This window comes from Bos taurus, chromosome 27 (genome assembly GCF_002263795.3).
Source record: "Bos taurus isolate L1 Dominette 01449 registration number 42190680 breed Hereford chromosome 27, ARS-UCD2.0, whole genome shotgun sequence".
NCBI lineage: Eukaryota > Metazoa > Chordata > Mammalia > Artiodactyla > Bovidae > Bos > Bos taurus.
The window spans coordinates 13875705-13947341 of record NC_037354.1 but is presented as its reverse complement, the minus strand read 5'-3'; the positions used below and the strand labels follow the sequence as shown (position 1 = coordinate 13947341).

General features: G+C 44.9%; 1 protein-coding gene across 3 annotated transcripts; it reads left to right on the top strand.

Moving 5' to 3' along the window:
* The first annotated feature begins 30804 nt into the window (after window positions 1–30804).
* DCTD (dCMP deaminase) lies at window positions 30805–67310 on the top strand. 3 transcript variants are annotated; one of them, XM_024986321.2, is made up of 6 exons: window positions 30805–31009; window positions 44430–44544; window positions 44901–45036; window positions 62171–62287; window positions 63634–63730; window positions 66023–67308. In XM_024986321.2, the coding sequence occupies exons 2-6, from the start codon at window positions 44437–44439 to the stop codon at window positions 66099–66101; spliced, it is 537 nt and encodes a 178-aa protein (XP_024842089.1). In that variant the 5' UTR covers window positions 30805–31009; window positions 44430–44436; the 3' UTR covers window positions 66102–67308. The 3 variants fall into 3 exon arrangements, with proteins under 3 accessions (XP_024842089.1, XP_024842090.1, NP_001094762.1); XM_024986322.2 differs by lacking the exon at window positions 30805–31009 and adding an exon at window positions 41785–41840; NM_001101292.1 differs by lacking the exon at window positions 30805–31009 and adding an exon at window positions 42448–42468 and having other exon boundaries at window positions 66023–67310.
* Window positions 67311–71637: the final 4327 nt, after the last annotated feature.

Below are 71637 nucleotides of genomic sequence, written 5' to 3'. Positions count from 1 at the left end.
CCTAAGTTACTTAGAGTTTTTAAATCCTGTGATATAACAGTTACTCTGATACTATGCTGATTAACAAACACTGATGACTCCTTTTGAATCTGCCTTCTTTAATGAATCCGATAATTTTCAGACAACGTGTAATAATTCTTCACTTTTTGTTCCTGGTTATCAAAAGCATTCTGCTTGGTTATGGAGTATTTCTGGTAGCAGCTGCATTTCAGCAGCTCCGTTGGGTGTTTTTGGTTTTGCCTGTTTGCTCAGCAGTTGTGAGTGTCCCTGGTGTCACCTTGCTCACATTATGAGGCCTGAAAAACACCGTTGGAAAGAGGAAGACACCTGGACCTCCTGAAGGCGGGACAGGGCCAGCGAGTGTCTATAATTGCCTGCACGAAGATACCAATTTCCCTGCAGTTGAAGTAAAATTAAGTGCAGAAAATAAGACTGTTTATCTGTACAGAGTCATAGGTTATTTTCCTCTCAAAGGTTATGATGAGATAAACATGATTTCCCAGGTTTTCATGAAAAGGTGATTTGAATATTGGGCCTGGAGTTCCAAGTTCAAACTACTTGTGTATTATAGTTCTTCTTATAGCAGTGCTTGAAGTCCGACCAAAATGTCTAGGGCCATTGGGAAAACCTGCTGATAGGAGTTTTTGGTTTGCAAGAATGGCAGACAATACCAACTAAGAGTACACTTGCTTACTAGCTAAAATGTTGGTCACACTTGGAGCAGAAAGCCTGGAAAATCCCATAGACAGAGGAACCTGGTGGGCCACAGCCCCTGGGGTCAGAAAGAGTCAGACATGTGTGAATGACTAACACACACAAGACAGCCAGGAGAATGCTGAATAGACATGGTGAAAGAGGACATCTTTGCCTGGTTCCTAAAAAGCGGGAAACTCTTCAGTCTTTTGCTATTAAGTATATTAGTGGTAATGTTTTTGTAGATGTCGGGTCAAATAGAAAACCCATTCTAGAGTTTTCCGTGTGGGGAAACTAGTGGTTGAATAACAGGGCTTTCCTAAGCCTTCTTCTTAGTTGTATATACTGATGTTCAGATTAATAGGAAAGGTACGGAGTTTTCACTTCAGAGTGAGGGTTGTATCATTCTTGTCAAATCTTTTCATGACATCATAAGGTTGTAGAAAGACTCTAATATCTTGTTATATAGAGACTTCTGGGCTAAGAGGATCCTGTCTGAACATCATGGTGAAAATTTTGATGATTAGCAAAGCAGCCCCAGTTACAAATTTATTCAACTTTAGCCTCTCATGGCTCAGTGGTAAAGAATCCAACTGCTAATACAGGAATGGGAGTTCAGTCCCTGGGTCGGGAAGATCCCCTGGAGAAGGAAATGGCAACCCACTCCAATATTCTTGCCTGGAGAATTCCACGGACATTCCATGAACTGGCGGGCTACAGTCCATGGAATTGCAAGAGTCTGACATGACTTATTGACTAAACAACACAACAAAGCCTCTCATACTTTGGCCTATAAATGCTATGTATTTATTTGTTTTCAATTTTCTCTTCTTGGGCTTAATTTTTAATTTAACAGTGGGTTTCTGGTGTGACTAACGACCAGTAAAAGACTGTCTTTATATTTCATGCACTTCACATATTACATTTAAGACCAAATCTAGATTTTAAAAGAAAAATGTTAGTATTGATAGATGTTATAAAAATTATTTCCTATACATAATTTCCTTTAATCCCTAAAATAAAAACCAACAAAATGGGGACTTCCCTGGCAGTCCAGTGGTTGAGACTTAGCCTTCAAGTGCAGGGGATATAGGTTCGATCCCTGGTCAGGAAGCTAAGATCACACATGCCTCTTGGCTAAGAAACCAAAACGTAAAAAACAAAAGCAATATTGTAGCAAATTAAATAAAGACTTTAAAAATGGTCTGGGTCAAAAGAAAAAAAAAATCTTAGGGCCTCCGTGGTGGCTTAGTGGTTAAGAACCTACCTGCCAATGCAGGAGACACAGGTTTGATCCCTGGTCCGGGAAGATCCCATAGGCCACAGAGCAATTAAACCTGTGTCCTACAGCTATCAAGTCTGTGCTCTAGAGCCCAGGAGCCAAAACTACTGAGCCCACGTGCTGCAGCTGCTGAAACACGTGCAACCCAGAGCCTGTGCTCCGCAACTAGAGAAGCCACTGCAATCAGACGCCCAAACACTGCAACCATAGTGGCCCCTGCTTGCTGCAACTAGCGAAAAGTCTGCGTGCGGTGGTGAAGACCCAGCATGGCCAAAAAATAAGTCTTAAAAAAGAAAACCAACAAAGCTCTAAGATGCATGACTTTTCCAATTATTCTTCATTTATTGTGGAAACTAGATTGAGTTTTGTTTTTAGCCAGGATATATGTAACATGTGTCCAGTGGATACAATATCACTTACCTTTATTGTGCTTATAGATCTTGGTTAGACAAAATAACTGGATTTATTGAATGTTACACAGAAGAGGAAATTATTAAATTATTGCTTGCCAGGGTTCTTCTTTCATACCTCTTCTGGAGGAAAATTGTCAATTCAGAATTTCTCTTATGGGTCTCAGAGGCTAGTAACTTATTGAATACAGAAAATGTCTTGTTTTAAACTTATATGCATGTGAAAAATCACCTCTTAAAAAGTCTCCAGTGTGATATAATGTACAGCTTATGCAATAGCTGTAGGTAGATTTAACTATATTTATAGAGATGCACAGATATATTTTCTTGGGCTTCTCCACACATCTTTGAGGATTTTTCTTCTGAGGCTCATTCCCAGGGCTTTTTGTTTAGATGAAAGGAAAGATGACTCTCTAGCTTTCACTGACAGTCCCCATTATTTATGAATTTCAGTCTAAAATTTTGTCTAAAAAGCAAAACCTGCGTCCTTCACACATGAGCATTAGAAAACGCCTTTTGCTCTCAGGCGTTGAATATGTTTTAAGTTTTCAGAACTTGAACTGTATTTGTAGATTATTGCCAGAAACCGGTAAATTCAGAATTTAGTTTACCTTCATAATTTTGATGTACTTGGTGTTACAGATATTTGATGGAATTCTACTGTCTGTGATAACGAATTTCTGATTCAAATTTCCTGTTTGTTTAGGGCACACAGGAAGAGGGGGAAAGATGGATCTTTGCTGTGTTTTTGATTTGCAGCCATAAAGCTCTGCTGTGAAATTATAGAGTCAGGCATTCGTTTATGTAAAAACATGAATCTAGCAGGAACTAATCCCTCTCTAATGTCACCCTTTTCATGGAATATTAATATCAAGAAATATGATTGCATGTGGCTTTTGAAAAAAATCTGATTTTCTATTGTGGTTCCCTGGTGGCTCAAATGGTAAAGAATCTGCCTGCAATGTGGGAGACCCAGGTTCGATCCCTGGGTCAGGAATATCCCTCGAGAAGGGAATGGCAACCCACTCCAGTATTCTTGCCTGGAGAATCCACGGACAGAGGAGCTTGGCAGGCTACAGTCTGGTGTCGCAGAGAGCTAAACATAGCTGAGCAAATCTCTTGACTGTGTGTTAGCAGATTAATGATGTTGTGATAATTTTGGGTGAACAGCAAAGGGACTCAGCCGTATACATACGTGTTGCATATGGCTTTGTGTTGGATTCTGACTATCTAAGGCTTTTTTGGTCCATAAACAAATGAAAAGAATTTTAGGACTGTGATGTTATTTTACCAATCCTGGGAACTTTCTAGTAATAAGAATACATATTTGAATGTACCTCCACTTTTTGTCTATGCTCAGATGTTTAAAAAATAGTCCTCCATGAAAATCATAGAATGTTTCAAAATGCCTGTGTGTGTGTCTGTGTGTGTATGTGTGTGTGTGTATGCGTGTGTGTGTGTAGGTGCATGCTTAGTTGTGTCCGATTCTTTGCGACCTCATGGACTGCAGCCCGCCAGGCTCCTCTGGCCATGGGATTCTCCAGGCAAGAATACGGGAAGTTGGTTGCCATTTCCTCCTCCAGGGAATCTTCCGGACCCAGGGATTGAACCTATATCTCCTATGTCTCCTGCATCGACAGGTAAATTCTTTACCACTAGCACCACAGGGGAAGCCCTCAAAATGCCTTTGGGCAAGTGCAAATGCTAGTGGGGAAACTGGAGGTTCCTTCACTTTTTGATGGTGGAAAAAGGAACATTAGGACTTCTTGCCAAGGGAAACTTGCTAAGTGTCCAGGTGCCATGGGAATTAGTTCAACCAGCTTTGTGCAAGTCTGCCCATGGACGCACAGAATTAAATAAAACAGTAACAGAAGAAATACTGGGAACTAGCATCAATATTTACTTAACAAAGTAGATTTGCTTGGAAAAATTAACTTTAGCCTTGTTATCACAGTAAGAGTGACAGTTCCTAACTCTTAGTTCTGTGGGAGAACAGATAATGAGGTTACAGTTATAAGGAACGTATACTTGCTTTGTAGGTGTATGTGACGCTGGCACAGAATATTGAAAGCGTGCCAGCCAGCCAGGTCGTCTTCCTGCTAAGTAGCTGCTTCAAATCTTCCTGGGTTCAGAGGTGAATCTCCCTGCTGATTAATGAACCCTGGGAGTCACAGCTTTAGGTGAGGGATTCGTCTCCTTGAACTACACACAGGGTGAGAGCATGTCAGAAGAAGGCAGAAGAGCAGGCTTTGTGATTCTAGAGGCTGCTTTATTAGCTCAGGTCCTACTGTGGGGCTTCCCTGGTGGCTCAGACCGTAAAGAATCTGCCTGCCAATGCAGGAGACTCGAGTTCGATCCCTGGATCGGTAAGAGCCGCTGGAGAAGGGAATAGCGACCCACTCCAGTATTCTTGCCTGGAGAATTCCTTGGACAGAGGAGCCTGGTGGGCTACAGTCCATGGAGTGCCAATGAGTTGGACACAACTGTGCAACTAATACTTTCACTTTTCTTGTACCTGCTCTAGCAAAGCACGCACCCAGGAAAACATGGTGACTCACACACGATAGCAATTTAATTTTCATTCGGGTCACAGGGCACGTGTTCTGGGTTGGCAGGTGACTCTCCTCTACATGTATGTCCTTAGGGCCCTCTGGCTGACGGCGGCTCTACCACCTTCAGGAGATGACTTCCAAGGTCAGGGTAGACTCTTCCATCTTAGCGGACGGGAATGATGGCATGCCACGTCCAAGGTTAGAGCCTGTCTTGTCTCTTAGGTAAGGGAGAAGAAAACGGTACCCAGCGCTCTGGTCTCATTTCTTCAGCAAGACCTTGGGCACACCATGTTAGGAGGGCTGGAAAAGGCAGTCCCTGTCTCACACAGACTTTTGAGAAAGTCTTTATACTACACCTTAGATCTGTGTATGGAAGGGATTTATGGAAGGTTGACTCTAAAACTGTGAAAGGTCTGAGGCGTTATGCACACACGCACATACCTTTCAAGGCATATCATCATGAAATGTCAGATTTCCTCCTTTTTGTACAATTATTGTTATATGTATTATATTTATGAATATCACAACCCCAACAATACATGGCTATAATTATTAATGTATATAACTGGATATGCTTTAAAGAAGCTGATTGAAGAAAGAAGACCAAGTTTGTGATTACAGCATTTTCCATCTTACCATTCCTGGTTCTCTTAATTTGTTTTTGTGGATTTGAGTTGCCGTCTTGTGTCATTTCCTTGGGCTTTCCCAAGTGGTAAGGAGTCTGCCTGCAATGTGGGAGACGTGGCTTCAATCCTTGGGTCTGGAAGATCCCCTGGAGAAGGAAATGGTAACCCACCCCAGTATTCTGGCCTGGAGAATCCCATGGACAAAGGAACCTGGTGTGCTACATAGTCCATGGGGTTGTATAGAGTTGGACATGACTGAGTGACTTTCACTTTCCTGGTGGTGCTAGTGGTAAAGAACTTGCCTGCCAATGCAGGAGACATAAGAGACTCAGTTTCCATTCCTGGATGGGGAAGATCCCCTGGAGGAGGGCATGGCAACCCACTCTAGTATTCTTGCCTGGAGAATCCCATGGGCTGAGGAGCCTGGTGGGCTACAGTCCATGGGTTTGCAAAGAGTTGGACATGACCAAAGCGACTTAGCATGCACACATCTCATCTTCTTACTTTGATGTAGCCTTGCTCAGACACCTCCTTTGTTCTATTATTGGGAAATATACTGTATTTCTATATGATTTTGGCCCAACGATACATTAAGTACATGTGTTTCATACAACCGTTTTTGAAATTAGTTACTAAAAAAGAGAAGAAAGAAGAAAAATGCTTTTACAGTATCTTTCATAATTATATAATTAACGTTGCTGGTGCTTTTTGTCTTTTCATGTAGATTAGAATTACTGCCTGGATTGGTTGCTTTCAGTCTGAAGAACTTCTTTCCTGAAAGGCAGATCTACTAGCAGTGAGGTCACTCAATTTTTGTTCATCTAGGAATGGTGTTACTCTGCTTTCCTGTTTGAAGGCTACTTTTGCTGTGTGTAGGATTGTCGTTTGATATGGTTTGGGTTTTTTGTTGTTGTTGTCAGGAGGGGTTTTGAGAACTTTGGATGTCTTCCCACTGCGTTCTGGCTTCTGTTGTTTCTGATGAGAAGTAGCTGTTAATCTTTTTGAGATTTCCTTGTGATAAGCTGTTTTTCAGTTGCTGCTTTGAAGAGAATCTCTGTCTTTCTCAGCATTTTTACTAAACTGTACCTGGGAGTGGCCCTCTCTGCTTTGATCCTGCGTGGAGTTTATGGAGATTTCTGAATGAGCAGATTTACATTTTTCATTACATTTGGAGACTTTGCAGCCATTATTGCTTTGAACCTTTTCCTGCTCTCCCCTGTCTCTGTTCTTCTTCTGGGGCTCCCATTGTGTGTACCCTGGGACACTGGGTGCTGTTCTGCGTACTTCCGCGGCTCTGTTCATTTCTTTCGCTGTGTTTTAGTTGCACTCATCTGAGGTTAGATTTCCTCATGCTGAGCTGGAAATGAGGCCATAGGAAGAGACCTGTGGTTCACATGCCATAGACTCTTGCTCTTCTTGCTGAATTTTGGTAGATTTTCTTAAATTTTCTTCACTTGCCTTTAGGACAATTTTTAGAGACTTTACACTTTTATAATTTTCACCAGTTAGGCTTGTTACACTAAGAAATGGGTCTGTAGAGCTCTTCACAATGCCATTTGGAAAGCAGAATTCTTACAATATACTTTTTTATAAATTTATTTTCTTAATTGTAAGTATAGTATGCATGGGCCTCCCGAGTGGCTCAGCGGTAAAGAACCTGCTTGCCAAAGCAGGAGACACGAGTTCGATCCTTGGGTCAGGAAGATCCTCTGGAGAAGGAAATGGGGACCCACTCCACTATTCTTGCCTGGAAAATCCTATGGACAGAGGAGCCTATGGTAGGCTGCATATAGACATATACTGATAGCAGGCTACAATATATGAGGTTGCAAAAGAGTTGGCCTAGACAACTTAGTGACTGAACAGCAACATAGCGTGCGTAACATGAAATTTACCATTCATACCATCTGTAAGTGTCCAGTTCAGGGGCACTGAGGACACCTCAGCACAATGATGTAACCATCACTGCGCACACCTCCAGAACGTTGTTCATCTTGCAAAACAAACGCTATGCCCATTACACAATAACCCCTCAGTCTTTGCTCCCTTTAACCCCTGGTAACTGCCCTTCTGGAGAAGGCAATGGCACCTCACTCCAGTACTCTGCCTGGAAAATCCCATGGATGGAGGAGCCTGGAAGGCTGCAGCCCATGGAGTCTCTGAGGGTTGGACACGACCGAGCGACTTCACTTTACTTTTCATTTTCATGCATTGGAGAAGGAAATGGCAACCCACTCCAGTGTCCTTGCCTGGAGAATCCCAGGGACGGGGGAGCCTGGTGGGCTGCCGTCTCTGGGGTCGCACAGAGTCGGACATGACTGAAGTGACTCAGCAGCAGCAGCAGCAACTGCCCTTCTGCTTCCTGTCTCAATGTATTTGACTATGCTAGATGACTCATATGAGTGAAATAATGTAATTTATGTTCTTTTGCCTCTACTAATTTCACCTTACAGCAGCTTAAACAATTTAAAGGTTTTTTAAAAAATTACTTTTTTTTTTTTTTTAGGAATGAACCAACTTTTAAAGGTTGAATCTGCATACCTAAAGCAATGAAATGATGACAAATGTCAAGGGTCTCCACTTCCGCTCTAACATTCAGACACAGTGATAATTGAGAAATATCTCCCATGAAGTTTCTTATCTTCCTTCCTCATTTTTTGAACTCTGGGTTACTTTTCAAATTTGCAAATTGCTGCTAGGCACATGCTAGCATTAAGTACATTACCATTCCTCAGAACAAATGTCACAGTGAATACAAAACCTGTCCTCTTACCTAGAACATATGGCTGTAACAACAGTAATAATTTTTCATGAACCAGAGTGAACAGTTTGGCTTGTGCCTTTTTTATGAATTCAATCTGTTCTGGTCCCCAGCTTGTAGTATGTCTCTTTCTCTCTGAATGGCTCTCAAAAATGAGATGACAATCTGTAGATGTTTCCCTTTACCACCAAGGGTCCTAATCTTTTGGAAGACATGGGAACAGATGAAAGTGTTTGGTTCTGGGAATGGAAATTACAGATGGATAGAATCCCATTACAATGAGCTTCGCTGGCATTTTCTGTTGAGCAATTAGCTTTGTCCGAGAAGAGGCTTCCTGCCATGTCCAGAAGGAAATGCATAAGGCAAGGTGGGTTTTTATTTATTCCAGGAAAGCAAATACTCTTTATTTCTAGCTTCTTTAAATTCCAGGTAAATGCATTCTTTTGCCAAGAGGATGATTTTTCACACGGCGGAGACTCTGTGTGTGTGTGTGTGTGTGTGTGTGTGCATAGTATGAATCACTCATCTTGTGACTGGAATATAAATGTAACTAAATAAAAGGTGCATTAGAGGTACTTACTTGTTCCATTAATTTGTTTTATACATATTTTAAAAATCCAATTAAGTTTTAAAAGTAGAAGCTACAAGCCATAATGTTGCATGACATAGATGCTATCAATGATATAATAACTCACCGAAAGCAAGCTTTTGTCAAAATAACACAAGCGCAGTAAAAACCACCTTGTGTCTCTTAGTTGGGTGGATGCTGTCAGTAGTCACAAGTAAGCACAAATGCAAGGAAAAATACTAAGAAAGACCTGTTTTCTAGAACTGACCAAAATATTGAGGCACACCTCTTTTCTGTGGGTGCTCTCAGACCTTTTAGAATAGAGCATGTGGAAACACCGCCCGTTATTCTGTGTACTTCTGTTACTAGTTTTTCCCAGTCTCTAAAATGTTGTGTACTACTACTCTGATGCGCCAGGAACGCATGGTTTATTCCTCTAGTTGACAGAATCTTGTTTCAGACCTTCAGTCTTTCAGACTCTTCAGGGAGAGGAGGAAGGGCTTGCCAATGCGTGCTTTCTCTTCCGGTTTAAATCCACTTCTCCAGGCAGAGGCTCAGGTGTTCGGAGTGCTTCTCCTTGCTTTTTCCTCCTGCAGATGCTGGGCGTGTAGACAAGCCTCAGTGCCCTCCTGGTGGTCAGGAGAGGAGGCCGCAAGTCCTCAAGCTGAGGTCCTCGTGCCGCCCGCGGAGACTGCGCCGACTTCAGGGTTGGCGGCCCCCTCGCCCGCTGCCTGAGCGCGGCCGCGGCCCCTGACGACCCCTGCGGTCGATGAGTGTGTGCGCTCTTCTGTGGTCAGGGCGCTCCTGTCGTCCCTGGCTGCCTCGATCCTGCTCCGATCTTGCTGCCTTTGTTTCCACCTGCGGCCTTTGCTGCCTCCCTTCTCTCCTTCCTTTCCTTCCTTCTCCCTCCTCGCTCCCTCCTTCCCTTCTGTCTTCTCCTCCGCGAGTATTTGTTGATTGCCGTGTGTCAGGCAGCTAGTCATTAGGCGCGTGGAGTCCAGGACTGACACTAAGACCCCTGATTCCTTGGAGCCTACATTTACGTGGAGGGGATCAGACAATAAACAACAAGCGGTGAATCAAGTAGAATGTTCAAAGGTGATGAGGGCAGTGGGGAGAAGAAATGAAAAATTAAAGCAGGGTAGATGAGACCAGGAAGGGCAGTGAAGTGAAACAGGGACTTCTCTGGCGGTCCAGTGACTAAGACTCCAAGTTCCCAATGCAGGGGGCCCAGGTTCAAGCCCTGGTTGGGGAATTAGATCCCACAGGCCACAATGAACAAAGATCCTGTGTCCCTCAGCTAAGACTTGGCAGGGCCAAATAAATAAATAAATTAAATATTGTTTTAAAAAGCAGATGCAGTTTTTAAAAACAGTAGTAAAACCATGGAAGAGGTGGGGACAGCCAGGTTTTGTGGTACCCAAAGCTTGTAAAGTTGAAGCGGGGGATCCACCTTAAGAAACAAATGCAAAATTGGGAATTAAAACTTGGTCCCCAAAGTGAATATTTATGGAATGAGAAAAGGTTACAAGAAATTATAGTCACATCGGAGTTATAGGTCCCTATCTCTTGATGAAGCCAATTACCAGAAATGTTGACATAGAAATACTGCTGCTGCTGCTGCTGCTGCTAAGTCGCTTCAGTCGTGTCCGACTCTGTGCAACCCCATAGACGGCAGCCCACCAGGCTCCCCCGTCCCTGGGATTCTCCAGGCACTGTCATTTTCATAGAAATACTATCTAATTGTAAATCCACATCCTTTTCTCCACACTCAAAGACTACCAGCAGTTTCCAGCCCACACAGGGGATTGTGCGAGTGATGTGCTGGGCGACTTAAACGTCACTAGCCTCACACATCACTCCACCTCTGCAGGTGTGTCCAACTGAGAAGGAAATATTTGTCCAGGACTTGAAGGAGAGGAGTGCATACGCCAAGGACATAGAAATCTGCAAAAGACTGCTCCAGAAAGAGGAAACAGCCAGAGCAAATTCCATAACAGTCTCCATCTGTGCCGCCTGGCTGTTTTGCTCACAAGCACTTTTGCAAGCACTGGGATGGCAAGGATGGAGGCTGGCTAACATCAGCTGGATGAGCCGTACCATCTGCCTGCTTGTTTAATGCCTTGCTTGTGGCAGAAGCTCTCTGATAGACACCATCGTGCCATGGAAAGATTCTCGCGCTTTGTGTCCACTTCTGTAGGTTAATCCATATGTCTCTTCACTAGACCTCCTTGCCCCTTCCAGACCTACCTTCCTGATGCCCATAACAGACGTGCCAAAACCATTCACCACTGCCCAAGAGTCCATATACATACTTACCTTGAGCCAGTTCTCTCTCGATATAGAGGGACCACTAGGTACAGTGCCCATTGCTTTGCCCAGTGCAATCGCTGCCACCCAGGGGCACCTCTGAGTGGATTTGCAGGGTAGTAGCTGTCCACTGTAGCTCACTTCAGCATACCCCATTGACTCATCTTTGAACCAGGCCTTTTTTTTTTTTTTTGGCTGCACTGGGTCTTGTTGCAGCTTGCGGGCTTTCTCTAGTTGCGGAGCATGGGCTCTGGAGCGAGGGTGAGGCGTGCGGGCTTGGTTGCCCTGCAGCATGTGGGGCCTTAGTTCCCATCCAGGGATCAAAGCCGCATCCCCTGCACTGGAAGGCAAATTCTCGACCACTGGACCACCAGGAAAGTCCCTGGCCATTTGAAAAATTCTCAGTGAACTGGACATAGGTGCGAGATGAGAGAGAGTTGATGGCATATGTATTCATGTTCTAGGGCTGTTGTAAAGAATATTGCAAACCAAGTGGCTTAAAACAGCAGAAGTTGTGTGCTGTACATCAGGTGTCTGGCGATGGTGAGAATAGAGACTGAAATGCACACTTATTTTGGGGGCTGCCTCTACCCAAAGGGAGGCCCTTTTTCTAGTTGCACAAAAGCTAGCAGAGGTTCCATGGGAGAAGTTTATGGTGTGCTGTTGCCATGTAATTCAGCCCTGTTTTATCAAAGGCAGAGCCAAGGTTAAGGTGATTTGAAGGTTAAAAGATTTTATACCTTTCACATCCCAATTACTGTGTATCTTCGGGAGTCACAGTGGGATCCAAGAAACAAAGCAATATATCCAAGTCAAAAATTAGAAAGAAATTTGGAAGATAAAATTCAGTTCAGTAGCTCAGTCGTGTCCGACCCTTTGCGACCCCATGTACCGCAGCACGCCAGGCCTCCCTGTCCATCACCAACTCCCGGAGTTTACTCAAACTCATGTCTGTTGAGTCGGTGATGCCATCTAACCATCTCATCCTCTGTCGTCTCCTTCTCCTCCTGCTTTTAATCTTTCCCAACATCAAGGTCTTTTCAAATGTATCACTAGCAGCCAGGAAATTCTTTATTATGTATTTGTCTAACAAAAAATAAAAACAAATTCCAAAGCACATCTTGAAAATGGAAGAGGAAGTACCTGAAAAATTCCCAGTGTATTATAGCTGGCAAATGAGAATAATTTGTAGAAATCATCATTACTAGTTACATATGTATGTACATTTTATGATGTTTCCTTAATTGATTGCTATTTCTTACCTAATATTTATTATTTTATAGAGAGAAAATTACTCAGAGGGGTCTCAGTATTTATTGTTTTGTTTTTCTGAACATAAAAATTCATAAGACTTCCATAAGTTTGGGTACAATCGTTGCCTCCACAATTCTTTTTTTTTTCCCTATAAGGTTTTAAGTTATTCAACTATGTATCTTCTGCTGTGGACCTTTTCAGGATCCTAACTTTCCTGTTCAAGAAGATAATATTGTAGATCATGTATTATTTATGTGGGCTTTTTTGTCAGTGGCAGTTACAATGTGGTTCATGTCTCAAACCTGATTCCCTTTTTCCCAGTATAGATCAAAATTCCACTTACTCTTTGACATTTTTTCATTCCTAACTTTGAAGATTCTTCTTTTACAATATCTCTTGCAAGTATGGCTTTCTGCTTCCCCAATGTCACCACCCTCATTGATACTTAGATTCTTGCAATAGCCTCCTAACCAGTCTTCCTAACTTCAACATCTACTCTTTCCCATCTAACCCCTATACTGCTCTTAGATTGTTTTTCCCCAAACCCTCCTTTCATCATGTCATTCCCCTGGCCAAAATTTTCAGTAGTGCCCCATCATCTCTAGGAGCACTCTCAAAACTCATTTGATTGTGTACATATTAGTAAAGGTATTTTGAGCATGCGCCCCAAATATATACATATGTATGTATATTTACTTATAAATTATACATCAGTACTCACGTCTGTTCATCTACTTAATGTTAACTAAGCTTAACTTTACAATTTTTTAAATAAAAATAATTAGAAGTGAAGTTATAATATTTTTCTCCTGGCATCCTAGAGGAACATTTAGTGCGGCGCACTTTGGGTAATGATGTGTAAGTAGAATATTTTAAAAAATCGGAGATGGGGAAGTGAGTGCTATCCCACTGTCCGTGGTGCTGAACTATGATCGCTATTACCGCATAATTGTTTATATCTTTTGACCTACAGATACTGGGGGTTCCTGTCTATTTCCCCCCTTATTTTTGAAACAAAAGGAAATGTTTTAGGCTATCATCTCAATAACATTCTAGTTCCTGACATGAAATTCCAGAGGAGTAAAGTAAACATTCTCTTTCCTCCATATTGAGGAACAAAGTTATCATTTTTTTCCTTGGAAAGATGCAGACTGACATTAAAAAGAAATGGAGGGTTTAAGTAAGTCTCCATATTAGCTGAATAATTGCACTTTTCTGTTGAAAAAAACAAAGACACGGAAGATGTTGAAAGAAGATTCTAACACTGATGTTTTCTTAATTTTATAGCTTCATAACCAAGAATGATTGAAAACAGGAGAAAGAATTGCTGTCAAAGATTATACAGTACAATGGAGTTGTACAGTGGGGCTCAAGAATATAAATGTTAGCAGGTACATGAATACTTCTGTGACTGTTGGCTATTAGAAACAAGACTGTAAATTTCTGCCTTGAGGAAGATTCTGATGATCTATAAAATGTCAACTGATGTTGTCACAAATCAGTGGTTCATATGAAACTCATAAAGATTATAGAACCTGCAGCACTTGTTATATAAATGATGAAAGAGTATTTCCTCTCTAAATCTCCAGCTAGCTACAGTTCAGCTGAATGCCAATTAGAAAGCTTAAGAGAGATCCAAAGTGTTGAAAAATAGTTAGGTTTCTCATAAAAGTAAAAATATACTGAGAAATTAGAAAAACAGAACAATATCTGTTATTAATGGTTCTACTGTAATGCCACTAGAGAATTTATAACCATTATAGCAACTTCTAGTAGACCATTTTAAAACTTACTTTTCCCTTTCTATTGCAGCAAATCTCTGGCCACTTGATAATGAGAAAAACTAGTGTTTGAGTGTGGATATCACCATCAGTGTTCGACTTCAATACTGACTATAATACTTGAATGACTCAATGCATTGAAACTCTTTTTTGATGAAAGTTTTAAATGTATATTTCCATTTAATAAATATTTGTTTGAGAATGTTATGTGCCAGGCCATGTGGATATAGAGATTAAAAAGAGACTGATATTTAGGATACCAGACCACCTTACCTGCCTCCTGAGAAATCTGTATGCCAGTCAAGAAGCAACAGTTAGAACCAGACATAAAACAACAGACTGGTTTCAAATTGAGAAAGGAGTAGGTCAAGGCTGTACATTGTCACCCTGCTTATTTAACTTCTATGCAGAGGACATGATGTGAAACTCTGACCGGATGAAGCACAAGCTGGAATCAAGATTCCTGGGAGAAATATCAATAACCTCAGATATGCAGATAACACCACCCTTATGGCAGAAAGTAAAGAGGAACTAAAAAGTCTCTTGATGAAAGTGAAAGAGGAGAGTGAAAAAGTTGGCCTAAAACTCAGTGCTCAAAAAACTAAGATCATGGCATCTGGTCCCATCACTCCTTACAAACGGATGGGGAAACAGTGGAAACAGTGAGAAGCTTTGTTTTCTTGGGCTCCATAATCACTTCAGATGGTGACTGCAGCCTTGGAATTAAAAGACACTTGCTCCTTGGAAGAAAAGCGATGACAAACCTGGACAGCATATTAAAAAGCAGAGACATTACTTTGCCAGAAAGGTCTGTCTAGTCAAAACTATGGCTTTTCCAGTAGTCATGTATCGATATGAGAGTTGAACTATAAAGAAAGCTGAGTGCTGAAGATTTGATGCTTTTGAACTGTGGTGTTGGAGAAGACTCTTGAGAGTCCCTTGGACTGCAAGGAGATCCAACCAGTCAGTCCTAAAGGAAATCAGTCCTTAGTAGTCACTGGAAGGATTGATGCTGAAGCTGAAACTCCAATACTTTGGCTCTCTGATGCAAAGAACTGACACCTTAGAAAAGACCTTGATGCTGGGAAAGATTGAAGACAGGAGGAGAAGTGTACGACAGAGGATGAGGTGGTTGGATGGCATCACAGAGTCGATGGACATAAGTTTGAGCAAGCTCTGGGAGTTGATGATGGACAGGGAAGCCTGGCGTGCTGCAGTCCATGGGGTCACAAAGAGTCGAAGACGACTGAGTGACTGAACTGAACTGAACTTATACTTAGGAATTTAATGATCCAGTGAAGGACACAGACAAGAAGATAAACTAATATCACTGTGTTATATTTCCTGATAGATATATAAACAGAATAGCCTGTCAGCACACAGAGAAGTACCTAAGCAGACTGGGACAGCCTTCCCAGATGAGATGATGCCTGAGCTTGCACTTTCAAGGGCAGTAGGAGTCAGCTAGGAAAACAAACAGAAGAAAGTCATTCCAGAGAAAGAAAGCAGTGTGTGCAGAGGTGCAAGGCAATCGAGTAAGATTTTTAATTTAAATGTACTCACTATGGTGGCACAATGGATATGAATGGACAAAAAACAAGATCAGAAAGAGCTATGTAGAGGATTCTAAGGAGTTTAGATGTTCCCTGAGAATAAAGGGGAGATAAAGGAAAAAAGGATTCTGAGCAGTGAAGCGATGTGATGTTGTTTTCATACTTAAAAAAGTCCTTCTGACGGTAATGTAAGAAGTAGATTCAGAAGTAGTGTCTAAAAGAGGGAGACGATTTTGGAATATGACAGAAATACTGAGTCATCGGTTATTGAAAGTAAAGATGGAGAATAAGAGAAAATTTTAAAGATATTTAGGCTGTAGTTTCAACAGGACATATTGAGCAATTACATTTAGGGAAAGAAAGAAAGAAGAGTCACAGATAACCCCAAAGTTTTGTGTGGGAAAAGGCTGTTTCGTGCAGGAAAAGGATGTTGCTTGCTGAGCACTGGGTTACAGAAGGAGGAACATATGTGGGGGAAAGAGGTCCAGCAGGAAGAAATAGACTTGATTTTGACATTCCAAAGAGCAGTGCTAGCTCAAAGGAGACATTTGAGAGCCATCAGTGGTGGGTGAAACCCTGTGTAGGATCCCCAGAGTGTGTAGAGTGAAGAGAAAGCCAGATAAAGTCTGCAGGGAAAGATAATATTTAAGTAGTGACTGAAGGAAGAGGAACTATCAAAGGAAGAATAAATTTGAGTAAACTGAGAGGTCAGAAGAAAACGAGGAGAATGTGTATCATGGAAGCCAGTGGAGGGGCAGTTTCCAACAGGGGAAACAGTGAGTAAGACTGAAGTCTCTATGTGACTCACCCTCGGTCATTTTTTTGACCAGTTGACCAATTGAAATTTGTATTATTGGTACTGAGTTACTGAAGTCGAGAAACCTGTAGTAGGTTTTGTGCTAAGTTGCTTCAGTCGTGTCCGACTCTTTGTGACCCTATGGACTGTAGTCCGCCAGGCTCCTCTGTCCATGGGATTCTCCAGGCAAGAATACTGGAGTGGTTTACCATTTCCACTTCCAGGGGATCTTCCCGATCCAGGGCCTGAACCCACGTCTCTTATGTCTCCTACATTGGCAGGCAGGTTCTTTACCACTGCTGCTGCTGCTGCTGCTGCTAAGTCACTTCAGTTGTGTCCAACTCTATGCGACCCCATAGATGGCAGCCCTCCAGGCTCCCCAGTCCCTGGGATTCTCCAGGCAAGAACACTGGAGTGGCTTGCCATTTCCTTCTCCAATGCATGAAAGTGAAAAATGAAAGTGAAGTCTCTCAGTCGTATCCAACTCTTAGGGACCCCATGGACTGCAGCCTACCAGGCTCCTCCATCCAAGGGATTTTCCAGGCAAGAGTACTGGAGTGGGGTGTCATTGCCTTCTCCGTCTTTACCACTAGTGCCATTCTATTTATATTAGATACTAAATATATTAATAAAAATATTAGAAATTTAAATAAATTACTTAAAATATACACATCAGATTATAGATATCACAGCTAAGAATCGTGGCCAGGTCCATGTATCTTCCCTCTTGTATTCTTATGATTATGCCAGAGGTGTCATTTCTTATTGTGCTTGAAGCCAAGCCTGGAACCATATAGAGCAACCCTTCCTGAGATTCCCCAGTGTAAAAATGAAATTTTATGTTCTAGAAATGAACTCTAGTATACGGCTGAATGGATCCTTTTGAGAGATTCTTTATAAATGCCATAATATAACTACTTTGCACTCCAAGTTCAGCCATTCAGGTTTTTATATTTGTCATAATGTCAGAAATTACCCTGAGGTGTCCAGAGAATAGAAATACTTTGAATATGAGGGAAACGTACTCAGAGTTCTCAACACTATCACGTAGATGTTCAACCTAAATAGTTGAGTGAGAAAAAGACATTTAATAAGGTTTATTCCATGAGTTAGGGTCATACCAATTTATAATAATCTCAAAAAAGAATGCTGAAATCTAAATCTGGGATGCTCATCTTTAGGGCTAAAATACAAGTTAGTTGAAAGTCAGTGCATTGGGTTTAAGGGATGTCTGTGCAACGACACATCTAGAGTCAAGATTGCCTAAGAGGTGGGATGGCACAGATGAGTAGGAACTGGTGCACACTTCCCAAAGGGATACAAATTTTAGACGGATCATCTGCTCAGTTTTCTCCCGGTTTCTCAAAGGAGATGCAGTCTTATATGTCTTAATATCTGCCCACTTAACCAAGATGTGGACTGAACAAAAGCCGACCAGTTTGCTTACAACTAGTTACTTTGTTAGAAAAGAAGCGTAGGCGTCATCTCTGTAAAGGAGTATTGGTTGCCATAAACCACCAATCACAAAAAATACAATAATTCCTTCAACTTACCACCTTGAAAATTTTCAAAACTAAAGAAAAGTTGAAAGAGTAGTGCATTTATTTACATTTCATCCAGAATCACCAGTTGGTAACATTTGGCCCCATTCGCTTGGGCAGTCATTATGTGAGGACGTGTGTGTGTGTGTGTGTGTGTGTGTTTAATGGGTTTATTTGAACCATTTGAAAATAAGTTGTAGACATCAAGAAACATTTTCCCCCCGAAATGAAGAAATCTCCTGTATAACTATAGGAGCATTAGCAAACCCAAGAAGTTTGATGTGATGGCTCAGCCTGCAAAGAATCTGCCTGCAATGCAGGAGACACAGGAGACATGGGTTCAAGTTCAATCCCTAGGTTGGGAAGACCCCCTGGAGGAGGAAATGGCAACGCACTCCAGTATTCTTGCCTGAAAAATCCCAAGGACAGAGGAGCCTGGCAGGCTATAGTCCATGGGGTCTCGAAGAGTTGGACCTGACTGGGCACAAAAACATAATCTTTTCTATCCATATTCAGATTTCTCCAGTGGTCCCTTTAATAGCCAGGGCCTAATCAAGCCACACAGTACATTTAATTATCATGTCTCCTTAGTCCCCTTCACCCTAGGACAACCTCCCACCCATTGTGTGTGTGTGTGTTGGTGTTGTTTATAACATGGACTTTTATTTTATTTTGAGTTCCCAGTGCCTTTATTCATTAGTTTATTCAACCAATAATTATTCATTGAGGTCAAGTAAGATGGGAATGGAAGAAAGTCTGTTGAATAAGTAAACATACATTTACAATGGATTGTATTGAAAGTGAAAAGTGAAAGTGAAAGTCACTCAGTCGTGTCCGACTCTTTGCAACCCCTTGGACTATACAGTCCATGGAATTCTCCAGGCCGTAATACTGGAGTGGATAGCCTTTCCCATCTCCAGAGGATCTTCCCAACCCAGGAATCAAACCCAGGTCTCCTGCATTGCAGGTGGCTGATGCTGCTGCTGCTAAGTCGCTTCAGTCATGTCCGACTCTGTGCGACCCCATAGACGGCAGCCCACCAGGTTCCCCCGTCTTTGGGATTCTCCAGGCAAGAATACTGGAGTGGGTTGCCATTTCCTTCTCCATAACATGGACTTTAAAAAAAATTATTTATTTGCCTGTGCAGGGTCTTAGTAGAGGCATGTGGGATCTAGTTCCCTGGCCAGGGATCAAACCCAGGCCCACTGCATTGGGAGTGGGAGTCTTAGCCACTGGACAACCAAAGAAGTCTCAGCATGAATATTTTTAAAGAATCCAACTAGTTGTCCTGTAGAATATCCCACAGTCTGTGTTGTGTACAATCAGTTTACTAGGGCTGCCATAACAACGTACCACAAATAGGTGGCTTGTACCAAGAGGAATGTGTTGATTCACAGTTCTGGAGGTTAGCGGTTCAAGATCCAGGAGTTGGCAGGGCCACACTCCCTCCAAAGGCTCCAAGAAAGTATTCTTTCTTGCCTCTGCCAGCTGCTGATTTCCCTTGGCCTTGGCCAACATAACTCCAATCTCTACCTTTGTCTTCATATGATGGTCTTATAAGAAATACGACTCGTTGGATTTAGGGTCCACCCTAATTCAGCCTGACCTTATTTTGACCAATTAATTACATCTACAAAGACTCTATTTCCAAATAAGGTCACATTCTGAGATACTGGGGATAAGGCCTTCAACATATGAGTTTTGTGGGATATTCTACAGGACAACTAGTTGGATTCTTTAAAAATATTCATGTTGGCACTTCCTTGGTTGTCCAGTGGCTAAGACTCCTGCTCCCAATGCAGGGGGCCTGGGTTCGATCCCTGGCTGGGGAAGTAGATCCCACATGCCTCATCTAAGACCCTGCACAAGCAAATTTCGGGGGAGACACAATTTGACACTTAACAGTGTGATTGTTTCCTTATGATTGAATTGAGCTTGAAGCTTTTTTGTCGAGAATACTTTATAGGTGATGCTGTATTCACTTCCCATTGAATCTGTTTGTCCCGTCATTGAGGATGCTAAGTTTGTCCATTTAGTTAAGATGTGGTCTGCCAGATTTCTTTTGTTATTAATAAGTAATCTGTGAGAGTGGAAACAAAATGGAGACCGGATTCAAGGCAAGTCTTTATTTGGAAACTCTTCTAAAAACACAAGTAGTAGAGGGGAAAGTGAGGCAGGGCAGGAAAGCAACCTGTATGGGGTGGGCGTCAAGCCAACCACAGCTGTGGTCATGGAGCTTAACCCTACTTGGAACCCGTGTAGAAAGAACCCTTCCCTGTCTTGGGTTGTGGACCACTGGGGTGGGGCTGAGTTGCTTTGTTCAGCCAAAAGTCATATCTCAACTATTTTCAACCCCATGGACTGCAGCACACCAGGGCTCCCTGTCCCTCACTGTCTCCCAGAGTTTGCTCAAACACATGTCCATTGAGTTGGTGATGCCATCCAACCATCTCATCCTCTGTCGCCTCCTTCTCCTCCTGCCTTCACTCTTTCCCAACATCAGGGTATTTTCCAATGAGTTGGCTCTTAGCATCAGGTGGCCAGGATATTGGAGCTTCAGCTTCAGCATCAGTCCTTCCACTGATTTCCTCTAGGATTGACTGGTTTGATCTCCCAGCCGTCCCTTGGACTCTCAAGGGTCTTCTTCTGCACCACAGTTCTCTGGAATTTCCACCCTCCCCTGCTTGCAGGCCGGGCTGGCACTGGGACCTTAGAAAGCCCTCAGACCTTTGTCTGCTTGTGCTTCTGTTAAGGCTGGGGTTGGGGGTGAGGAGGGCAGGTAAATTATTTCCTTCCTTTCTCACTGGTTCCATCCAGGACAGCTGAGTTCTATGTCTGGAAGAACTTCTTCACCCTGACTCTCTCTCTCTCTCTCCTTTTCTGCATCTCTGCCTTCCTGTTGGCATTAATCCCACCAGACTTTTCTGAGTGGTCAAGGGCATGGAGAATTGGATTTTTCCTTGGAGGGTCTTGGGAAGCTGCTAGTACTTTGGATTAGAAGGATTAGATATTTCAGATCTCTCTGGCTGAAGCATCTATACGACAGACCCCCTCTCTCTCTTGCTGAGATTGATAGCCTGCCATGTTTAACTCTGGGATCAATCTCACTTTTCTGAAACTCATCCCTGGTCTCCTTCTTCATATCAGCCTCTCACGGGCAGTCAGACTGGCAACGTGTCAAATGAAGCTCGGGGCCAGGAACTTCACCATCTGTAATGGTAAGTGGGAGGGCAGAGAGATTGGCAGAGATTCCTGGAACCCTTGAAGAGACTCAGAGCCTCAAGATCTACATAGTTTACTTCTGTAAACCCTCTCCAGAGAAGTGACTGTCCAGACAGCGTGTTTTAGTCCATTGCCCAGTAATACACAAAAGGCTGATGGACGATAGTCACTACCTGCAGGGGTACTGAGAGTGTATGCCCAGAGGCATGGCTGGTACTCAGTTTCCCATCGTTACCTGGACAACAGCCTCTACCCCGTCTCTCACCTATCTCAGGAACACATATGTGACAGTTGGCCCATAGTGGGGTCATCTTTGTGACACTGCAGTCCCCTACAACTATTGCAAATGGTTTAGAGTGTGTATAAGAGATCACCAATGTCAACAGGGTGTTCCCCACGCCAGGGCACCCTACTTCAACGTGAAAGCATCGTCCATCCAGAGCACCTGGTTTCCAGGAGAGGTGATGCAGGTGCCATTCCTGTTCTCTTGGATGACCAACAAGGTCAGTACTTCAGGACGAAGGGGGTCCTTGCATGAGGTCAGGCTGAAGCAGACGCGGCTGAGTCTGCTCTGAGCCTAGAGGACTAATCGTGACACTAGCTGGTTGAATCCCTTAAAAAGTGGTTCCACCACTCACCCTAACTCGATCTTGCTGAGATGCTAAGAGGTTAAAAGATGGAAGATTCAGGGTCTTTGCTTGTTTTTAAGAAATGTGTGTGTCGTTCAGTCGTGTCCACTCTCTGCAACCCCATGGACTGTAGCCCACCAGGTTCCTTTGTCCATGGGATTCTCCAGGCAAGAATACTGGAGTGGGTTGCCATTTCTTTTTCCGTTTAAGAAATGAGGGAAGGGAAAATTGAAGATGAAAGAAGGGAAAACTGAGGAGCAAACTACTTGAGAAGGAATCACTTCTCAAGCAAGTGTGAGATCCAGAAAACACTGGAAGGATTGCCCTTGACAGGAAAGGAAGCTGTTTGCTCAGCTGCCAAAGGAAGGGGAAAATGGACAAAGGCACAGGCGAAGGTACATTTGTAAAGCAGATGGTGTGAAGGTCTTCTTTTCTCAATCAAGTAAAAGGTAAAGTATCATTAATGGAAGATGTGAGGAAGGCACTAGATGAGGAAGAAGGTTTGAGAGGAGAGAAGAGACAGTTCTGTTGGAGACGAGGACGGTAGTCTTACCAGCAGACAAGCATCAGCTCACTGGGTTATAATGACACCCCACATCTGGGGTGTGGGATAGTGAAGTTCACAGTGAAAAGTGCAGCTGTTAGTCGCTCAGTCATGTCTGACTCTTGCGACCCCGTGGACTGTAGCCCACCAGGCTTCTCTGTCCATGGGATTCTCCAGGCAACAATACTGGAGTGGGTAGCCATTCTCTTCTGCAGGAGATCTTCCCGACCCAGGGATTGAACCCACGTCTTCTGCATTGCAGGCAGGTTCTTTACTGTCTGAGCCACCAGGGAAGTCCACTGAAGTTCAATGTGAAGCCCATTTGCCCAGTTGTGTGAGCCTGGCACGGTTCACTGCTGGGGGCAGGCGTGGGTCTGTTCAGGCAGGTGTGATGGAGGGAAAGACAGGCGAGGTGATTAAAGGCCAAGCTGTGGAGTCTCATCTGGAGGGTAAATACGAAAAAAGGAAATCAACGTTGAAATGTTCGCTGGCTTTGCCATCTAGTAGCTGTGCGATCTCGGCCAAGATTCTTAAATCTCTGACCTAATTTCCACATTTTAAAAATGGAGTTAATAGTAGAATGAATTATATTAGCAGTTAATAGGATTAAAAGAAACAGTTGTGTACATAGCAAGTTAACTGCAATGTCTGGCATACAGTAAGTACTCCAGAGAAAAGTTTTCTCTTTTCTTTAAGATATGATGAACATTTATCAACTATTACGTATTTTTTTCAAATATAAGGTTCTTTCTGCTTGGTTCATATTCCATTATATTTGTGAACTCGATATCCATCCCTTTTTGATGATGGCGCAATGTAGAAACCAGGACAGTATAGCACAGCAGCAGGCTCCAGAGTCAAACAAAATGCTTGGAATTGACTCCTAGCTTCACTACTTACTATCTGTGTGGAATTGGGTAAGTTACTCAACTTCTGGAGTCTCAGTTTCCTAATCTGTGAAATGGGTATAATTCCATCTGGGAAATGGGTATAATTCTATTTATCCATGAATGCTCAGTAAGTTTTACGTGCTGCTGCTGATGGTGGTAGTGGTATTTCCAAACATTTAACGTGTTTCCAAACATTTAATGTATTTCCAGAGTGTGTCGATTGCATTACTAATTTTATGACTTCTAGAAAGTGGGTTAACTGAAAGTGTAGAGCTTACCAGAAAGTGTAGATCTGACCTCTGGTTGGACAAATTCTTCAAAATTCTGAAAAGTGTAGGTATTGATAAAATAAAACCTGTGCAGTGACAACTAATATGTCATTTTTTTAAAAAAGTAAAACCGTTCTATGAAAGTAAAAGGTCAGCCACTTCAAGAGGTCATACAATTTGATTATAAAGTAATGGACTCCGCAACAGTCAGTCTTGTTATTTTGGAGTTATAGATAGACTGCTTACTCTCTTTTGGATATAGGAAGCTTTGGTGAGCCTAGTGACTGTCACTGAATATCAGTTTATGATAAAAGTACACACACATCTATTAATATTCTGTCTGGCTTTAAGCCTTGATACTAAAAATGTGACTTAGTGTATGTCATACTGGTTTTCATATAATCACTAAACTCATTTTTTCCCCCAGATATCATCCTCTGTTTGATAACTCAAGTACTAATGAATTCCATGCAATATTTGCTATTGTCAGAGAAGAATCCTGGCCGATTTTCAGTTATTATCTCAGTTGATGATATAGGTCTGAATTCAGAAATATAATTCAAATTCTTTTGAAGCCATGTGAGATCTGTTTGCTTTCTTTTCTGCTCCATGGGTGAAGCAATTAACTTTGGTTATATTAATATAATACTTTCCTGTATTAAAAGAAAAATTATTCCAACTTTTTTCAAGCAAACCATTGGTTTTTTTTAAAAAAAAATTAAAATCACCGACCTAAGAATACCAAAAGTCCTGAAAGGTAGAACCTGGCCAAGAACAATCCAGTGAAAATATTGAAAATTGCTGTTTACTAGCCAAATTTTGTTGCCAAATTAAAGGGAGGAACGTGAGTCATGACCCTTTCTCACTCTTTCTTTGATAGGTCTTTTGACAGAAGTACTGATGGAAAGGAGCCCCTGGTGGCTCAGATGGTAAAGAGTCTGCCTGCAATGCGGGAGACCTGGGTTCGATCCCTGTGTCGGGAAGATTCTCTGGAGAAGGAAATGGTAACCCACTCCAGTATTCCTGCCTGGAGAATCCCAGGGCCATGGGATCGCAAAAGTCAGACATGACTGAGTGACTTCACTTTCACTTTCAGATGTTTCAGATGAGTGGAACTGTACAGTATTCATCTCTTGTGACTGGCTTATTTCACATAGCATAATGTCCCAGAAGCCCTGAATTTTTATTAAGTACTCTTCCATGTCTGATTTTTAAGAATTTTTTTCCTAACGCATGGTCATTTCAGTTTAGTTCAGTAGCTAAGTTGTGTCTGACTCTTTGTGACCCCATGAATTGCAGCACGCCAGGCCTCCCTGTCCATCACCAACCCCCAGAGTTCACTCAGACTCATGTCCATCGAGTCGGTGATGCCATGCAGCCATCTCACCCTCTGTTATCCCCTTCTCCTCCTGCCCCCAATCCCTCCCAGCATCAGAGTCTTTTCCAGTGAGTCAACTCTTCACATGACGTGGCCAAAGTATGGAGTTTCAGCTTCAGCATCAGTCCTTTCAATGAACACCAGGGCTGATCTCCTTTAGGATGGACTGGTTGGATCTCCTTGAAGTCCAAGGGACTCTCAAGAGTCTTCTCCAACACCACAGCTCAAAAGCATCAATTCTTCGGCACTCAGCTTTCTTCACAATCCAACTCTCACATCCATACATGACCACAGGAAAAACCATAGCCTTGACTAGACAGACCTTTGTTGGCAAAGTAATGTCTCTGCTTTTGAATATGCTATCTAGGTTGGTCATAACTTTCCTTCCAAGGAGTAAGCGTCTTTTAATTTCATGGCTGCAGTCACCATCTGCAGTGATTTTGGAGCCCAGAAAAATAACTGACACTGTTTCCACTGTTTCCCCATCTATTTCCCATGAAGCGATGGGACCGGATGCCATGATCTTCGTTTTCTGAATGTTGAGCTTTAAGCCAACTTTTTCACTCTCCACTTTCACTTTCATCAAGAGGCTTTTGAGTTCCTCTTCACTTTCTGCCATAAGGGTGGTGTCATCTGCATATCTGAGGTTATTGATATTTTCCCAGCAATCTTGATTCCAGCTTGTGCTTCTTCCAGTCCAGCGTTTCTCATCATGTACTCTGCATATAAGTTAAATAACAATATACAGCCTTGACGTACTCCTTTTCCTATTTGGAACCAGTCTGTTGTTCCATGTCCAGTTCTAACTGTTGCTTCCTGACCTGCATATAGTTTTCTCAAGAGGCAGGTCAGGTGGTCTGGTATTCCCATCTCTTGAAGAATTTTCCACAGTTTACTGTGATCCACACAGTCAAAGGCTTTGGCATAGGCAATAAAGCAGAAATAGATGTTTTTCTGAAACTCTCTTGCTTTTTCCATGATCCAGTGGATGTTGGCTATTTGATCTCTGGTTCCTCTGCCTTTTCTAAAACCAGCTTGAACATCTGAAAGTTCACGGTTCACATATTGCTGAAGCCTGGCTTGGAGAATTTTGAGCATTACTTTACTAGCATGTGAGATGAGTGCAATTGTGCAGTAGTTTGAGCATTCTTTGGCATTGCCTTTCTTCGGGATTGGAATGAAAACTGACCTTTTACAGTCCTGTGGCCACTGCTGAGTTTTCCCAATTTGCTGGCATATTGAGTGCAGCACTTTCACAGCATCATCTTTCAGGATTTGAAATAGCTCAACTGGAATTCCACCACCTCCACTAGCTTTGTTCGTAGTGATGCTTTCTAAGGCCCACTTGACTTCACATTCCAGGATGTCTGGCTCTAGGTCAGTGATCACACCATCGTGATTATCTGGGTCGTGACGATCTTTTTTGTACAGTTCTTCTGTGTATTCTTGCCACCTCTTCTTAATATCTTCTGCTTCTGTTAGGTCCATACCATTTCTGTCCTTTATCAAGCCCATCTTTGCATGAAATGTTCCTTTGGTATCTCTGATTTTCTTGAAGAGATCTCTAGTCCTTCCCATTCTGTTGTTTTCCTCTATTTCTTTGCATTGATCACTGAGGAAGGCTTTCTTATCTCTCCTTGCTATTCTTTGGAACTCTTCATTCAGATGCTTATATCTTTCCTTTTCTCCTTTGCTTTTGGCTTCTCTTCTTTTCACAGCTATTTGTAAGGCCTCCCCAGACAGCCATTTTACTTTTTGCATTTCTTTTCCATGGGGATGTTCTTGATCCCTGTCTGCTGTACAATGTCACGAACCTCATTCCATAGTTCATCAGGCACTCTATCTATCAGATCTAGTCCCTTAAATCTATTTCTCTCTTCTACTGTATAATCATAAGGGATTTGATTTAGGTCATACCTGAATGGTCTAGTGGTTTTCCCCATTTTCTTCAATTTCAGTCTGAATTTGGCAATAAGCAGTTCATGATCTGAGCCACAGTCAGCTCCTGGTCTTGTTTTTGCTGACTGTATAGAGCTTCTCCATCTTTGGCTGCAAAGAATATAATCAATCTGATTTCGGTGTTGGCCATCTGGTGATGTCCATGTGTAGAGTCTTCTCTTGTGTTGTTGGAAGAGGGTGTTTGCTATGACCAGTGCGTTCTCTTGGCAAAACTCTATTAGCCTTTGCCCTGCTTCATTCTGTACTCCAAGGCCAAATCTGCCTGTCACTCCAGGTGTTTCTTGACTTCCTACTTTTGCATTCCAGTCCCCTATAATGAAAAGGATATCTTTTTTGGGTGTTAGTTCTAAAAGGTCTTGTAGGTCTTCATAGAACCGTTCAACTTTAGCTTCTTCAGTGTTACTGGTCGGGGCACAGACTTGGATTACTGTGATATTGAATGGTTTGCCTTGGAAACGAACAGAAATCATCCTGTCGTTTTTGAGATTGCATCCAAGTACTGCATTTCGGACTCTTTTGTTGACCATGATGGCTACTCCATTTCTTCTAAGGGATTCTTGCCCACAGTAGTAGATATAATGGTCATCTGAGTTAAATTCACCCATTCCAGTCCATTTTAGTTCGCTGATTCCTAGAATGTCGACATTCACTCTTGCCATCTCCTGTTTGACCACTTCCAATTTGCCTTGATTCATGGACCTGACATTCCAGGTTCCTATGCAATATTGCTCTTTACAGCATTGGACCTTGCTTCTATCACCAGTCACATCCACAACTGGGTATTGTTTTTGCTTGGCTCCATCCCTTCATTCTTTCTGGAGTTATTTCTCCACTGATCTTCAGTAACATGTTGGGCACTTACCAACCTGGAGAGTTCCTCTTTCAGTATCCTATCATTTTGCTTTTTTCATACTGTTCATGGGGTTCTCAAGGCAAGAATACTGAAGTGGTTCGCCATTCCTGACGCATGGTCAGGAAAGTATTATCTTGAATTTTCCTCTAGGTCTGTGCTGATGTAGTAGTAGCCACTGGCCATGTGTGACGTGCGTGCGTGCTAGGTCGTTTCAGCCATGTCTGACTCTTGAGCCCCTATGGACCCCACTAGGCTTTTCTGTCCTTGGCAAGAATACTGGAGTGGGTTGCCATGCCCTCCTCCAAGGGATCTTCCCCACCCAGGGAACTAACCTGGATCTCTTACGTCTCCTGCATTGGCAGGCGTGTTCTTTTCCCACTAGCGCCACCTGGGAAGCCCCTGGCCATTTACAGCTCAGCTGGTAAAGAATCCACCTGCAATGTGGGAGACCTGGGTTTGATCCCTAGGTTGGGAAGATCCCCTGGAGAAGGAAAAGGCTACCCACTCCAGTATTCTGGCCTGGAGAATTCCATGGGCTGTATAAGCCATGGGGACGCAAAGAGTCAGACACAACTGAGTGACTTTCACTTTCACCTTTCAAACTTAAATTAACTAAAATTTAATGTAATTTAAAGGACAGTTTCTCAGTGGCACTAGCCACATTTCAGGGGCTCAGTAAGCACACATAAGTCGTGGCTAATGTATTGGGCAGTGCAGAATTATAGAACATTCTACCATCATAGAAAGTTCTCTTGGACAGCACTGATCTCCAAGCTTTATTGTTTACTTTTTACCTTTGGATCTGCCGTCCACCTGGAATTAATTTTTGTGTTCATGTTTGGTAGTGGTCAAGTTTTAATTTTGTCCACATGGGCCTCCAACTATTCTGACACTATGGATTTCCCCCTCCACTGCTCTGAGGTTGCTAACATGGTAATTTATAAAGTCTCCGTTCATAAGTGAGCTTGTTTATGGATTCTCTTTTCTGTTCCAGTAACATATTTCTCTACCTTTGTGCTGATAAAGTGTGATTGGCTTACTTATTTACGTACGATTTTAAACTTGAAAAGACAAAGTCTACATTTCTTTTGCTAGACAGCGTTACAGCCCAAAGTAAAAGTTAAATCTAAACTCTAGAAAAGATAAGAAATTTTTGTGTGTGTGTGCCTGGGTATTGTGACTTGAAATTCTTCAGACTACAAGTGAGTTAATGCCTGACACTGCTTTTTTTTAGACAATTGCTAGTCTTTTTTTTTTTTTGTCTTCTCTGGATCTTAGTTGCAGCATGAGAACTCTTAGTTGTGGCTTGTGGGCTATATTTCCCTGACCTGGAATCGAACCTGGGCTTTCTGCATTGGGAGCTCAGAGGCTTAGCTCCTGGACTACCAGGGAAGACCTGCCTGACACTTTTGAAAGTAGGAGACCTGGGCTCCCGGGAGGCTGTCTCCTAGCAGCCCCTCTTGTTATGTGTATTCCCCTCCAGCTAAAGGTGATGGGATAGACACATGCAAGTTTTAAAATGTGTTTTGATGATTTCCTAATATGTTCCTTCTATGATACCAAGTCTTTTGAATTCAGGGACTGTGACTTCCGTCTGATTTAGAAATCTCCACAGTGTCTTGGTCTTCCAGGAAGGGCACTGTGCGTAACTCTTAATGCTTAATTGGCTACCTTCAATGCTTGTTTTCTTTTCCCCTGTCTTTGTCTTGGCTCTTTCTGGAGAAGTTCTCTTTTGAATTTTCTCTTTCATAACAAACAAAAACCAAATTTACTCCGATGCTGAAGGCAGGAGCGGGAGGAGGTCTGATGTACTAGAAATGAAGGCCCAGCTCGTGACACACGATTCAGCTGGGATCACAGTCAGGCTGGCTTGACTGCTGATGCCACCACTTACAGAACTGTGGACTGAGATTCAGTTTTCTTATCGCAGGACTCAGCAAACTCTGGCTGGTGGCCAACACAGCCCACTGTTTTTGTACGGCTTTGTTACCTATTTTTGTATGGCCCATGAGACAGGAACAGTTTTTACATTGTTAAATGGCTGAAACAAAACCAAAAGAAGAACAATATTTGGAGACGTGTGAAAGTTACATGAAATTCACATTTCAGCGCCCACAAATAAAGTATTACTGGGATACAGCCACTCCCATTTGTTTGTCTATCATCCTTGACCGTGTTCACGCTGTAACTGCAGAGTTCAGTGGATACACGGATGTGACAGAGGCCAGGTGGCCCTCAGAGCCTGAAATATTTACTCACTGGTCCTTTCTAGGAAAAGTTTGTCAACCTCCACCTTATCTCTGGAAAAAAGTAAAATCCAGACAGTGATTCCTCCATCAGAGGATTCTTCGTGAGGATTAAACAAAGTGCTAGTGGTAAAGAATCCACCTGCCAGTGCAGGAGACACAGGAGACGTGGGTTTGATCCTTGGGTTGGGAAAACCCCCTGGAGGAGGAAATGCAATATGCTCCAGTATTCTTGCCTGGAAAATTCCATGGGCAGAGGAACCTGGCAGGCTACAGTCCATGGGGTCGCAAAGAGTCAGACACGACTGAGCAACTGAACATGCACACAAAGATAAAATATAGGACTGTGCTTGGAATATACAGGTGCTGAAAAATGATTTTTTTTCAGCCAAGCCTGACGCCTAAGCTCATCACATTCCCTAAAACAGTGACTTATGCTTACGAAGCACAGCACAATGACTTACGTTTATGAAGCAGAGCAGAGAGCATTGGCACAGTCAGATAAATGGACAAGCTCAATGTACTTTGTATTCTGTTTCGACATACCTTTCACTAATGAGCCCCCTCCAAGTGCTTCCCCCCATGAATTTGATAAGCCTGTAGCACACAGTATAGAAATTACACTGCTGAGCATAATGATTTATCAGTGTTTTACAGGTAGTGACACAGTCGTTGGAAATGGCAAGTTTGCTCACAAAATGTTCCCACAGACCCAGGATAGAGGAGCCTGGTGAGCTACAGTCCATGGGATCGCAAAGAGTCGGATGCGACTGAGCGACTAACACTCCAGACCCAGGAGATGCAGACTGCATTAGACAGCATCGCTACCCTGCCGGTCCCAAGACCTCTCCCTAGTTCTCAATCATCCCCCGAAGTGCTTTCCAAGTGTCAGGTAATTTTCTGTTCCTCTGGCCACTAGAGAGCACTTGGAGACTAGCAAACCTGGGTCTGAGCGCCCAGGCCTCCGTTTGAACCCTGCTCGCCTGCGATCGTGGGGTGTGTGGGTGGTCACTGCGCCGTCTAGCTACCAGCGGCGGCTTCCAAATGGCTATCCAGGCTGATGGATGCGTCGTGTGAAGGTTAGTGACCTGCGGTAGAGATAATGAAGTATTCTGAGGTCCAGATCACATTTGATTCTGTCACTATGGTTTTCTGCTTCTGGTGACATCACCTCATTTGAACTGTTTTACAGTGTATTTTCTAAGGCGAGCGTTTTAGCCAGGGTCCCGGTTTCCTTATGGCTCCTTCTCTTTTCTGTCGGGTTGAATTTCTCTCAAAGAGAAAATACCGCTGGATATTGATTTCAGTGCATGAGATAATTTCGGGTTCTCACTCTGCAGTTCATCCAGAAGCCCTGCTTAAAATCTCGAAGAGGTTTTTCCAAGGCTAAGAGGCGCAGTTCAAAAGAACAGTTCTTAAATGGGTTTAAAAGACCCTTGGCTACATTTTCTGATGTTTCATCAGCAGTTTGCACTGATACAGTTTCTATTGTTATTACAACTGAACCATATCACAGGGAGTTGTACCAGCAAGACCATCAAGTTTTCTCAAAAGCTATAAAGCTTTGATGTTTTCTGGCCTATTTCTTACTGTGCTCTTAAAAATGTTTAGCTTCTGCTGAGCCAAATGTGCACCTCTAAAGGCAGACGCGGTGAAAAAACTCTTCAAACGTCTCGGTTACTGCTGCAATCTCTGTATATACAGCAGGAGGATGCGATTCTGTTTGGGTGAAGCAAGGGGGGGAAGTGCTTTGTAGTCCGCATTGTGAATGAATAATGCCAACCATCAACTGGGCTTCAGCACATCAGCGCGGGGGTCTGGCTGTTAACATAGAAGAATGCACTTTCCTGGCCACTGCTTATGACCATTTCCCAAAGCCATTCCATCCTGTATTATGGTTTGCATCAAAGAGAAATCAAAGCCATCGGCTCTGGCCCCAGTTGCTAAACTGATCGAGGCGTTTATGGGGACTGTTTGCGGGGGATTCCTTTGATGTTTTCAAAAATCCCAAATAATTTCTCCGTCTTTTGAAGGACACTTGGCTTTCAAGTAGAGAATATGCCTGCATGTGAAATGTTGGTTCTGGCTAGTACTAACCGGCTTAATGTGCCACTAAAAGCAGTGATAGAATTTGCCCCCATTTTTAGAAAATGAAGTTCTTTCCTCTGTCCCAGAGCCTAGCGTACTGCATCTGGCTGGAACAGTGGCAGGCTGTTACAAACAAAACGAATTGCTCCATGGTGAAATTACACTCTAAAACGTAAACTTGCTATCTCACCTTTTGCCAGCACATAGCATTTGTGATGTTGCATGAGAATAGCAAGGGAGTGAATAGGCTATTTACAAAGACTTTCAAGAAAGGGAATTCCTCTGGGTCTCACAGGGAGCCAAGCATACGAAAACATAAAGGAGTGGAAGGCAAAGATAAGGAGTTTACATGGGGGTCTCTGCACTATTGTGGAGATATTGTTGGTTTCCAGCAGCCAGACTTAGTTTTTTAAGCTATCAGCCTCCAAGCCAGATCCAGGCATCTTCTCCAATCCGCGAGGGTGTGCTCCCTGCCTGCTCTTATTTATGTATTTCATACGATGCTTTTTGTATAGGTGCAAAGATAGTGGGACTCTATCTAAAAAAGTAATGTTATCCCTGAGATTTCAACAAGGCTTGAATTAAATAGAACAAAGCGGAAAGGCCTCGAATATGTGTGTATACTTATTTGTCTGAAAGTCCATGGTTCTGGAGGGAGGGGGCTGTGAAGATGTTAGGGACATAGTAACATTTAATATTCAGTGAATACAGAAGAGGGCATGCAGTCTTCCTTGTCTGGGCTTAAGCACAGGTCTAGTGGCTCAGACTGAAAAGAATCTGCCTGCAATGCTGGAGAGCCGGGTTTGATCCCTGGGTCGGGAAGATCCCCTGGAGAAGGGAGTGGCAACCCACTCCAGTATTCTTGCCTGGAGAATCCCATGGACAGAGGAGCCTGGCTGTCTACAGTCCATAGGGTCACACAGAGTCTGACACGACTGAGCAACTCACACAGAAACATAAGACAATTCCCTGAAGTCGAGAAACACCTGGAGTAACAGGCAAACTTTGCCTTGGAATATGGAATGAAGCAGGGCAAAGACTAATAGAGTTTTGCCAAGAAAATGCACTGGTCATAACAAACACCCTCTTCCAACAACACAAGAGAAGACTCTATACATGGACATCACCAGAAGGTCAACACCGAAATCAGATTGATTATATTCTTTGCAGCCAAAGATGGAGAAGCTCTATACAGTCAGCAAAAACAAGACCAGGAGCTGACTGTGGCTCAGATCATGAACTGCTTATTGCCAAATTCAGACTGAAATTGAAGAAAGTAGGGAAAACCACTAGACCATTCAGGTATGACCTAAATCAAATCCCTTATGATTATACAGTGGAAGTGAGAAATAGATTTAAGGGCCTAGATCTGATAGATAGAGTGCCTGAAGAACTATGGAATGAGGTTCGTGACATTGTACAGCAGACAGGGATCAAGACCATCCCCATGGAAAAGAAATGCAAAAAAGCAAAATGGCTGTCTGGGGAGGCCTTACAAATAGCTGTGAAAAGAAGAGAAGCCAAAAGCAAAGGAGAAAAGGAAAGATATAAACATCTGAATGCAGCGTTCCAAAGAATAGCAAGAAGAGATAAGAAAGCCTTCTTCAGTGATCAATGCAAAGAAATAGAGGAAAATAACAGAATGGGAAAGACTAGAGATCTCTTCAAGAAAATCAGAGATACCAAAGGAACATTTCATGCAAAGATGGGCTCAATAAAGGACAGAAATGGTATGGACCTAATAGAAGCAGAAGATATTAATAAGAGATGGCAAGAATACACAGAAGAATTGTACAAAAAAGATCTCCACGACCCAGATAATCACGATGGTGTGATCACTGACCTAGAGCCAGACATCCTGGAATATGAAGTCAAGTGGGCCTTAGAAAGCATCACTACGAACAAAGCTAGTGGAGGTGATGGAATTCCAGTTGAGCTATTTCAAATCCTAAAAGATGATGCTGTGAAAGTGCTGCACTCAATATGCCAGCAAATTTGGGAAACTCAGCAGTGGCCACAGGACTGGAAAAGGTCAGTTTTCATTCCAATCCCAAAGAAAGGCAATGCCAAAGAATGCTCAAACTACTGCACAATTGCACTCATCTCACACGCTAGTAAAGTAATGCTCAAAATTCTCCAAGCCAGGCTTCAGCAATATGTGAACCGTGAACTTTCAGATGTTCAAGCTGGTTTTAGAAAAGGCAGAGGAACCAGAGATCAAATTGCCAACATCCGCTGGATCATGGAAAAAGCAAGAGAGTTTCAGAAAAACATCTATTTCTGCTTTACTGCCTATGCCAAAGCCTTTGACTGTGTGGATCACAGTAAACTGTGGAAAATTCTTCAAGAGATGGGAATACCAGACCACCTGATCTGCCTCTTGAGAAACCTGTATGCAGGTCAGGAAGCAACAGTTAGAACTGGACATGGAACAACAGACTGGTTCCAAATAGGAAAAGGAGTACGTCAAGGCTGTATATTGTCACCCTGTTTATTTAACCTATATGCAGAGTACATGATGAGAAACGCTGGACTGGAAGAAACACAAGCTGGAATCAAGATTGCTGGGAGAAATATCAATAACCTCAGATATACAGATGATACCACCCTTATGGCAGAAAGTGAAGAGGAACTCAAAAGCCTCTTGATGAAAGTGAAAGTGGAGAGTGAAAAAGTTGGCTTAAAGCTCAACATTCAGAAAACAAAGATCATGGCATCCGGTCCCATCACTTCATGGGAAATAGATGGGGAAACAGTGGAAACAGTGTCAGACTTTATTTTTCTGGGCTCCAAAATCACTGCAGATGGTGACTGCAGCCATGAAATTAAAAGACACTTACTCCTCGGAAGGAAAGTTATGACCAACCTAGATAGCATATTGAAAAGCAGAGACATTACTTTGCCAACGAAAGTCCGTCTAGTCAAGGCTATGGTTTTTCCTGTGGTCATGTATGGATGTGAGAGTTGGACTGTGAAGAAGGCTGAGCGCTGAAGAATTGATGCTTTTGAACTGTGGTGTTGGAGAAGACTCTTGAGAGTCCTTTGGCCTGCAAGGAGATCCAACCAGTCCATTCTGAAGGAGATCAGCCCTGGAATTTCTTTGGAAGGAATGATGCTAAAGCTGAAACTCTAGTACTTTGGCCACCTCATGCAAAGAGTTGACTCATTGGAAAAGACTCTGATGCTGGGAGGGATTGGGGGCAGGAGGAGAAGGGGATGACAGAGGATGAGATGGCTGAATGGCATCACTGACTCGATGGACGTGAGTCTGAGTGAACTCCGGGAGTTGGTGATGGACAGGGAGGCCTGGCGTGCTGCGATTCATGGGTCCTAAAAGAGTCAGACACGACTGAGCGACTGATCTGATCTAAGATGGGATCTTGTCCCCAGGTTATGAATGGCTACAATTAGGGCAACTTCTGGTACTGATGGTTGAGATTTGTGTGATCCTTATTATGTCTTGTGCAGGCTCCCGTCCTTTGCATCTTGTGTATTTTGCACTTCTTCTGTAAAAGGAACTGGGTTATAAACAGAATATTGTATCTACTGGCAGTGATGACAAAGAGAGCAGGGGTAACTCTATGTCTATAAACGACTTCCTGGGTGGGCAGAAAAGGCTATTTTTCTGTAGAAGACATATACAACAAATCATGTTCTACTCTGGACAGCTCATTCAAATTGGTTTTTTTTTTTCCCTCTAGCCATGCTGTGCGGAATGTGGGATCTTAGTTTCCCTGACCAGGGATCAAACCTGTGCCTCCTGGATTAGGATGCGTAGCCGTAACCACTGGACCGCTGGGGAAGTCCCCTGGACACCTTTTTTATCGTCACCTTACATTGCAACCTAAGCATCGAACATTGTCATGTGGTTTTACCTGTCATGTAGTTTTACCTTCTCTCAGGCGCAGAGTTGGGAGAAACTGATTCCGCTTTCTTTGTGTTCCTGGAAGGCTGAGCAGAGTGCCTTCCTTCGAGGCTCTAAATGAAGAGCTGTGTGCTTTTGTTCATAGGCTCTAACACTGGGGACGAGCCTTGTGACGCCTGGAGGAAATCTCACCAGGTCAGCTGGGTGAATGGGAGCAAGCCAAGTCATCTTTCTGGGCCACTATTTCCTCATCTGTAAAGAGAAGGGGCTGGACTCGGTGATTGTTGAGGTCACTTCCAGCTTTGTAAATTCTGTGCTTTTCAAAAAAAAAAAAAAACTTGGATCCTGAAAGAAGAGCATCTTCTTGAATTTGCGGACAAAAGAGCCCAGGTTGTATTTGTGCTTGACCTCCCTGCACATCCTGACTTCCTGCTCTAATGAATCCGAGTTTCTTCTTCAGTGACAGGGCTCGGCTCCAGGACCCCTTGGTGTGATTGTAACACTGCGGAGATATTGATTTTTCTAGCAGGCTAGTGGTTACTGTAACCACCAAACTATTAAAGCTCTCCTGTTCTCGTAAGGATGATTTCACGAGGATGCTTCCACTCCTTTCGGTGGATATTTAACTCAACCCAGGGCTAATTCGAAGATAGCATGACTAGCAGAGTGTCTCAGAATGCTCCATGGCTGGCACCCGGCATCATATCTGGGCTGTCAGTCACACCCTGCAGTGGACAGAGGTTGATCCCAAAGGGGCGTGGACAGACTTTGACCTTGTCATTGCCGTGTTGTTCTCCATCACCTCCTGCATCCAAGCTTAGAATTTCTTACTGTGAACAGTGTCAGTAGCGACTCAGACAGGATAGGCTTCCTGCTTTATTTTGCTTGTTCATGCCTGTAGAAGCTGACTTTTCACTTCATGGCCTTGACTGTTGATGTCATTAGCAAGACCACAGATGTTACCCTCACTATACACATACAGAGGGAGCTGCAATGGGCTGCCCTGGTGGCTCAGAGGTAAACAATCCCCCTGCCAATGCGGGAGACTCGAGTTTGATCCCTGGGTGAGGAAGATCCCCTGGAGAAGGAAATGGCAACCCACTCCAGTATTCTTGCCTGGGAAATCCCATGGACAGAGGAGCCTGGTGGGCTACAGTCCTTGGGATGCCAAAAAGTGAGACATGAATTAGCGACTGAAGAACAACTACAGGTGAACTGCAGTACTAACACATTAATTTGATTCTTGCTTTTTCATTTTAGACGTTTACCCCTAGTGAGCGCTCTGGTGAGCTGATGGAAGGCACAACGCTCCAAGCAGATTGTGATAGCCATTAACTTCCCAGTACAGTTTACCAGGGCTTCTCATTTATGCTGATTCTTGGGCACTCACCTTGTTACATCAGGTAAAAACACACTACAAGATGAGTGGTGACTTTGATGTCAGTAAAGATTTCTGTATCCAGAACTGTAATACCTTGTTGCTTACCCTTCCGTGGTGACCCCAGAGCTGAGAGGATCATTTAATGAGGTCATTAACATTTCTCCCAAACCAGCAATCTGCTAAATTCTCTTTTGGTAGGCAGGCATGTCTGCAGAACTAACATAAGTGACTGTTCCCCACGAAGCATTATCTTTTCTTGTACAACATTGAAAGCCTGCGTGCTGCTTGACAAATTTGAATTTTAAAAAGTAAGAATGATTGGCACTTGGTAACTTACACAGAAATATAAAGTGGTACAAGAAAATTGCCCATTTCTTTTAGATTTACATTTTCTATATATTTTTTTCTTTTAAGAAGTGATAAGACATGTAATTTCCATCAACTTCAACCAGTTATGTGTGAAAGAGGCTGCAAGTGCAGCTCTGTGAAGGAAAAGCAAGTTGTGGGGAGAACTGATATGCTACAGCCAGCCTCCTAGCTGCCTGCGGCTCTGGCCCTGGAGATGGCTGGTTACTTACAGGCCAAGACTCAGATTCTAAGACTAAGATACTACAAGTCTTGAAAACAGCTCAACTCCCCTTGGCGTCTCAGCCACTCGCTCTAGCGTCTTACTTATTAGTGTTTTTCCAGGTCCATCAAGCACAAGGAGAAAAAGGAAGCAGATAGAGAGGCATATAATAGAGTTTACAAAGGAAGACTTCCCCTTCATTTTTTAAGCTACTAAACCTTCCTGTGCTCCCAGGGTTGCACCAAAACCCTTGTCATTTTCTTTCTCTCCTTTTAAAATATTTATTTACGTAGGCTGCACCGGGTCTTAGTTGCAACACGTGGGATCTTTAGTTGCAGTATGCGAATTCTGACTCGAGGCATGTGGGATCTAGTTCCCTGACCAGCAATCGAACTTGGGACCCCTGCATTGAGATCTTGGAGTCTTAGCCGCTGGACCTCCAGGGTAGTCTCAAGGAATTCTTCTCTTGACACGTGGGATGGATGCTGCAAAAAATTTGGCATAAAGCAATTATTGCCTATTAATTCCTTTATTTAGGCTTCCCTGGTGGCTCAGTGGGCTTCCCTGGTAGCTCAGCTGGCAAAGAATCAGCCTGCAAAGCAGGAGACCCTGGTTCGATTCCTGGGTTGGGAAGATCTGCTGGAGAAGGCAAGGGATAGGCTACCCACTCCCGTATTTTTGGGCTTCCCTGGTGGCTCAGGTGGTAAAGAATCCACCTGCAATGTGGGAGACCTGGGTTTGATCCCTGGGTTGGGAAGATCCCCTGGAGAAAGGAACAGCTACCCACTCCGGCTCAGTGGCAAAGAATCTGCCTGCCAGTGCAGGAGATGTGGGTTCGATCCCTGGGTGAGGAAGATCCCCTGGAGAATGAAATGGCAACCCACTCCAGTTTTCTTGCCTGGAGAATCCCATGGACAGAGGAGCCTGCCTACAGTCCAGGGGGTCGCAAAGAGTCGGACATGACTAAGTGACTAAACAAAACAACAAAATTCCTTTATTTAGTCCACAAACATTTAGTGATACACAAGACCAAAGCACCCAGCTTTGTGCACATGACAAGTTAACACTTCTTCACTGATCTTTGTTATCATTTTGAAGCTCTGTCATGATGAAAATAATTGGGGACCTCAACTCATAGACCCACATCTTGTTTAGGAATCTTGAAGTCAATGTGCAGTCTGTCTGCCTTTCATTAACCATGAACAACCGACTTCCTACTCTAACACATGTATACAAATGTATATATTGACAAGAGCATATAATTAATTTTAATTTCCTGTAATTTACATTGACTTCTCTTCTGGGTTGTGGTTGAGGTATGGAAAGAAGTTTTTGGTCCTGACAATGACTGGATAAAGAACGAAGATATTCTGATGGGCATGTTACCTAATAATAGCATTTGTTGCATTAACTGAGTCAGCAATGAGGGTCATTTATTTAGTATTTATTTTGGAGGGGGGTAAGCTCTGTGAAGGCAAGAATGGGTTTATCTTGTTTGTCACTGAGATTCACAGCACTTAATGCAAGGGCTTCTCTGATGTCTCAGCTGGTAAAGAATCCGCCTGCAATGCAGGAGACCCTGGTTTGATTCTTGGGTTGGGAAGATCCCCCAGAGAAGGGATAGGCTACCCACTCCAGTATTCTTAGGCTTTCCTGGTGGCTCAGCTGGTAAAGAATCTGCCTGCAATGCGTGTGACCTGGGTTTGATCCCTGGGTTGGGAAAGTCCCCTGGAGAAGGGGAACAGCTACCCACTCCAGCACTCTGGGGAGAATTCCATGGACTGCATAGTCCAGGGGGTTGCAAAGAGTCGGACACGACTGAGTGACTTTCACTTCACCTAATGCATAGAGAATTACTTAAAAATGATCGAATGCATGAATGTTGTTGATTTTACAGATGAGGAAACAAAAGACTTTTGAAGATCACATGGTAAGAAGTGGAATTGGAGGTCACAGTCTTGTTAGACGCCAAGGCAGGTGCCCTTTTCCCATGACAAACTTAATGCCCCTAGATCGGTGACTTTCCTCACTTCCTGCCTCTGTTTCTGGGTTGCGAACCACCTCCTTTTCTGGGTAGCTGAGAAGTGGTGAGCAGTGTCTTGATAGAGCCGACATCTATGAATGCCATCAAAGCCCCATCTGAGGCTGCCTTTTAACCTGGATCCGCCACCTTCAAGGTACTGAAATATATTCCAGGTTGTGCTACAGATCAGACATAGATAACCCGCAGGCCTGTAAATAGAGGCACCAAGCCAAAGCCCGTGACCATAATCCTTCAAACAGCTGATTGTGTTCACCCCATGTGAAACCTCACACTTGATGTGGCTGAAAATAGCGAGCCCCTGTGTCTGGGGTGGGTGGAGGAAGATCTTCAATTATAAACCAAAATGCAAGGTATTAACAGGAGAGCTTTAACACCTACAGTCACACTTGGAGTTACAGGGTGTTAATGAGCAAGATAACCAAGGAAGGCATTTTTTTCCTCCTGGGCTGCCTGGGTTCACTGTGTGTATAGAATAATTGAAACCTCAGGTTGTGAAACCATGAATCAGGAGGGTTTCCTGTATTATGAATGATGTCATCTAATAAGATGAGAGACTTTCAGTGAAATGCAGGAACACTGAGGGTAATGTGTTTGCAGCAAGCAGGATCCTGAATTTATTGCAGAGGGGAGTGTGAGAGTTGACCAAAATGGAGAATGATGAGAAGTAACTAAATTATGTATGACAGTCTTTACAGAGCAGAGGAAGGAAGAAAGCTTAATGATGTTGTGGTTGAAAGACCAGCAGCAATGGGTGATGTATAGGTTGGAGGTTGGTAAGAAGAGAAATGGATCTATGAAGATGCAAAGACTATAGATGAGGGTGACACGGACCAAGCAGTGGATTTGGGAGAGGGGAGGGGAACCAGGGGCTCAGCATATAATATATTTTAGTGGCAACAAGACAGCCGAGTAAAGTTAACTTGACATTAAAAATCATCATCTTAATCTATGTAGCTCTTTCCAGCCTGAGTCTTATAAAAAAAAAAATCTATAGTTAACGATGAAGTATTTTCCCCCTTCGCTTTCCCGGCATTCACTGAACGCAGTACATAATTTAATTATTGAATCTACAGGCTGGACCATGGAGATGAAGAATGATGTGTCTGCTGTAGTGAGAAATTAGATAGAACCAACTGTTTATTCTCATCATTCTTCCTCTGTGAGGCTAAATTAATATAGTTAACACGCTTTTGTTTGGATTAGAGGCTCAGATCTGGGAGGTGCTGATCAGAACTCACGATTACTACACTAGCTGTTATTTATGGAGTGCTGACAGTATCCTCAAGCCCCATATGTGAGACAGAAAGGGGTTCTTTTGTCATTCTCTGTGGTGGAACCAGTGTTCCACCAGACTTAGGGGCTGGATGTCTGAATAGAATACCAAAGTTAAAATCAGATTTACTTCCTTGGAGCATAGGACTTCAGAAATGTCACCCAAGGGCTTTCCTATTGACCTGTACTGCGTGTTGCTGATCTTTTTAACAATTGTAACAGATTATGCACAATTTTATAGCCAGCAAACCTTTCATGGGGAATACCAGGAGGGGGTGTGCACAGGCCTGGGGGCCGGGAAGGGGTAGCAGGCTAGTTCAGCAGACGTGTCAGGCCCTTCCACAGAATTTGAGTAGGAACTGGAAGCTGGCCAAGCAAAGCGCCTATGCAAATACAGCTTCGAGGCATTTGTGCCTCGAAGCAGAGCTTCTGTGCGCTGCCTCCGACGAACCCTTCCTCCCAGAAACCGAAGCTGCTACGGCGACACGGGAGGCCCACTCCAGAGGTCAAAACCAGTTCTTCCTTCCTGCCCCTCTCGGTTTGATTGCTATAGACTCTTTCGGGTCTCTTACGCTCATAGTTTCTATCACATTGCTTTATAGCGAGAGCTTTAAGTAGCTGACGGTAGATCCAAGCGGTGGTGGTGGTGGGGAAACAACCCAAACCTGCACCATCAACAACAAAAACTACCCTCAGATCCAGAGTTCCGGAAAAAAGCAGCGGTTGTCTTGAAGTCGGAGCCCGCTGCCGGGGAGCGGCTGCCGGCGGTCCCTCGGGAGAACCCAGGGCGGTGGGGCGACCGCGCAGGTCGCAGCCACCCGATCAAAGTCACGGCGAACCCCAAACCACACCCCCCACAACAAAGTGGGGACAGGGTCCCCGGCAGGGGTCGTTCCCGCGCCGGGCCCAGAGGCCGCGGCCGGACCTTCGGGTGGGCTGGCCGGTCTCCCAACGTGCCGGGACGCGGAGGCGCCCGCGACCCCACTCGGGACCCCTCCCCGGCCGCGCGCCGGCCCGGGCCTCCGCCGCCTTCCGGCCGCGCGGCGGGCCCGCCCCCTCGGCCGACTTCCTCCCCGGGCGCGCGGCGGGACGGCGGCGGCGGCAGGACGGCTGGGAAGGGCGCTGGCCTGCAGGTCGCCGGCCGTGGCCGGAGGGGGCGCGGGGGCAGCGGTGCGGGCCACGTGGCGCGGCCGGGGCGCGCGGAGCCCCGGGGACGCCCCCTCCCGGTTACACTTGCTGCCGGGGGAGCGCGTGCGGGGTCGGCGGCGCTCGGTGCTTTTCGCGGCGGGCCCCGCGGCCTCCGAGACGCCTTCTCCCTGCCGTGGGAGCCGAGGGCGCGCGCCGGGGAAGTCTGGAAGTCACTTCCAGCGGCCACGTGTGCAGCGGGGCGGCGGGCTCCTGCCTGGGATTGGGGCGGGAGGAGGGCGGGTTGTGACTCTGCCGGTTGACCAGCGGCATCTCCCCGGACCTGTGGTCCTCTTGTGCTTCTGCACCGGCAGCGAACGGTAGACCAAATCGGGGTATTAAGTTACCCTCTCCTTCCCGTCTTCGTCTTCTTGTTTGGCAAGCACTCATCCCGGGCCCCCCGCAGCGAGTTTGGGTGCTAACCCTTAAACTTTGAATGAACCAGTTCGGGGACGTCCCCGGTGGCTCAGTGGTAAAGAGTCCGCCTGCCAATGCAGGAGACACGGGTTCGATCCCTAGGTGGGGAAGATCCCCTGGAGAAGGAAATGGCAAACCACTCCAGTATTCTTGCCTGGGAAATCCCATGGACAGAGGAGCCTGGAGCCCAGGAGCCCACGAGGTTGCAAAGAGTCGGAGGTGACTGAGCGACTGGGCGACTGGCGACTACACAACAAATCGGATGGTTCCCAGTGGATGGTACCCAGTCGTAGGCACCCTCTGGCTCTGGTCCTAGCTGTAGCATCACAGCTGGATCCCGAAGCCGAGCTGCCGGAAATGCTCACCTTTCTTAAGCCCAGATGCCTAGGCTTTCTCCAGATTCACTGAAGTCGGTTCCTGTGTTGCTCTGCTTCTTTGCTCTTGTTTTCTTCTCCCTTGAAAGGGCCCCTCCCCCTTACTGGCAGTTTTAGCCCACTTTAGGGGCTCTGTCCCCGTTGTAGAGACAGTTCCTTCCCCTGAGTGTAGCCCAGTGTTACTGAAATCTTGCCATAATCATAGCAAGAGTCTAAATAGTTTCTCTTCGTTTGAGTCACTACTCTGGGTGGATAATTTCTGTCCCATCTGGGGAAACTAAGGGAAGGGAAAGGAGAGGGATACAGGAATATCACAGCTAGGACGGAGTCATGTGGAATCCTTCTGGCGTGGATAGTAATCCCACCTGATTTAGGGCAAGTTACATAAGTTCTTTGAGTCTCTGTTAGAGGGGTGTGAGTTACCTTAACTCAGAAGAAGCCTTCATTGAGTTGATGTGTACAACCTTTAAGAGTATCTGAAATAGATTAGGGTAGATTGGGCTTCTTGGGTGGTCCTATTGGTAAGAAATTGTGCCTGCCAATGCAGGAGAGATAAGAGACATGGGTTCGATCCCTGAGTTGGGAAGATCCCCTGGAGAAGGAAATGATAACCCACTCCAATGTTCTTGCCTAGAGAATCCCCATGGACAGAGGAGCCTGGCGGGTTATAGTCCATAGTCACTAAGAGTTGGACACAACTGGAGTGCCTTAGTGTGCAGGCAGGGTAGATTAGATGGTCAAAAAATGTTCTCTTTTCCCCTGCCCTCTTGTGCTGACATCATTTGATAAGGGAGAGAGGTAAAAGATGAGAATGATTTGTAGTTCAGGCATGTGCAGTGACTTCCAAAAAAAAAATCCTATGAGAAAGTAGTAAATAGATATAATATTTGGGAAGGTGCAGCTGCACAGGCAAACTTTTGAAAGTTAACTTAATTTTTTTTTTCTTAAGACCACAGAATGTCCAGGGTTAATGTGCTGTGATGTCTGATTGATAAATGTCAATAGAAATTGTTTTAAGTTTGGAGAGCCAAAGCTGACGTGTGCTTGGGTCGAATTGGAAAGCAGATTGACCAAAATGTGTTTGTCGACTGCTGTTTTGTTGTGTGTTTGCCTTCTAGACCCAGCATGAGCGAAGTTCCCTGCAGAAAACGTGATGACTATCTCGAATGGCCTGAGTATTTCATGGCGGTGGCCTTCTTATCAGCACAGAGGAGCAAAGATCCAAATTCCCAGGTAAGCAATTTCTGCAGGAGAATGTTTGGACACTGGCAGACAGACATGGAGATGCCCATGAGTGAGCAAATTACAAAAGGAAGAGGCTCTGTGGACCCCTGCCAACTTAGAAAAGCAGAGTCAATCTACTGTCTTTTGCACAGCATTCCTGCCTGCTCACATTCTCCTGTGAGAGAGTAAATTGTCACACACCCCTGTTTACTGTCTCTCGTACCCCAAGGAGACAGAGCTCTCGGCCCCTCCAGAGGCTGCCTGCCCATTCTGGAGCTCTGCAGGCCTCTGGTCTCATTTGCTGCCTCTGCAGTGGCAGACCGGCCCCTCGAAGTCATCAAGCCTTTGGGCGTGTTTCCCTGCAGGTCGGTGCCTGCATCGTGAATGCAGAAAACAAAATCGTGGGCATCGGATACAACGGGATGCCAAATGGGTGCAGTGATGACCTCTTGCCTTGGAGGAGGACAGCAGAGAACATCCTGGATACCAAGTACCCTTACGGTAGGGCACGTTGTGTGTTCTGTCCTGCTCGTGGCATGGCCTCGGTGAGGGCTTACCAGGGCTTACCTTTCCAGTTAAGAAAACAAATCCTATTGAACTAGCCCAGCTTCCCACCCCCTTCCCTTAAATTCCAAAGGGAGCCAAGGAGTGGAGGCGTGGCGGTGGCTAGGCTGGGCAGCGTTGCAGGTGGCGGGCGTCTCTGCAGAGTGCCGCAGCCCTGGGGGTGGCGACTGTGAAGTGGGCATGGTGGCCCCTGCCTTTTGTGTCTTGGCGATTCATGAACGGAGCCAGTTAACTGAGTACCAGCCTGGGCTTTGCTCTGATGAGGAGCAGCATGTATTTCCACCTACCGAGGACCTCTGGCTCAGGTTCACCTCTGGGAGGCAGGACACAAGCTGTGAGCTGGGCGTTGGGCGAGGGATGACGCAGTCACCTCCTCCTGTTCTCTGGGGCGCTGCACTGCCAGGGTGGATGGGGGTCAGACCACAAGCCAGATGTGTGGAGCCGACCCTGGGCCTGGCCGTTTCTGGTTTTTATCATTAAATTAGGAAAGGATGCTTGTGGCCCATCTGAGCCCCAGGGAGACTCCCTTCAGAGAGAGAAGCTGGGAGGGCCCAGCAAGCATCCTTTTCTTCCTTGAATTCCCTGGAGAATATGCAGCTAATGCTGGGAAGAGGTGCCTTGGGCTTCATATGCTGCTGAATTTCTTTTAAGGCGTGGACCTGTGTTTATGAACAGACCGCCTCTGCTGGGAGTCATGTAGATGGGGGCCACCCGAATGGGAAAGATGTGCTTGCGGGAAACGAGTGCAGGCAGGTAGTGAGTTCAGGTGTGATGTGAGCCCTTTCTGTTAAAGTTGGCTCTTGCCTGTGAGGTTTTCCTCTAAAGTTTTCCCTCACGAAGAGCTCCAAGTCTCCGTTTAGCCGAATTTACGTATTTTTTACTATGTTCCTGGACCTTAATCATGTTAAATACGCCCCATAACTTCCGTCTAAGCTGCTTCAGGGCAAGAAGAAAAACGTGCCTGGAGGTGGAGAAGGAATTGAGGAATGAGACTGGGGAGAACTACGGAGCACTATGGGTTCTCAGGGAATCAGACACAGTTTGGTGCTGCAGGGGTTTTCATAGTCCCCCCTTGAGGAGTAGAAAGGGCAGGGTCCCAGGGAAAAGAGGGTAAAACTGCCTTCTCTGCCTCAGCTGAGAGGAGTGAAGTGCGGGAAAGATGGGTCTATGTGTTTTAGAAACTTTTGGTCTTCTTGCTTGTGATTCTGTGTGCTTTCAATAAGAAAGAAGGGAAATGGTTTCATTGTTTGTAGGCATATGCAAAGGTGATTTCTCATGGGACAGTCCAAGGTCCCATATAAAGATCACAGAAATGTGTCAGTGAATTCAGAGTCCGAGCTGAAGGGTGTGAGTACCCCAGCCCTTATTCACTGAGTCGGGACAGTGCTGAATTCCCAATAGAGGGATTCTTGGGAGGTGTCTCTGGTGCTAAGGCTGGTTACACAAAGAGATGCCAGTGGTCGCATGGGTGTAGAGGGGTCCTCATGGGTTACTGAGCTCAGTTACTCATGAGCTCAGCTTACTCATAATAAGTTCAGTTACTTCCTAAAATACAGATTCTTTTTTTCCATTTTATGACTTAAAAAAATTAATGACAAAGTAAGTGACCGTGTCTGGAATTGTGTGGGCTTGACCTGGTGGACAGACTGCTATTTCAGGAAGGATAGACGATGTGTCCATCCCTATAAAGGAGCTGTAGAGATGATCTAGATTCTAGACCACTGATTTCCTAGTTCTTCTGATTATGTAGTGAAGGACAGAGGAGCCTGGCATGCTGCAGTCCACGGGGTCACAAAGAGTCAGACACAACTCAGCAACTGAAGGACAACAACTGATTATATGGGACCCTCTTTTAAATGTCAAAAAAAAAAAAACCAAAAAACTTCCAAGACCCCTATATAATGCTAGTTAAACTATTAGTATCTTTTTTAAAAAGTTGAGGTGTAATTGACATACACATTTACATTAGTGGCAAGCATATGACATGATGATTCATACATACCGATATTTGATAATGTTTACAGAAAATTGTTTTTTCTTATGATGAGGACTTATAAGATCTCTTAGCAACTTTCAAGTGTGCAGTACAGTAGTGTTAACTGCAGGCACCATGCTGTACACCACAGCCTCAGGACTTATTTTATAACTGAAGGTTTGTACCTTTGACCCCCCTTTGCCTGTTTCTCTGCCCCACCTCCCACCTCTGGCAACCATCCATCTGTGTACCTGTGACCTTGTTTTTATTTTTTCGATTCCATATATAAGTGAGGTCATGCTTTTTCGTAGTATCTTTTGAGTCAGAAAATCCATGATGACAAAGAGTTGTTTATCAGTAATACTTTGCAGTAATCTGAACGTTACTGCACAGCATTTGCACACGTTTGGGAAAAGTATAGGTAAGTGCTGGATGCCTGTTTGCCAGTCTGTGGTCCTGTACCCCTGGAAGAACCTCACTGGTGCCTGGGGTTCATGCCCACAGGATCTTAGCTGCCCACATCATTCATGGTTAGGAATCTGCAGGCCCAGAAACGTCAGGTAACGAATACAACGCCACACAGGAGGGTGACATCATCTAATGCTGGGGCTGGTGCTCTGTGTTCCCTGCAGGGAGGCACCGGAGTTCAGCTTTGCCGAAATGGGTGGATCGAGGCACAGCGGACCTCCCATTTTCGTCTTCTCTCTATGCACTTGAACAAACAGAGATTTCCATGAAACGACCTGCCAGAGGTGGAATGCTCAGGTGGTTGGTGGCCTGTGCCTAGGACGGGGTAGGAAGCCATATACACCTGGCCTGCCTTCACATTGCTGCAAAGGGGAGCTTGGGAATTGTGTGAGTTTAAGTTTACCAGTAAATTATACAACTTAGTCATTCTCCTTATTAATGCTGTAAATTTGGAAGTCACTAGTCTTGATTTCGGAGAAGGCAGTGGCACCCCACTCCAGTACTCTTGCCTGGAAAACCCCATGGATGGAGGAGCCTGGAAGGCTGCAGTCCATGGGGTCGCTGAGGGTCGGACACGACTGAGCGACTTCACTTTCACTTTTCACTTTCATGCATTGGAGAAGGAAATGGCAACCCACTCCAGTGTTCTTGCCTGGAGAGTCCCAGGGATGGGGGAGCCTGGTGGGCTGCCGTCTATGGGGTCGCACAGAGTCAGACACGACTGAAGTGACTTAGCAGCAGCAGCAGTCTTGATTGACACTTTGTGGACAGGAGGTAAGCACAGAATACATGTGTCAGAATAGGAAGACTGGGCTTCTTCTGGGCCAGGTCTCTGGAGAGGCATTTTTAAAGGGTGTTTCTGTTCTTCCAGGCTTAGGATCAAAACTTCAGGAAATGATTTGACGATAATGTAGTATTAATATGGAAAATGAAAACTCCCCCTGCCAAGGAAACTGCATTTTATCTCATCTCTTTCCCGAAAAATCCAAAAGATAGTATGATGTCAGTTAACTGTGTCAGGAAGAAATCAGCATTATTATAGTGACAACTTTTCACATGAATGACAATGGAAAAACAAACAAACAAACAAAAAAAACCCAGGAAGGAGCAGATTTATCTAATTTACCAGGTAAAAACCTTTGGAAGGCTTTGATTTTCATGAGGGGGTGGTTGCTAACCCCAGGATGAAGAATTCAGCTGACATTTTCCATTCGTTTCTCTTTGTGGAATTCATCAGAGTGAAGCACATTTAATCAAAATACCAATTTTATAAAATGGAGGTGAAATACTTGTGGTAATGCAGAGATCGCTCTTTCTGTGGGTTTTCATAAGCGATTTTGATGACATGGTTTACAGACCGAGTGCTGGCGTGAAATCAGCTTCTTTCTTTCTCAGGAGCTGTTGTTAAAGTTCATGTTTGTAAAGGAGCTCCCCATGCACATCAAGCTTGCCTGGGTTTTCCTGCCATGCTGGTTCCCACGGGAGAAGGGATTCGTGGGGAAGCACATGCCTTTCCTTGGCCTCCTCTTCCCATCCCGGTCAATCACGAAGCCAGGATTGCTTTGCCTGTTGCTTTGCCCTTTTCATCATGGAAGGGACCATAGTCTTGATGTCCCAAGAGGGTGGGTAGCCCTGTTCTCTGATGCATCAGCTAAACATGGCGATGTGGGGCTTTTTCCAGAGTCAGTTCGTATTTCTGCAGAAAAACTCTAAAAAGGGTATAATGCTGGGAAGGAAAGTGCTGGAATTAATTAAGGCAAGAGTTGAACATGGCAGCTTGAAACAGTTTTGCCAGTATGTGGCAGTTCTTTCAATTTTATATTTAAATGTAATCTTTATTTTTCAGATTTAGCATATTGTTAAGCATGCATAGATGTCATTTTCATGATTTCCTTAGCCGTTTACCTTACCCCCTTGAACACTGACATTTTCCTGACTGCCACGCATGTGATATATTTCTTTGGCATCCAAAAGGTTAGTCTTGAGAAACTAATTTATCAAGAACTTAGGAGGCTGATCCTCCTTAAGCTGTGGCTTCCTCACAACTTGTAGGAGCTTCTTAGTAATTAAGATCAAATTTGTTCCCTCAGCTGGTTGAAACTGAATGCCCTCTGGTTCTGTTAGGCAGATCCATGGATTTGATGACTTGCTGTTTCTTTTCCTGCAGAATTCTAATTTCACTGGTGGCAGCCCCCAACCCCCCCTCCCCTGCCCTGGCCATCCTGCACTCGTATCCTGACAGTGGGTCTAATTAGGGACTTTATACAAAATAACTAGTGTAATCAATGGAAAACCTTGGAGCAAGTTTACAGTAAAGAAATAAAGGAGATCGTTTTTATGAAAAGAGAGGCAAACTTGGGTTTCAACCATGTACTGTCAGACAAACAGGCAAACACAACGGCTTATGTATGAGGCTCCCCCTGACATTCAACCAGCTTAACATAAGTGTATTTCATTTTCAGGTATAAATGTTTATAAACATTTATAAACAGTCCTTAGGAAAGAACAAATCATGATTTTATTCATTTATTTGACTTTTATCTGTTTTAAAAGTTTTTTGATGTGGACCATTTTTAAAGTCTTTATTGAATTTGTTGCATACAATTTGTTACAATCGTGCTTGTGTTTTTATGTTTTTTGTGAGATCTTAGCTTCTCAACTAGGGGTTGAACCTGCGCTCCCTGCAGTGAAAGGCTAAGTCTAAACCACAGGACTGCCAGGGAAGTCTCATTACCTATACATTTTAATCTATAGATTCAGGGCTAATTATTTTCAAAGAGCAGGAGATTACTATTTCACCATGAGTATCTAGAAAGGATGTGTAGTAACAATGCATACGAATACCTGGCTCTGTGGAGGCAATGTAGGAACAGCTCAAATGCTCATCTATGGGATCAAACCTACCCATGAAAATACACTTATTGGCCTTTGCTTATAAAGAGTCTGTTTACTTCATGGAAGTTTATAATAAAACTTAAAACAACTCAAGGTTAGTGATTTCCAAATTGATGACCAGGAAGCAGGCTAAAGTTTGTACTGTCTCTAAATAAAAGGTTTGCTGAGAGATTAATGGCCTCTGTAAAACTTCAGGGCCACATTCAGCCTCGTTTAGGTTGTATCAAGTGTGTCAGCCCATTAATTATCTGAATGATAAATATAACTTCTTTAATTCTCTACAATGATAAGCTTTTGCTTAGAAACTCTGTGTACCAGGCAGTGTGCTGACAGAGAGCCGCTGACTCCGATGACCCTTGGAGTCTTTATCCATCTATTCTGTGTCAGTTATGCTGATCTCGTTTGATCTATTCTGAAACTGGCCTGAATGGTTAAGGTTTTGTTTTGAGTTTTTTTCCATCAAGAGTCCATCTTTCATAAGCTGTGTTAATGCTGTCACTGATACATATCTTCTCCCAGAAACACACACCAAAATTTGGTTCCTAGAGATTTTTGCAAATATTTATATTGTTTTTTGGCTTCTGCTTCTTAAGGGACTATGGTTTTATATTTGGATAGGACTGTGCAAACCTTGAATATGCATACTGGCTAAGAAAAGCTGCGCAGTGCTTAAGATGACAGTTATCAGGTTCACACGAGAGAATCCTCCTAGACTGACTGTCCAGAGCCTGGGCTCCGGGTGTGGTGTGTGTAAACCCCAGGGATTGTGGGGCTGTCAGATACACAACTTGACTTTCTCATCCCGATATCTCTATGAAATAAGTGATTACTGAGGACTCCGCCAGTTCTAGACTTCTCCAGAAAAATTAAACAATATAGCTTTGATTGTATTCAATCAGGGTACAGTTTCTCTGCTTAGGGTTTTTTTTTTTAAGGCATTCTGGAAGCATCTGGGGTGAGAGCTACAGCAAACGGCTGCTGATGGCAGCAACACAGAAGGAATACGCATCTGTGCGTGTGGACAAATTAATAGAGAACAGGCTTTATACCTTCCCCTCCTTCCCGCGATTCAAATCTGCTCCAGTTCTGAGATGTATGAACCAGGCAGGAGGGGACAGTTGAAGAGTGTTTCATCCACAAACAGATGAAAAAAAGGTTGGCGGACAGCAGTGAAGAAGACCCCACGTGGGCGTGCATGCTTGAGTTGCTCAGTCGTGTCCAGCTTTTTGTGACCCCATGGACAGTAGCCCGCCAGGCTCCTCTGTCCATGGAATTCTCAAGGCCCGAACACTGGACTGGGTTGCCATTTCCTCCTCCAGCCCATCTGTAAGTACAAGGAAATATATGAAGAGAGGAGACATGCTTAGTCAAGAGGTGATTCTAAGACCAAACAGAAAGAAAGGACTGGCGAGTCCTCTGTGAGTCAGTCCATCTGGTGGTGTTTATTGAAACACGGATGCTGGCCCGGCTTCAGGAAATCCTATGATAAATGGAGAATTTGGGGATTAGAACGTGCCCGTCTTCTCCCTGCTCTAACCATCTGATGCACAGGTCCTGGCCAGTTAGTGGAGGTGTAAATTTCATCTCTGTGCTTCTTTCAAATGATAGATGCCATAGTAACTTTAAAATATTGAATAAGATAACCGAGCATGAATTTTTAAATTCTGCAATTAAAAGACTTTGTTCAAAATGCCATTAATTTTGAGTTTAGGTGGGAAAGAGAAGCAGAATTCCTCCATGTCCTTTTTCCTTCTGCAAGTGAATTATAACTTTTTAGAAGGTGAAGTAAATACCAATGAGCCCTGTATTCTTGTATCACTTTGAGTGGTCTGTTGCTGAGTTCTTGAGGCTTCTTGCTTCCTTTTTTAAAAATTGTAACTGTATTTTATAATACATGATGTCTTCCCGGGTATGTTCACCTGTAGCTGTTCATTTACTCAGCAAATACTTACGGGAGATCTATGATACATATTCTATGCTAGGCACTCAACAGCAGTAAATAATGACCATGGCCTCTGTGTTTAAGGAGCTTATAGACTAGTAGTAGAGCAGGTGGCTGGGACTGGGATAAACAGATGTTGCTGAATGTTCTTTTTGAGGAAGTGAGCGTTACCTGGAGATCTGAAGGATTCATTAGGCCCCATCAGGTAAGGATGGGCGGGTGCTGGCGGATGGGAAGAGCTCTGGTCCCATGACCTAGGTCTGGGGTCAGAGCCAGGGAAATCTGGAGCCGTGAGGTTGGAGGCATCTGTGGGAGCTCCCACGGAGGGTGTGAGGTCTGTAGGCTGGGTATGAGAGCAGAGGGTGATGTCTGCGTGGCCTGTTGGCCTGGGATGACTTCATGGGGATGGGTGAGGTGACTCAGGGAGAGCACGCAGAGGCTGGGCCCTGGCCGCGTCCCTGAGCACCATGGGTGCAGAGGCTGATGGAAGCAGAAGGGGCTGCAGGGAAGGACTATGACGTTAGGGAGCACGCGGAACAGTGTTTCCAGAAGTAGCAATGGGCGGCCACACCAAAGGCTGCCGAGAGGTCCAGGGAGGTGGGAAAATGCCCGTGTGGTTCAGCACCACGGGGTCATGTCCCCATTGCAGAGAGCAGCTCCAGGCAGCAGGGAGGGTTGAAGGTACACTGGAGGCAGGTGGAGGGCGCACAGCAGGTGAGGCAGTGGGCAGAGCGGATGGAGATCCGGTTTTGAGATGTCTGGGAAGAGAGCAGATTGACGGCCAGCTGCAGGACTGGGATGCGGCAAGGGAGAGGTTTATGTTGTCCTTCCAAGGGGAGGAGCTGGTGTCTGTTTTTGCAGCACATAGTTGCTTGCAGATGGGAATACTCCAGGAGAGAGAGAGAGAGATTGATGAGGGATGTGAGAGGGCTGGTCCCCAAGCTCGTCGCTTAGTGATGGGGGAGGACGTTGTGTGGGGACAGAGCCCATGGCAGCCGACCTTCGGTTCCTGGAGTTACAGGTGGGGACGTGATTTTCTTGGGCTCCAAAATCACTGCAGCGATGAAATTAAAAGATGCTTGCTCTTTGGAAGAAAACCTATGACTAACCTAGACAGTGTTAGAGACATCACTCTGCCAACAAAGGGCCATACAGTCCAGGCTATATTGTTTTTCCAGCAGCCATGTATGGATGTGAGAGTTGGACTAAAAGAGGGCTGAGTGCTGAAGAATTGATGCTTTTGAATTGTGGTGTTGGAGAAGACTCTTGAGAGTCCCTTGGACTGCAAGGAGATCAAACCAGTCCATCCTAAAGGAAATCAATCCTGAATATTCACTGGAAGGACTGATGTTGAAGCTGAAGCTCCAATCCTTTGGCCACCTTTGATGTGAAGAGCTGAGTCACTGGAAAAGACCCCAATTCTGGGAAAGACTGAAGGCGGGAGGAGAAGGGGAAGGAAGAGGATGAGATGGTTGGATGGCGTCACTGATTCAGTGACCATGAGTTTGAGCAAGCTCCAGGAGATAGTGAAGGACAGGGAAGTCTGGCGTGCTGCAGTCCATGGGGTCACAAAGAGTCGGATGCGACTGAGCGACTGAACAACAGCAATGTGATCACTTGCCTATTTCGGTGAAGGATGGGGGAGGTCGCGGCAGAAAGGGGAGGGAGGAGGCGCAGGAGTGGCATGGGCACTGGGGAGGAGGAAGAGGCGTGGTTGTGTCGGGAGGGGCTCAGAGCTGTCTGGGAAGTGTGGGGCAGGGACAGGAGCTTGGGTCTTACCCGGGAATCTCGAATTATCAGTTCAGCCCCCTTTCTTCCGGCCGAGTCGGGATCAGCATGTCGCCCGAGGAGGCATGCCTGATGGAGCTGGGGTCAGGTAGAACCCACGTCCTGACTCCCGGTCCAGTGCCCATTGGTCAGTCCCAGTTCACCCTTAAAAGCTGTTAACCCTGGAGGGGAGCGGGGGAGCTTGACTGTTCGCATCAGGACGCTGTCCAATGGTGGTGTGCCTCCCCCTTTCAGCATCAGACGAGTCTTGTCGCACATGCACGGTGAGAAGGGCACGGCTCACCCCACGGTAAAGTGCAGCGTTTCCAGCTCCTCCTCCCTCTGACCTGATTGTGTGCCCTTAGCACACAGGGAGGCAGCGTAATTAGAGTTCCGGGGGCTGTGTTATCAGTAATGGAAACACCACAGTCAGAAGTCTCTTTAGCCCTAAGCACTACCATTGGGGCTAAGTGGCTCCCCTGGGTGCCTGAGCTGTTCGCCAGCAGCCTCAGCAAGAGGAAGGGGGCAGGGGACGGGGACCAGGGCAGGGGATGGAGGGGGAAGAGATGTCTCCCCTCCTGCTCACCCCCCTGAGCAGCTGGGGGCCTCAGGGTCTCAGGTGGGCAGCGACGGGTCTCGGGAGGGGTCAGCAGGCGCCGACGTTTACCAAGTTCACCTTTGGGGCTGCACACATAGCATGCATGGCGGGTCTCAGAGGCAGGTCCCTTTCTTTCAGTTTCATAGGCCAGGAGGCTGAGCTTCACGGGATGCAGAGGGTCATAGAACTCGCAGGTTCTGGTGGGGGGAAGAGTCCCTGAGAAGGGGGCTCAGACGGTAAAGAATCCGCCTGCAGTGCAGGAGACCTGGGTTCGATCCCTGGATCGGGAAGATCCCCCTGGAGGAGGGAATGGCAACCCACTCCAATATTCTTGCCTGGAGAGTTCCGCAGATAGAGGAGCCTGGGGGCTCCTATATTTCATGAGATCGTAGAGTCAGACACAACTGAGCAATCAACACTTTCTTTTAAAGAAGCGATATAACTGCGGGTTTCTAAGTTGGTTCTCCCTTTCCCCTATCCACCTTAACCTCCAGTCCATTGAAACTCTGATAACGAATCCAGTCGCTACTTTGCAGATGTGGGAACTTCACGGATGGGAGGTGAGACACAAGAGTGATGAGGAGTGATGTTGAGAGCCAAATTGTGGCTATGTTTGCTGTGGATTTGAGGGATAACGGACAGTTTATAACCTTCGTGGGGGTGCCGGGGGTGGTCAGGCAGGGAGGGATTCACTTTCTGTTTTTGTTTTTACTTTTTCTTTTGTATTGGAGTATAGCCGATTAACAATGTTGTGACGGTCTCAGGTGGACTGCAAAGGGCCTCAGCCATGCATACATGTATCCATTCTCCCCTAAACTCCCCTCGCATCCAGGCTGGCACATCTCATTGAGCAGAGTTCCCTGTGCTGTCTAGTAGGTCCTTGTTGGCGCTCCGTTTAAATACAGCAGTGTGAACCTGTCCAAGGGAGGGCTTCACCTTGCAGGCTCCCCTGCTGTTCAATTACTGACTTGAAGGACGGGTCCTTTGGAGGCTGGTGGTGATGGATGAAGCCCTGTCAGGATATCCTTCAATAATTAAGAAACAGGTAGTGGAAATTCCGTCTTAACTCCTGAAGCAGGGAAGCAGCCCCTGCATGGATCTGTTGGAGGAGTGGACACACGCCAACCCCTCAGCGGAAGCCCCCCATCAGGTGTCCGAGGGGGTCAGCGGGTGCTTCTGCTCCAAGAGACGGACCCGGGTGAACCCCTTGCTTCCCTCTATGACTCCAGCAGTAAAAACACAGACCCTGCTTTCCAGAAGGAATGCCAAAAAAGCTCTGCCATCAGAAGAGAAGTGGAGTATCTTGAAAGAATTAACACTGAGTTGTTTTTTGTTTTTTTTTAATACACGGATCAACCTTGAACTCTGGCACCCTGTTTTGTGTCAGTTATTAATTGCAGGGTGAAGCTTCCCACCTATTTCCAGCCCTGAGCGCACCCTTCTTGGCTCCGAGTCCTGACCCTCTGTCTCAGCAGTGAGACAGACTGTCCCTACTTTGATCCTGGTTGGCCTCACCGCCGCAAGAAATGTCATGGCCATCAGTCAGGGGCCCAGGAGTGTCCCCAGAGACGCCGAGGCCTGTCCAATGCAGCCTGGGGAGCGCTGGTAGAAGGCAGTGCGGGCCAGGCTGAGTTCAACAGGTGCCCTGCGTCTGGACTGTTCACTCACCCGGACACTGCCTGCTCACCAGCCTGTCCCGCTTTCTAGGTCAGCCTCAGCAGAATAGCCCTCAGGCCCTCGAAAGTCATTTTCTTCAAGTAAAATCCTGTACTACTAATGAGAAGGAATCTTAAATAACCTGGAGAGTTTAACCAGAATAGAAACTTCATTTTCCTGACCCCAAATTATATCAGGCCCTGGTAGCTCCCCTCACGTCCTAGCAGCCAGTGATGATAAGTTTGGGCTAGAATCACATTATTAAATTATTTGTGCAGCAATTAGCAGTTGTTTAGCCTTTATTCTGAGGCTTCTTTTTAAAAAAAAAAAAAAAACTAAGTAAACCTTAATAATGCTACTGTCTAAAATAGATATTGTATTAGTCTTACATCAAATGAGATGAAAGTTAAATCTATAAAATGTTGAGTCTCTTAAATCTAACGAAGGATGGAATATATCCTGTTAATTTGTCAAACTTCCAGAGAAACGCCTACATGAGACAGTAAGGATTAATCAAGCCCTAGTAAGAGGGAATTTGAAAAATACAGTTTTCTAATTATACAGTCTCTTCTCAGTGGGCCAAGGTTAATGCGTTCTGAATTCTGACAGTCAGTAATATAAAAGAAAAAAGACCAAAGCATATGAATTGTCTTATAATTACCTGAAACAGAGGTTCTCCTTCTAGCAATCAAGAACTTTTGGAAGCATCAATCTGATATTTTCAGCATTTGATTCTTTTCCTTTTTAACAGTGTTGAGAATCAGTGAAGGTTTCTGTGTCACTGTTTGTGCTTAACAAATATACATATAGTATTTGGAGACTTCTTTTGCTTATTGCTCAGCCATAGGTGAGTAATTCTGGGTAAACAGAAAATGAGTCTTCTTGTGTGTAACAATTTAACTGTCTTCTGAATACTTCCTAGATACTGTGTCTCTTTGGAATACTTGGTCCTGATTCCTACACTGAATGTGGAAACCAGGCTCCTCTTGAGATCAGTAACAGAACCATCCTCCTTGCTTGGTTTTTGTGCTTAGGCCTGTTTGTAGTTCCAGCTGAAGCTCTTCCTAAGCTCCATCATAAGAACACTAACACTCAAAAAGATAAAGGCACCCTTTAACTTGGTGTCATCAGATATCTGCGGAGTGTTTATCATAGTGGACTCTGCCCCTCACCCCCACCCCCAAAGAAGAAGGCTGCGGAGAATATGGGAAATTGGGGTTAGAAATGTAGATTTCAGGGTTTTACAAATAGATCTGCTCAATGAGAATCTATGAATGGATGAATTCTCAAAGTTGACCATTGTGGGAAGAAAACCAAAGAGCAGGATTGCACCTTGGGAATTGCCCAGAAACCTGAGAGCAGGGCAGAGACGCACAGAGATAGGGTCTGGTGATGCTGAGAGGGCTGCTGGGGGGAGAGGGGTCGAGAATCAGGGGCCAGGAGAGCAGGGAACCCAGAGATTGAAGCCAGAAAGGGACTGGATTCAGGTAAGGAGGAGGCTGCCTGGTGGGGTGTGGGCGCAGCCTCTTCTATGCATCTCTCCGCAATGATAATCACTTTGGGAGCTTGGAATTGGCCCCCAGGGAGTATTTCTACCACAGAAATTGGCAGATTGGAGTTTCAGCTTCAGCGTCAGTCCTTCCAAAGAATATTCAGGACTGATTTCCTTTAGGATTGACTGGTTTGAGCTCTTTGCAGTCCAAGGGACATGTATATAACCCTAGGGCTTAGCTTTTTTTTTTAAAATAGTTGGTTATATACATGTCCCTTGGACTGCAAAGAGCTCAAACCAGTCAATCCTAAAGGAAATCAGTCCTGAATATTCTTTGGAAGGACTGACGCTGAAGCTGAAACTCCAATCACTTTGGCCACCTGATGCGAAGAACTGACTCATTTGAAAAGACCCTGATGCTGAGAAAGATTGAAGGCAGCAGGGAGAAGGGGACGACAGAGGATGAGTTGGTTGGATGGCATCAACGACTTGATGGACGTGAGTTTGAGCAAGCTCTGGGAGTTGGTGATGGACAGGGAAGCCTGGCGTGCTGCAGTCCATGGGCTGCAAAGAGTCGGACACAACTGAGCAACTGAACTCAACTGTATACATGCTGTGGCACGTTACAGAGGTCACCAGGTTTCCATGAACTGGTATTTCTTAAACTTTTTACATGGCGATCCAGCAAATAAAGGTTATACCCAGGACTTTTTAGGAACTTACTTAACTTTGCCAGGGCAGTTTTGGAGGGGAAGCAAGGGTCAGGGCCACTGAGACTGGAGGCGGCGGAGCTAAGAGGTCAGCCAGGCCAGGGAGACTTTCAGACCCGGGGACCCAGGCTGACAGCACAGGGGGGCCCCTGAGTGTCAGGTGCTTCCAGGGGCGGGGATGGGGGGGCTTCTCCCCTCAACCCTCAGAGGCAAGCTTGAGACGCAGGTGTTAGAGTTCGGTGGCTGGGGCAGGTGTTGGATGCATCTGCAATTGGAGGGGTGCACGGGTTAGCAAGGGCAGCGAAGCGTGGGTGGGACGCCTGGGTTTCGCTTTTGTCTTGTCTGGTTTTGAACATGCAGGATGGTGGATTGAGACTTGTTCCTTTACTCACGTGTGCCCAGCACTCAGCCGCTTAAATGCCTGGGAGACCTCTTGTTTCTCTAACAAGAAGCTCTGTATTCTCCATTCTGTGATGTTTGTAGTTAAGAGACAGGAAGTCTGTTTTATAGTCCTGTGTATTACTTCTATAAATTACCCTTGATACAGGGATGTCGGATGCCACCCAAGAGAATCTGTTTCATGTGATAATTTTCATTAATGAGTGCAGACATAATGTTAAATTTTGCCCCAAACTGCCTCCAATGAATTAGAGGAAGGTAGTTTCAATGTGACTGTTTTTAAGAGAGGCAAAAGAAGACCATGTCCTAGTGTTTCCTAACAGATTCAGAAACTGCAGTTCTGAATATTAATACCAGCACCATCAAAAAATAGTCATTAGAGGGGAAAGCATATTTTTACTATTTGAATTTAAGAGGACCTTCTGTATTTTCCCCAATGTCCCCATCAATAATTGGAATCTGAATTCCCTCCTTTATTCATTCAGTAAATATTTAACACCCATTATGTTCATGGCATAACACTGGGCTCTGGGGGAGTTACGGAGAACCTGAAAGGCTGGGCTCTGCCCTCAAGGGGGAAGTAAAAGAAACAATTACATCTAATTGTTTTTAACACTGAGCAGTGTTAATACCAGCTAGGGAACATCTTGGTCACCCAGGAGGGAAATGAGGCTAATGGGGCCCCTCCCAGGCCAGTGCCCTGAGAGCCCTGAGCGTCCCCCCATCCCGGGGTTTACAGCACAGAGCCTCGGGGAGCCAGGCTCCGGTCCCTCTGCAGTCAGCGAGGATTGTTCTCTGACTGGCTGTGATCTGATGAAACATAGCTTTTTTTTTTTCCCCTTTAGAATTTCTTAACAATGCCAGAGATGTTCATTTCCACGTGCGGCTAAATCGTGGTTATTCATAGGCTAAAATGAGGGCCCCTCAACATCTCGAGAGGCCCTTGGTCAGCTTTCTGCCTGCAGCATTGCAGAGCTGCTGCGGGGTTTGCAGGAACACTTAGCACGTCCCCTGAAAACTGGAGACCTGGGGAGGAAGTGGAGCGGGGTCTGTGTCTTGTCTGAGCCAGAGTAAAAGTGCATTGATTTAAAAAAAAAAAAAAGTGCATTGACCAAGCGAGCATGCCCTGGCTTGAATACATGAGAGCCATGAGTTCAGGCCTCTCTTGTTTTAAGGCCTTGTAGACTGAGAGAAAAACAGAGATCATAAGAGCTCTTATTCAGAGCTTATTCAGGGTCTTACTGAGGACTGTAGCCAGGATTCAGCCTCTCAGGTCGGTCAGAGGAGCAGCTCAGAAGAGATAGCTAGGGAAGTCTGTGTATACATGATTTGGCTAAGGAGTTTGTGCCATCAGTATAAGCCAGTCGCGAGAAATAGGTATCTCAGTTAATGAGTTTAGTGCTTTCCTAAGTCCTGAATATTTATTGGAAGGACTGATGCTGAAGCTGGAGCTCCAATACTTTGGCCACTGATACGAAGAACTGACTCACTGGAAAAGACCCTGATGCTGGGAAAGATTGAAGGTAGGGGGAGAAGGGGATGACAGAGGATGAGACGGTTGGATGGCATCACCAACTCAATGGACATGAGTTTGAGTTAAACTCCAGGAGTTGGTGATGGACAGGGAGGCCTGGCTGTGCTGCAGTCCATGGGGTTGCAAAGAGACGGACATGACTGAGTGACTGAACTGAACTGAACTGAAGTATGGGAAGATTCATGAATCTGGGATCATCAAAATATTTTCTTGGAATTGGTACCTGATTTTTTTCCTGAAAGATGTCTCTGTCTAAGGGCCTGTTCTGCCTGCTTTCCCAGAGCCCAGAGTGCCTGTGCCTGTGCTGTGTCCTGAATTCCTTTCAGGGTGCACGGCAGGTCAGTGACTGCAGTGGCTGCTGACCTGATCTTGTAGAACCGGTTGGTAAGCAGCAAGTTTTACAGCCTCAATGCTCCTGGAGGAAGGTGCTCAGGGTAGAAGGTGGATGAGTTGGAAATGGAGGGGGAGATCTTGGAAGGCCCTATATTAAGAATTAGGACTTTTGTATGATTTGGACCAGGGCCAGATGGTAATTCACTCAATAAACATTTATCTAGCACTGGTGTGCCTGGAATGTGTTAGGCCCCCCTGCAGATACGAGAGGATTCTATAAGGCAGCGTTTCCTCAATGTGTCTGCAAAGAGAATCTCAAAAATTCCAAAGCCCTGACCATTCCCCAGACCATCACAGTGTCCAGGTGTGGGACACAGATGTGGGTGTGTCCTCCCTGGGGGATTCCAACGGGGCAGACAAGTCTGCAAATCACAACCACAGGAACAATTTTAGATAATGCAGCCAGAAACTTAAGTGATGTTATTAGAAAGCAATACAGCAGCCTGACAAAGCAGGTCTAGGACTCTGGTGTAGAGCCCAGTGGGGAAGGATTCTAGCTCCTTCCCAGGAGTGCCCTGTGGGTTAGGTGATGGGAACAGCTCGCCAAGTAGCTGAGAAGATGGGTGGGCTGCAACAGGTGCAGGACAGGAGAGGAGGGGGCCTCCTTAACCCTGGACTCAGTCAAGCCTGGGGATGCCCTTAGATCACCGACTGGGGTCACTGACCTGTATAGCAAGAACTCGACTTTCCATGGTCATTAAGTGGTTGGATGTTTTTCTTTCTGGTGACAAACTGCTGGTTATCCGCTGATCTTTTTCTTGGGGGTGTGTGAACAGAGAACCGTATGGTGCAGCAGATCCCTGGGGACAGAAATGCTTAGCTTCACTTCCTGATTCTCTTGCTCTTAAAATTGCTCTTTGCCCTTTTAATGGCTCGGGCAAATATCCCCGCGTGTGCTTATCAACACACAAATGGTGCGGCAGTTCCATCCCCAGGGTCTCGTGGAGCCGTGAACTCTTGCTCTGCGTGGGGTGGGCGAAGACACTTGACCTCGGCCCCTCCTGGCTGCTGTAGGTGCCGACAGGCCCAGGGCTGCTGCGGTCAACAGTTTCGCTGCTCATCGCCAACCCGTCAGTCCAGGCAGTGCTTGTTTTTCAGTAGTTTCCATCTCTAATCAATTTTTGAAAAATCGAGTCTATCGTCTGTGTGATTTCAGAGGGGCAAGCGGAATGCCTCAACACTATCAGCAAATTCTTCACGAGCTTGCAGTCTTAAGGTTTTCTTTCTCCTTCAAATCTGCAGTGTGCCACGCCGAGCTGAATGCCATTATGAACAAAAACTCAGCAGACGTGAAAGGCTGTACCATGTACGTCGCCTTGTTCCCGTGTAATGAATGTGCTAAGCTCATCATCCAGGCAGGTAGGACCCGGGCCGTCCCACTTGTCGCGTCTGCATCTCTGCCTGCTCGATGCAGATGTGTTTGATCTTAAATCGCTATTGTTTAGATCTAAATTAATTGCACTATCAACTTTGCAAGGTATTTCCTGTGTTTTATTTTTGAACAGTGCCAGGTATTCTAAGACTAATTGCATCCTCTGTGATTCTTAGCATGTTTTTAATTTAGTTTGCAACTTCTTAAACTGCAAGCTGCCAAAAAAACAACACAGGCGTTGCGTATAATTACTGTCAAGTTACCATTTTCTGACATATTGTGCATAGATTAGGGGGGAGGGAGAGAAGTGAACTTCTGTCAGAAATAAGGTCAGCTGGGAGTCTCTATATGAAATTTTAATTTGTCTCTAATATATGGTAGATACTTGGGATGTAAACATATTTCTACATATAAACGTCGTTAAGGCTCAAATGGTCCGACTTCAGGTTTTTCTCACGTTACGGTTACCATAAATCTGCACCATTGTGTGCTGAATATTTCACCTTTTTCAAACTGTCACATCTCAGATTCAGTTACACTTTATCTCCATAAAGCTCTCGGCTTGAGATTTAAAGACTTATCATGTTAGCCAGATGTGTGCTTTAACGGGGCTGTTTATCACAAGCCCATGGATCTCTGAGCAGAAGGGATCTGGGGGGTTCAGGATCGAGAGTCTCCATTAAGGAACATTGTGGGCTTCCTCATTGGCGGCGCACCATCCTCTGCGAGTTTTCCTTGCCATCCTCAAGCACAGAGGTGACGGCGGGTGCGTGGAAGAGCAGCTTCCAAGGCTGGTGGAGGAGTGGGTGACATGTCACATGCCCTCCAGACTCTTGGCCCTCATGCTCAAACCGCCCAGTGAGACAGGGAAGGAAACCAGATGGGCCCTTTGTCTTGGACTGGTCTGCTGGCTTGAACTGCTCTGCAGAGTCTTTACTTGGCAGTACGCTGGTCCACATCTTTGATGGTGCCAGCCTTCTGTACCACCCCCACTAGCTTCTTGAGTTAAGGAGTCATTGCCTTGTGAAAAAAAGAATATTCGATTGCCTGCAGTAAAGAAAATTTGTTAATCGGATCAAGGCTTGACTATTTGACATGTTTTCACTTTGCATTTATTAAAAAAAAAATCCATAAAGACTGGAGGGCAGATGACATATCATCCGTCCACTGCTGTATTTGACAGCAGCAGACACAGGTGTCAGTAACTGGACGGCGTGTGCTGGTCCGCTCAGGAAGCGTGACTCGTCAGACTCGCCCGGGGCTCCTGTCTGCATGCCTGTTGCAGTGTCTCTGCGTGCCCATAATGAGATTTCTTCCATCGTTGCCTTTTAAGGTATAAAAGAAGTTATCTTCATGTCTGATAAATACCACGACAGCAATGAGACAACAGCTGCGAGGCTCCTGTTTGAAATGGCTGGGGTCTCCTTCAGGTGAGTGGGAACCACTGGGGGAGAAGGCCTTGGGAAAAGCCTGATGAAGACTGCACGTTTGACCTTGTCTGCTCTTTGATTTCTGCCTGGGAGGCCTGACTGCCACACTTGGGAGCCTCTTTTATTTTTTTTTAATTGAAGCATAGTTGACTTACAATGCTGTGCTAATTTCTGCTGTACAGCAAAGTGATTCAGTTATACATATATATATATATATATATACACACACACACTTTTTTTTTTAATATTCCTTTATGGTTTATCATAGGATACTCACTATGGTTCTCTGTGCTACACAGTAGGACCTTGTTGTTTATCCATTCCATTCATGAAAGCTTACATCTGCGAACCCCAGCCTCCCACTCCGTCTCTCCCCCAGTGCCATCGCCCTTGGCAACCACAAGACTGTTCTATATGTTTGTGAATCTGTTTCTCTTTCATAGATACCTGTGTCATATTTTAGGTTGCACATAGAAGGGATACCATGTGGTATTTGTCTTTCTCTTTTCTGACTTGCTGCACACAGTTTGATCATCTCTGGTTACATCCATGTGGCATCATTTCATTCTTTTCTATGGCCGAGTAGTACTCCACTGTGTATGTCTACCCCATCTTCTCTATTCATTCACCTGTCGATGCACATTTAGGCTGCTTCCATGTGCTGCCTGCTGTGAATAGTCCTGCTGTGAACATAGGGGTATGTGTATCTTTTGGGGGTTAGAGTTTTGTCCGGATACAGGAAGCACCTTTCTAAATATGATGAGTTTCGGCTCTAAAGATTATCCTCAGGGTTGATTTTAATGGGTGGTGACAGAAGTATCGGAAGACGGTGTAATGATTACACTTTAATATTAATGGCTTCCCAGGGCTTGAACTAATTATTCTGGTAGTGACAAATTTTAAAATTCACACGTTTTATTATATTAACATTAAACCTTTCTAAATTTTGCAGATGTAACATAACAACTCTGGCATAAAAAAAATTTAAGGTGCAAGTAACCTGCTAGGTTGGAACGCTGGGACTTCTTTTTACAGGAATAGTTTAAGTTGGGATTTAAAGTTGTTGACATTTGTGTGCTTTTCTTTGCTATGCACATATTGGGAGGTACATGTTACTTGCAAGTCAGTCCAACCACCTTTGGTTTCTGGTAGAAACTTCTTTTAGACTGAAAACTCCTGAAGATGTTCCTTTATAGTATCTGTGGTCCACAGCTGGGGTCCTTATAATTGGTAACATGGCTAACTTTTTGGATTTTTTAGGGATGTAGGTTATGTAATGAATCTCTTGGACTATTGTGCCTTATGAGAAACAAATTATTTACAAGTCGTAAAGAGTCTGTCTGGGTTGGGAAGATCCCCTGGAGGAGGGCATGGCAGCCCACTCCAGTATCTTGCCTGGAGAATGCCATGGACAGAGGAACCTGGCGGGCTATAGTCCATGGGGTCGCATGGTAGGACATGGCTGAAGCACCTAAATAAGCAGCAGCAGCAGCAAAGAATCTGCCTGCCAATGTGGGAGACACAGGTTTGATCCCTGGGTTGAGAACATCCCCTGGAGAAGTAAATGGCAACCCTCTTCAGTATTCTTGCCTGGAGAATTCCTTGGACAGAGGAGCCTGGCTGGCTATAGTCCATGGGATTGCAAAAGAATCAGATACGACTTAGTGACTAAACAACAATAATTAGATATTTACTGTTTACTGATTTTTTAAAGAATATGTTTAGTCCTCAAGTATGTTCTTTTTACCTTTTTGAGAAGATACATTAATGAGTAAAAAAAAAAAATCTTGAGTTTATTTTACATCTGCATTTATAGAATATGATTTTTAAAATGACTCTTCATTAGAGCTGGCTGACTTTGGCTATGCACAAGAGCAAAAGAAAATGTACTTTTTTTTTTTTTTTTTTTGCTTTAGAGCAATTGCAGGTTGGCTGCAGAAATTTCCTAAGCAATAAGATAAATCTGGTGGGGAAACTAGTCATCGGATGTCATGCCGTGCAGCTAAGTTGTTAGAAATCCTCTGATTCCCCAGTAATTCATGAACTCAGCCAGCTGACGAACACACAAACCAAGCCACCCCATGCCTCTTTTTTTGTCTTTAGTCTTTTCCTGTCCCTGTTTCTCTCGGTATGGTGCACTCTAATTGGCTCCTATAGAGACAAAATATCAAGTGAATCCCAGGGAATTTTTTTTTTCCCTCCCTGCAGAAAATGTAGGTTAAGCCAAAGTAAACAAATGGCTCTAACTCCTCACTGGATAATGTCTTTCTATGTTTTGTTTCTTAACTTTAGGAAATTCACACCAAAGTGCAGCCAGATTGTCATTGACTTTGATTCAATTAACAGCAGACCAAGTCAGAAGCTGCAGTGAGCGCCATCTCATTAAATCTCCCGAAGACTGGGATTATCCTCTTCTAAGAAGCTGCTAATGTGTCTCATCTTGAAGTTACACATAACTTTTTAATAGCCGGGATGGCCAAAGTCGACATCTAAAGAGTATAAAACCTCAAGTCTTCCCGACTCCCTCTCCAGTCTCATGGAATCTGCATCTGTTGAAACTCTTGATTTAGGGTTTAAAGTAAAGGCGTTGCCCCCTCCGGTCTCCGGTCTCCTCCGGTCTCCTCCGGTCTCCAGTCTCCTGGTTCACCGGTGGCTCTGCAGAAGGGGGTCAGCCGTGTGTCATCCACTGTTTCACAGCCACTCTTCAACACCACGTGTGCTGGCAACAAACATAATTGTGGTTGTGTTCCTTCCGGGATGAGCAGACACCCTGCACTGAACATCTGGCCTCGGGGAGAAGAGAGAGACCCATAGGACAGTAGCATTTAGGCATTTGCTCTGGAGAGTTGAGGGGACGCCCCCACCCACCCAGAAATCCTGCAGAGGGTGCACCTTCATCCTGACGGGTGATGAGTGTCGCTGAGGCGGGGGGTTCTTTTTCCACTTCTGCGGTCCTGCCACCCCCGGGGTGGTGGCACCCTGTCCCTCTAGGGGCTGGGGACCCCTGTTGTTCCAGCTTCTCACTCTTGGTTTGTGGGGGATGCGGAGCTCTTACCTTAGCATCTCTGAGTAACGAGTTGCTCCCGGAGGAGGCAGCCTGTCTCCCTGCCTCGCCCCAGGTCCACACCCTGCTGGGTGGTGGGTTGTATGGGTGGAAGGGTGGGCATGCACCTGCCGCCCCACATGCCACCAGGGACCATTTCCAAGGCTGCCCTCTTCTTGCCTATCAGTGAAATGGGAGCAGGTTTCCGTTTCGTCCACGTCTGTTGGTGACGCGAGCTCCCATGTGCACCTGGCGCCCTGCCTTCATCATCGACATGAATCTCACCTTCCTAATCACCGCCGTTTGGGGAATGGGTCACAGCACACCTTGTCTTTAATCTCATTTAATTCTTATTAAATGTGCTCAGTACCTTCGTTGAGAAAATGGTTTCTTTATCCTAAAGATTATGACCGTTTAAAAAGACTCTCCTCTTTTTATGAGTTTTTATTTTGTCTCTGAGGTTCTGCACTCCAGATTCTGGGGCATTTGTAATTTGGCTCCTTGCCAACATTATTAAAATCGTATTAGAATCCGCCACGCTGAGGTATGTTCATTTTTATATTATAATGATGTGATCGACTCTGTTTCTGTCTCCGGGTTGTCTGTGAAGCACACTGCATGTATTTTATTTTATTTTTTTCCATCTAGCATAACCTGGCAGACAACATAAAAACCTGACCATAAAGCATTATCTGAACCCCAGGAAACTCTTGGGAGAAAACTCCCACAGGAGGTGGTGGTGGTGGTTTAGTCTCTAAGTCATGTCCAACTCTTGCTACCCCATGGACAGAGGAGCCTGCTTCTCTGTCCCTGGGATTCTCCAGGCAAGAATACTGGAGTGGGTTGCCATTTCCTTTTTCAGAGACACTGCATGTATTTTAATGCTCAGAGAACAGATTGAGGCACCGATGCTGTGTGCCTTCCCCGGGGCTGATGGGTGATGCGTCTCCATGGACTAGAAACGAGATATGCAGGAAGGCTGTCTTCCCCCTCTGTCTCCCCAGCACGCCCTGCTCCCATCTCAGGTGTGGCTGTCCGACAGGTCATCTCAGCAACCTGACTGGTCCCAGGCCCTCCTCCCTCCCAGAATCCTCCAGTCTCCAGTCTGGCTTTTCCTGCTGTTCTCCTATCGCATTCTTTCTCTAAACCTCCTTTACTCTCCTCAGTTTTTTTTTCTCTATTATCTCCTTCAAACCCCCCACCCTCTGCTGTAAAATGCACAGAACAAAAAGTAGGTAGACAAAAAAAATCAGTATAGATAGTTAAAGATGGACAATATAGGTTAATATTTCTATGTTGCTGTAAATGAGTTGTGAGCCATTCTGGCAGGGATGGCGCCAGTGGTAAAGAACCCGCCTGTCAATGCAAGGAGATGTAAGAGATGTGGGTTCGATCCCTGGGTTGGGAGGATCCCCTGGAGGAGGGCATGGCAACCCACTCCAGTATTCTTGCCTGGAGAATCTCATGGAAAGAGGAGCCTGGCGGGCTACAGTCCACAGAGTCAGAGAGTCAGGCACGAGTGAAGCAACACGTACACACATGTCATTGTTACATCACATCTGTGAATACGCCTGGGGGTTAGTATCCTGTCCAGTCAGCCCTCGGTGATCCTGGATTCCACATATGCAGGTTTAACCAACCTCAGATCAAAAATGTTCGAGAAAAAAAAACCCCAGAAAGTTCTTAAAAGCAAAACTTGAATTTACCATGTCCATTTATTTCCAGGCAGATGTCTATTTACCGTGTTCTGCAGATACTGCGTTTCTTACATATGGAAGGTTTGTGGCAACCCTTGTTGGAGCAAGTCTATCAGCAGCATTTTTTCAATGGCATCTGCTCACTTCATATTTCTGTGTCATGTTTTGATAATTCTCACAATGTATTAAGCTTCTTTATTAATGTTTATTATGGGGATCTGTGATCTTTGAGGTTACTGTTGCAAAAAGAATATAACACTGACGATTCTGATGATGGTTAGCATTTTTAGCAGTTAAGTATTTTTTGATTAAGGTATATGCATTTTTTGGCATAATGCTGTTGCACACTTAATAGACTGTAGTATAGTGTAAACATGACTTTTGGAAACCAAAAAATGCACATGACTTGATTTATTGTGATACTTGCTTTATTGCAGTGGTGTGGGACAAACCCTAAATACCCCTGAGGTCTTGCCTAGATGTAGGTTTATATTGTATTTACAACTATTTACTTAGGTATGATAAGTGATCTAGAGAGGACTTAAACTATGCAGAGGATATTCATGGGTTATATGCAAATACTGTGCCATTTTATTTAAGGGACTTGAGCACCTATGGATTTGGGTATCCATGGGGGTCCTGGGACCAATCCCCTAGGATACCAAGGAATGACTGTAGTGCATTTAATTTACTTAATTTTGATATTGTCATATTTTGTCCCATTTTATTTTTAGTGAAAATAATTTTTTTTTTCATTGCCTTCCTGGGAGGAGGTTAACAGGGAGGATCCTTGCTAGAAAGGAAGCACGTCTTTTGATAGTCTGCTGGGTTGTGTTTGTGGTGGTGATCGCCCATGGGTGGGGATATAAAGTGTCCATGTATAGCCACGTTGCTGGACTTCCTGGTGACTGGAGTGCACGTAATTCCCGTGTTAGTTTCCCATATCACTGTAGGAGCAGTGGAATCTTCTGTCCAGAGAACTTGGTAGATACCAGCGTTCCAGTTAATAGAGGTTTGCTTTGAACTGTTGCCTTTGGGAACGGCGCTCCAGAAGGAAGGCGTTTCGAGCCTTCTCTTGCCTTGCAGGCTAGGCTGGATAATTGTGAATGGAGGCTGATTCGGAGGCAGTGTTGCTGCCTGTCATGGGTAATAAATGACAATAGGGAAACCATCTTTCACGGAACCGTTGGTAGGAGAACTCCATTTAAAAGGCAAAATTTCTCAGGGAAATGATAGGAACTCCATTTCCCTGACACATTTTGTGCTCTCTCTTCCTTTTTCAAAGAGTCTGTCCTTAGAGACTTATGAAGCCCAACAAGATCCAGCAATGGAAGTGATCAGAGATATTAGCCATTTCCTCCTTAATTAAAAATGAAGCAAAATAAGGAAACAAGCATAAAAAGAAAGGTTGAGAAGAGCTTGAATAAAAATGTAGGCTTGTATGACCAGTATCTACATTTCCTCTGTGCCTCTAGAGGAAGCAGGGGTTTGGGGGGTTTTTGTGCAGGGTTTTGAATATGCTTATTTCTTGCATTTAATTTTTTTTTTTTTTGCCAAGCCATGCAGCATGCAGGATCTTAGTTCCCCGACCAGGAATCAAACCTGCACCTTTTACAGTGGAAGCAGGGAGTCTTAACCACTGGACCACCAGGGAAGTCCCGAGGAGAACTTTTGGTCTAATATCCATATCCACCTGAGGATTAAAAATATTTAGATTGGAGAATTGACTTGTAATAGGAGCGCCCGAGAGTGCAGGCAGGTAGTTTTCCTCTTGGTGATGCTGGTGAGACGTTTTCACACTCATAGTTCACTTGTTGTTGTTTTAAACTAAGCTTACTCTGAAAGTGGTAGATTCTGCGAGTCATCGGTCAGGAGAGTGGCCTTTAAGCTCTGTGGGAGGACCAGGCTCTCAATGAGAAGGTCTGTGCTCTGCTCAGTTCTGGGAACCATGGTGATGAGAGCTTAGCATTGGCAGAAGCTGGCAAAGCAACTCTGGGCCACAGTCTTTTGGAGTTGGGATCACATTTATCCCATGAAGGGTGCCCAAGAGTTCTGGAAAGACTTGGAGCTGGTTCCATTTTTCAGAATTGTTCAGTTCAGTCACTCAGTCATGTCCGACTCTTTGTGACCCCATGAACCTCAGCACGCCAGGCCTTCCTGTCCATCACCAACTCCTGGAATCCACCCAAACCTATGTCCATCGAGTTGGTGATGCCATCCAACCATCTCATCCTCTGTCGTCCCCTTCTCCTCCTGCCCTCAATCTTACCCAGCATCAGGGTCCTTTCCAATGAGTCAGCTCTTCACATCAGGTGGCCAAAGCATTGGAATTTCAGCTTCAGCATCAGTCCTTCCAATGAACACCCAGGACTGATCTCCTTTAGGATGGACTGGTTGGATCTTCTTGCAGTCCAAGGGACTCTCAAGAGTCTTCAACACCACAGTTCAAAAACATCAATTCTTAGACACTCAGCTTTCTTCACAGTCCAACTCTCACATCCATACGTGACCACTGGAAAAACCATAGCCTTGACTAGACGGACCTTTGTTGGCAAAGTAATGTCTCTGCTTTTTAATATGCTATCTAGGTTGGTCATAACTTTCCTTCCAAGGAGTAAGCATCTTTTAATTTCATGGCAATGAAATTAATTTTAATTTCATGCAATCACGATCTGCAGAATTTTTGGAGGGGGCTAAAAGCCATTGATTTGTGAGACTAGATCAATCTCCAAATCGTTATTGAGTGCCTAACCAAATATCAGGGCTTACCAGGTAGCTCAATTGTAAAGAATGCAGGAGACTCCTCAATGCAGGAGACTCAGGTTCAATCCCTGGGTCAGGAAGATCCCCTGGAGAAGGGCATGGCTACCCACTCCAGTATTCTTGCCTGGGAAATCCCATGGGCAGAGGAGACTGGTGGGCTGCAGTCCACGGGGTCTCAAAAGAGTTGATGTAACTGAGCAGGCAACCAAGTGCTCAGTGGGTTCTCCAGTGCTTCCTCCTTTAGAGTCAGAGAAGGTATAGACTTGTTAGAGAAAGCCCAGCTCTGCCGAGCTCAGGCTAAAGAACACTCTCCACCTGCCAGAGCCATGTGAACGCGACCTGCAGTTTATTTTTTCGGGATAAAACTGTCTGAAGTGTCCACATCCATGTGAGTAAGGCCAGTG

What these genes read in the sequence shown, in the direction of transcription:
- DCTD (NM_001101292.1), top strand. Translation starts at nt 44,437, where the DNA reads ATGAGCGAAGTTCCCTGCAGAAAACGTGATGACTATCTCGAATGGCCT. An exon ending in GCAAAGATCCAAATTCCCAG is followed by an intron (nt 44,545 to 44,900) that starts GTAAGCAATTTC and finishes GTTTCCCTGCAG; the next exon opens with GTCGGTGCCTGCATCGTGAA. An exon ending in TAAGCTCATCATCCAGGCAG is followed by an intron (nt 62,288 to 63,633) that starts GTAGGACCCGGG and finishes TTGCCTTTTAAG; the next exon opens with GTATAAAAGAAGTTATCTTC.